General features: G+C 38.6%; 5 protein-coding genes, 1 non-coding gene and 1 pseudogene across 10 annotated transcripts; 3 read left to right on the plus strand and 4 right to left on the minus strand.

The window, feature by feature from the left end:
• Positions 1-13,230: 13,230 nt before the first annotated feature.
• On the minus strand, positions 13,231-13,784 carry LOC125216377 (uncharacterized). Its single transcript, XM_048118069.2, has one exon. It carries the CDS (start codon positions 13,657-13,659, stop codon positions 13,354-13,356), a length of 306 nt encoding a protein of 101 aa, XP_047974026.1. The 5' UTR covers positions 13,660-13,784; the 3' UTR covers positions 13,231-13,353.
• Positions 13,785-18,137: 4,353 nt separating this feature from the next.
• On the minus strand, positions 18,138-29,557 carry LOC125213187 (DNAse I-like superfamily protein). Its single transcript, XM_048113582.2, has 14 exons — positions 29,225-29,557; positions 28,806-28,969; positions 28,439-28,504; positions 28,301-28,353; positions 26,601-26,682; positions 26,045-26,082; positions 25,861-25,942; positions 19,302-19,394; positions 19,161-19,193; positions 18,991-19,085; positions 18,742-18,835; positions 18,583-18,668; positions 18,413-18,497; positions 18,138-18,271 (listed from the first exon to the last, which is right to left on the minus strand). Exons 1-14 carry the CDS (start codon positions 29,487-29,489, stop codon positions 18,209-18,211), a joined length of 1,299 nt encoding a protein of 432 aa, XP_047969539.1. The 5' UTR covers positions 29,490-29,557; the 3' UTR covers positions 18,138-18,208.
• On the plus strand, positions 24,678-25,293 carry LOC148930436 (uncharacterized; annotated as a pseudogene).
• Positions 29,558-30,584: 1,027 nt separating the features above from the next.
• Positions 30,585-34,722, minus strand: LOC125213188 (NADH dehydrogenase [ubiquinone] 1 beta subcomplex subunit 10-B-like). Of its 5 annotated transcripts, none has more exons than XR_007174884.2 (4): positions 34,276-34,721; positions 34,140-34,186; positions 33,240-33,296; positions 30,585-30,953 (listed from the first exon to the last, which is right to left on the minus strand). XR_007174884.2 is itself a non-coding variant. In XM_048113585.2 (3 exons), the coding sequence occupies exons 1-2, from the start codon at positions 34,562-34,564 to the stop codon at positions 34,158-34,160; spliced, it is 318 nt and encodes a 105-aa protein (XP_047969542.1). In that variant the 5' UTR covers positions 34,565-34,722; the 3' UTR covers positions 30,585-31,052; positions 34,140-34,157. The 5 variants fall into 5 exon arrangements, 2 of the variants coding, with proteins under 2 accessions (XP_047969542.1, XP_047969540.1); XR_007174883.2 differs by having other exon boundaries at positions 30,585-31,052; XR_016137382.1 differs by lacking the exon at positions 30,585-30,953 and adding an exon at positions 32,074-32,350.
• Positions 34,723-37,971: 3,249 nt separating this feature from the next.
• On the plus strand, positions 37,972-39,410 carry LOC125214488 (ribulose bisphosphate carboxylase small subunit, chloroplastic-like). Its single transcript, XM_048115537.2, has 3 exons — positions 37,972-38,190; positions 38,456-38,596; positions 38,978-39,410. The coding sequence occupies exons 1-3, from the start codon at positions 38,017-38,019 to the stop codon at positions 39,206-39,208; spliced, it is 546 nt and encodes a 181-aa protein (XP_047971494.1). The 5' UTR covers positions 37,972-38,016; the 3' UTR covers positions 39,209-39,410.
• Positions 39,411-52,762: 13,352 nt separating this feature from the next.
• LOC125195358 (uncharacterized) lies at positions 52,763-55,117 on the minus strand. The gene has a single exon (XM_048093516.2). The coding sequence runs from the start codon at positions 55,115-55,117 to the stop codon at positions 52,763-52,765; it is 2,355 nt and encodes a 784-aa protein (XP_047949473.2).
• Positions 54,618-54,724, plus strand: LOC148930437 (small nucleolar RNA R71). Its single transcript, XR_016137477.1, has one exon. It is a non-coding gene; the product is annotated as a small nucleolar RNA R71 (small nucleolar RNA).
• Positions 55,118-67,705: the final 12,588 nt, after the last annotated feature.

The raw sequence follows: 67,705 nt of genomic DNA on the forward strand, positions 1-67,705 counted from the left end.
TCTTCTGTTCAATAATTTCTGATTCTTCGTAGCAAAATGCACATGGGTCATTTTCAATTTTCGGTAATACTAAATCTGGAAAATCTCTCTCTTGTATTGAATCTTCTTTGCTTAATGCACCAAGCTTAGAACTCCTTTGCCCAACCTCATATATTCAATTCATTGCACATAATTATGCCTTTTTTAAAAATTTAAATACCTTTGTTTTCCTGAAAAGAGAAGAGATATCGATTGTGGAGAATATTTTTCTGTTCATGAGGGGTTAAATAGTGGCTATCGACGCACACCATTATATAATAAAATCTAATAATATAATGGTAGTATCTTTCCACAATTCAAAAATAAGATAATTAAACTTTAACACAAGAAATTATACGGTACTGTTTTCATTGATTTTCAAATCAAAAAATAATATTCTTATTGAATTTTCGACCCAAGCAGAGGCACCGACACAATGCACTCGAGATTTTTGCCTCACTATCGGTATTACGTGTTCCACTTAATTTCCCCCCCCCCCCCTCAATTTCATTTCTTGTATTTAGGTTTGATCTTATAATTATTTTTAGGATTTATTATGCCTGAGTATATTACTTTTTGAATATTTGATTTCAAATCTTGGCAATGAAATTAACTAAGATTCATTATCAGTGGTAAACGACATACAAGAGCGTTGAAAATTAAAATAGAAAATACCCAAATTAAATTGATACTATTTGACATGGAAACATAATATGAACAGAGTCACAGAATGTGCCTAGTTTGATAGTTGCTGAGGTGAAGATAAGTGCAGCAACTCAGGTGTTGATGCTGATAATGGCTGCATTTTCTTTTACAACAATGATCTAGCTTTTTGCAGCAATAGAAACAATTGAATAGGTTTTACTAAACCTTACCAACTTTTTGGGTAAAAAATACTCCGAACTAGGTGCTTGTTCCATTGGATTCGAGTCGAAACGGCTGAGCTTGATGCATCTGGTTCATCCAAAATTCTGATCGCCTACAGGTAATTTGTTATTGTTAATTTTCACTCGCATTTATTGTTTTGATTTATTGACGGTGATGTCTATGTATGATTTTTCGGTTGTCACAAATTACTAATAAAAATTCGCTGCTTACAAACAACTTCAAACTTAATGCTTTTTATGGCAAATTTTTTTTGTTGCGAAACGAACCCAAATAATTTGTACTATTAATAAATACTTAGTAAGTATCAAAAGTTGTTTTATCATTCTTCTCTTCCTTAGAAAATTAATCAAAATAAAGGAAAATGCATATTGGTTCTCATATTTCGAACCTTTTTTTTCGTTTTTTCCTTTTTAATGGAGTTTTATTTTTATTTTAACTTTATAGCAAACTAACCTAAAATTCCAAAATAATACTGTAATATAGAAACAATTAGATTTGTACAGAAAACTTTGCCGTCATCCACTAAATTCCTACACAAAAAGTGAGTAGCAATTTAGAAGTAAAAAAAGAACACAAGCTCAAATGATGTTCTAATTCTTATAGCCCAATTAAAAACTGTTCTAGTTCTTGCAGCCCAAAAACTATGTGACATACTAATTCATATAGTGTATCTTACTTAAAAAGTCATCTATGGATACCACAAACTATACTACTATAGTATTAAGAATGAAAACGTAATCAAATGCAAACTCTAAATACTTATATAAACTCCAAACTATGATCTAGATCGTTAGAAAATATTAACAGATGACAAATAGTAGCAATAAAAAATGTCAACACAGTGTCAATGGTTGATGTTGTATTGATATTGTGTTGACATTTTCTGTTGCTACTATTGTTAGGTTTGGTATACTGAAAAGCATGTTTCGAGCAAGTTTCGCTCGAATAGAATCTTGCTTGTATACGTAAAACTCTATAATCCACTTTTAACCTGATTCAGTATTATTCGAGCAGTCTCGCACGAATAGAATCACTATTATTATTACATTGTGTTTGCTTGTGCATTTATAAGATGTTTTACAAACATTTAAATGCATAAGAAGTAAACAAAGTCTAAGTCTTTTGCTTAGTAGACCGGTTGTGGGCGTCGTCCACTTTAAGGTAACACGGTCAGATCTATGCAATGCTTTGCAAAAGAAAAAGAAGAATTTCACAACCTAGATAGGCTTTGGCTACCTATCGTGAAAGGTTGCAATGTCAGTCCGCATATTTCTAAGCCTTACTGAAATAATTTGACATTGGTGTGGTATAGCACTGAACGGATCTAACAGCAAGACGTGTCTTTATGCTATCTACTGAAAGACTAGGTCTTGATAAAATATTATTTCTTAATCTACATATGTTAGCATTGAGCATACGGTATTGATTATGCACTACTTTGACTTATCAAATGGTGCGGGTTTTTCGCAACCCAATAATCCTGATATATTGGGTAGTGGTGATTAATATCTAGCGGTGCTAGGATTGCTATTATGTTGAAACGTGCACGAGGTGAGTCTCGTTTGATAATGTCCTCAAGAGGAGCTCGAACAAGGTTTTATTATTCGGAAAACTGGCCAGTTGGAGTTTTATTACTCTATGAATAATAAATAAATGATTCTTGCTAAGTCCACTCTTGGAATTAATAAGATATTAATTAATTAAGTCCATAGCAGACATTAATTAATTAATGGACATTTATATCTTAAGCGCGGGAAATAAATAATAAAAGTGGAAACCCGGATTACTTGTAATTTCGGATTTGGATGGGGAGAGTTCAATATTACTTCTGTAGTGGCTGCTCGTAATATTCCAATATAAGCTTGTATTAAATTGTGGGTTCAATTTAATTAGTAAAAAGCTAATTGGGCGAGCCCATATCCAAAACCTTCCATAGATCCCTGTCTGGGCCCAAAAGGAACTTAATATAAATAGGAGAATAAAGGAGACAGAATTATCACAATTTCATTATTTGTAATTTTCGAAAATTTCAGCTTCCCAGCTGTAGGAATTTTCGAATTCTACTCCTTTTCCCAAAAGGATTTCTTCTGTCTTCTTTATTCGAGTCCTAGTATTTTGATAAGATCAGCCCACCCTGATATCGAGATACAGTTCGGGAACCAGAGAGAAGATCCGTGGTCTAGTACTGAAGATCATCACGTGGAGAAGGCGCGAGCAATCGTCGATTCTTTGGAGAATCAAATCGGTAACTCTAAACCGTAGAATTCATGTTTTAGGGTCTACTTTCTATAAGCATGAATTATTTGCGTTCTAGCATGCAATTATCTGTTTAACATGTGAATTGATTAATCGCATAATCAGTCAAATAGATCCGTATCTGATTTATTTGTTTTGTACAAGTCTTCCGCTGTGCAAGGGGCACCAAACCCCAGCAATTGGTATCAGAGCCAATTTTTGGCTCTGATTATGTGGATTAATTTCATGTTATGTGAATTGCTCGAATGCATGTTTTTCTTCGTTAGGTTTGTGTTTTTGTTTTTATCAATCATGGAAAACACGAAATACGAAGAAGACAAGGTTGCGCGTATATCTCTCGTGCGTTTATGTGATGGGTTAAATTCAGTCAATGCGTAATCATTACTTCCATGTTCTAATTTACATGGATTCAAACTTGATTCTGTTTACGTGATTTTGCACACACATAATATGTAATCATTATGCGATTTGGTTTACAATTCATAATGATTGTTCAAGAATAGAATCAAATCGATGATTCATTCTGAATCGCGACCCTATTCGGATCGGATATATCCATCCAGCAACATCCTCTAGCGTCGGAGATCACCGAGCACCAGCGCCGGCGGCTGCAGAGACGAGGTCGCACAAGCGACGACGCAGCAGCAGCGCCAGAGGCGTTGCAACAGCGAACAGCAACACCGGAGCAGCTGCGACACGGCGGCAGCGACGTCGGAGATGTCGCAGCAGCAGCAACGGTGGTTTCGCGAGGCAGCAGCAGCCGCTGAGATGAGAAACGAGGAGGCTGCAGCGACGTCGCAACAGCGACGACGCAGTGATAGCAACGTCGACATCGTCCAGCGGGGACCCCGGCGATGCGAGTGGGAGCCTCCCTACGGCGGCAGCCCGGACTCGTGCTTTGTCACCGTGCATGGTTCGGTGAAGATTGTTTCCAAATTTGATTAGGATTTCCAAATCCTTGGATTCAATTTTGGAAATAATTCAAGATTTATTTAGAATCAAGATTTGAATATATCTTTTGTGGATTTTATATATTATATAAGATTTGATTTTGTATTAAATCATGGATTAGTTATAGATTTTATCCTTATTTTATGGATTTGTAGGGATTTAATTCCTAGATGAATCCTAGCTAAATTTGGATAATGACAATCTAGTTTTTATCTATATTCTATGGATTTGTATGGATTTATTCCTAGACAAATCTTAGTTGGATTTAGATAATGATCATATTATTTTATTCTTATCCTATGAATTTATATGAATTTATTCATAGATAAATTCTAGATGGATTTGGATAGTGATAATATAATATTTTATTCTTATCTTATAGATTTGTATGGATTTGTTCCTAGATAAATCTTGGATAGATTTGAACAATGATAATATAATATTATCTAATTCTATGGATTTATATGGATTTACTCCAAGATAAAATCCTAGATGAATTAGGATTAATATTAATATTAGTTAATTTTATCCTATGGATTTGAATAGATTTAATTCTATTAAGACAAATCTTAGATGGATTAAAATAAGTATTAATCCAAGTTATCCTTATCTTTTGGATTTATATCCTAGATAGATTAGGATAAAGATGATATATAAGAAAATCCTTATTTAATTGGATTTAGATAAATTTATTTATCTAAGAAATCCTAAGTAATGTTTGATATATTCTGGATATCTATTCTAAATAGAATTAAGATTTGTATAAATCTTGGTTGATAGGATTTTATTTTTATCTTATGGATGATGGTGGAATTGTTTCTATCTAGTAATATCCTAGTACGATTTAAATAATGATAATCCTAGATCAACGTTATCTTGAATTGTAGGATTTGATTTTATCGAAATAAAATCTAGAATAATCCTAAATGGATTTAGATAGTTAACTCTATCTTGATAAATCGTATCAGTAATTGGATAATTATGATCCAATATAAAACTTAATTATTTAATTGATTTTCCCTTGACTAGATTAAATAATTGTCGATAATTATCCTGTGTTTAAATGCCATGCATTAAATGGATTTATCTGTTTATTTGGTGTTTATCTATTTTAAGTGGATTATCTGTTTTATCTGCTTATGTGATAATTATGCAAAAACCATATAAAAATATCTAAGTGATGATTACAACAAGTGCGTTGTATATGGTCTCCATCGGTTGGACTGCCAAATTTTGTGAAGCTGATTTTCTAATATTATCGCCACCTACAGAGTAGGGACAATAATCCTACGAAAACAGTAAGTTCATAAGGGCGGACTTCTCACATAATAAATAGAATGAACTAGAAAGTGGTTCCCAATATTATTGCCACCTGCAGAGTGGGGACAATAATCCTAAGGAACTGCGAGTTTCAGGGTTCAATCAGAATTTATGAGATAGCTTGATTTTGTTATCAACACATGAACATTGTTATGGGAGTGTGTTGTAGAAATAAAATTCTGTAATGCTAAATCTGATGGTCGTGCTTAGGCAGCATTAGGCGTGTCAACCTCCAGAGGAGGAAGCTATTGATGCGTCGGTGTTGTGACCAGTAAAATTGTCAAAATTTTAATGTGTATTAACCTCCAGAGGAGGATACAATTTATTAATTTTGCAGTTGTAAGATACATAATTGTTTTGTGGTTATTTGTGATTATGTATTGAGCATGAGTATGTGATAATAAGTTTATTTGCCAAATCTTCATTATATCATTTAATATTTGTCTGCGATCCTTAAAGAAAGAAAACTTGAATGCCTAAATTATGTAGACCGGAAACGAAAATGGATAAGATTCTCATCGCTGAAAGCTTGGAGTTTATACTCAATGATTCATGTCCTCCATTTCCTCGACATAATTCCACGAAGAATGTTCAAGAATGCATTATACATGTACTTGACAAGCTCTTTGAGGAATAAGGTCAAGCTATTTTCCTTTAAGTAGCTCGACAAGTCTTGGTTAATGACGATGAAAGATGGATATCAATAGAATCTGTCAAGATGATTCGATTGGAATATCCTAGAGTGACAGAATGTTTTGAGTGATCAACAGATCCTCAAATAGTTTCTGACACAAGTCATCGCCTAAAGTAATAAAGAATGACTATAAGAAGGTTTAGCTAAAAAGTAGAAAATCTTCAGAATAATAGTCGTTATATTACTGTTAGAGGAAAGTAACATGATAGATGACGAATTCATAAAGGCTGCATTTTTCTTAAGTCCTAGTTCATTTGAACAAAAGACTAGATATGGAAATGGGAGAGCCTGGATTGTCATCGAAGTTTGTTTAAAGCGAGTAAAGATGTTTTGTGAGTTGGATTGACCTATTTTATAGAAGGACAATGACTTACATGACAATGCAACTTCTAAATAAGAGATCTTGATCCAGTTAGGTTTTTGTTGCAGTGGGAGCTATTAATGCTCAACTATTATTTTATGGTTGATGCTTAGGGCATCATAGTATTAAAATAATATAAGTGCGACAAGGTTGAGTATTCAACAACACATCAACTTCTTAATCATTGAATGATAAAGTATTTATGGCTCTTAGCCTTAAGGCCAAGAAAATACTTAGAAATTGTTTGAACTGATCTAGACTATCAAGATTTTAACATTTCGTTAAATAGCTTGACAGTTGAGAAAGTCTGTTTGATGCACTATGAGTTAGAATCGTTTGATTCAGAATACTTATAGAAGTGCAATATAGAAAGACTAGCGAGTCTTAATGGTTTACACCATAAGAAGACGAGCAAAGGGTTATGATCAGTAGTGGGAGTCTAATCTCCATTAACGAATCCAAGCATTCACCTAATGAATGGGATAGTTATGTAAGAAGGAATCAAAGTCTTTCTAAGACAAGTTTGATTAAGTGATGAGTTGTACTCATTAAAATCTTATCATTGATGGGATAAACATTAAAGAAACTACCAACATCAGTACCTTCTACAAAACACGAGTTGTGGACTAGAGTGACTCTAGTCTAGCACATCTCAAGGTGTAATGTTGTTCCAACACGTGTTGGAAAAGTGTCCAAGAAATTGGAGTTGAGTACTGAGGCATGTTTTAAGGTTTGTCCCAAATGATGTATTGTTATAAGTTCTGTAATCTTCAAAGATATAATTCTTGTATGAAGATCAAGATATGAACTACAAAAGCCTAACAACGTGATAACTCTCAAAATAAAGAGAGAGATATCAGATATTCCACATTACCAAGAAGTCATACCATTAGAAACTTTTGCACTAATAAAATCAACTTCAGTACCTAAGATTGTAAGAACCATATCGTAGTGGGAGCGTTCCACTGGAACACAACAAGTTCATGGGTCTAAGAGTGTCGTAAGACTCAGTCTTAGATCAACTTGAACATAATCCCTTTAACTACAATGTAGTATTGGTTCATTTGGATATTCATCTTTGAAAAGGTGATAGATTTCAAACTACAATCTAAGATAGACAACATGTTTTACAAGACTTGCAAAACTACCTATAGGCTGTGTCAGTCAGTGGGAGCTAGTATATTTGCAAGTGTAAATATGGATCTTAAATGGCTAGACAATGACAATGGGTTATGCCCAAAGAGAATTATCTTCTCGCTATCGTTGTGCCAGGATTTATTCGATCATATTGTCTATTAGAACTTACATAAAATTAGAATGTATGTATTATGATTGTCAAGACAGCCTTCTATAAATAGAAGTTTTGAGGAAATCATTTACTAGAACATTTTAATAGGATATGTAATTAAGGGAAAGAAACGCATGATTGGAAGCTTATATAGACCTTCGTGGTCTTAGCCAAGCATCTAAATCAGAGTATATGTGTTTTTATCAAAATTGTCAAATATTTGGAATTTGACTTTTGCCCATGGCAGTGCTGTAAGCACAAAGAAGTTGAAAGTGCATTACATATGGTATTAATGGTACTCTACGATGATGAAATCTACAAAAGTTGCAAACAACTAAGATTGGCATCTGGCGTAGGAAACTGGTTGTCTACCCAGTTTGAGATAAATGATTTAAGAGAAACTAATTACATTCTTAGCATCTAAGTCCTTTTAAGATGCTAGAAAGAATGTTGAGATTCTCTTAGGAATCCTATATCTACACATTGCTTGGAACATTTAAGCATTAGAAATTCCATGAAAAGGTTTATACCTCTCAAGATGGAATTGTCTTGTTTCTAGTCAAGTGTCGTTTGACACTTAGTGAGATCAAGAATTATGAGACTAGTTCGGAGATAGTTGTCTCATATATGCTATAATGTGTACTAAGTTTGATATTAGTTGTTCTTATACATAGCAAGTATATATCATATTAACCATGGCAAAGGATTTTGATTGAGGTAATGAATATACCCTAGTGCTTGAGAAAGACTAGTAACTATATTCTAGTTTACCAGTCATTCATGTAATGTCCTTGGGGTTACACTGTCTTAGTTTTATGACTAATCAGTGATCGAGTAAGTCATCCTCTGAATATGTGTTTACCTTAGGAATATCTTCCTAATAGCTTTAATCGTAAGTTTGAGTATGCCTATGAGTATTATTTTTTTGATTACTCTAGTGAAGGCTAACTCAAGGGACACACGAGTTTATTAAGCTAAGCAATCACATATGGGGATGAAATTAATTAAAGATCAAGTACGCAGCAAAGACATTATGGTGAAAAAGATATTATCAGAGAACAACCAAGCAGATTTTTCTTTCACTTGGTGAAATGAATGGTAGTTCGATATATCTAAAATCAATACCTGCTTTGTGTATAAGTGGGAGAGTTTTTGGCAGTGGGTATACTCGAAAGCATGTTTTGAGTATAAGTGGGAGATTGTTAGGTTTGGTATACTGAAAAGCATGTTTCGAGCAAGTTTCGCTCGAATAGAATCTTGCTTGTATACGTAAAACTCTATAATCCACTTTTAACCTGATTCAGTATTATTCGAGCAGTCTCGCACGAATAGAATCACTATTATTATTACATTGTGTTTGCTTGTGCATTTATAAGATGTTTTACAAACATTTAAATGCATAAGAAGTAAACAAAGTCTAAGTCTTTTGCTTAGTAGACCGGTTGTGGGCGTCGTCCACTTTAAGGTAACACGGTCAGATCTATGCAATGCTTTGCAAAAGAAAAAGAAGAATTTCACAACCTAGATAGGCTTTGGCTACCTATCGTGAAAGGTTGCAATGTCAGTCCGCATATTTCTAAGCCTTACTGAAATAATTTGACATTGGTGTGGTATAGCACTGAACGGATCTAACAGCAAGACGTGTCTTTATGCTATCTACTGAAAGACTAGGTCTTGATAAAATATTATTTCTTAATCTACATATGTTAGCATTGAGCATACGGTATTGATTATGCACTACTTTGACTTATCAAATGGTGCGGGTTTTTCGCAACCCAATAATCCTGATATATTGGGTAGTGGTGATTAATATCTAGCGGTGCTAGGATTGCTATTATGTTGAAACGTGCACGAGGTGAGTCTCGTTTGATAATGTCCTCAAGAGGAGCTCGAACAAGGTTTTATTATTCGGAAAACTGGCCAGTTGGAGTTTTATTACTCTATGAATAATAAATAAATGATTCTTGCTAAGTCCACTCTTGGAATTAATAAGATATTAATTAATTAAGTCCATAGCAGACATTAATTAATTAATGGACATTTATATCTTAAGCGCGGGAAATAAATAATAAAAGTGGAAACCCGGATTACTTGTAATTTCGGATTTGGATGGGGAGAGTTCAATATTACTTCTGTAGTGGCTGCTCGTAATATTCCAATATAAGCTTGTATTAAATTGTGGGTTCAATTTAATTAGTAAAAAGCTAATTGGGCGAGCCCATATCCAAAACCTTCCATAGATCCCTGTCTGGGCCCAAAAGGAACTTAATATAAATAGGAGAATAAAGGAGACAGAATTATCACAATTTCATTATTTGTAATTTTCGAAAATTTCAGCTTCCCAGCTGTAGGAATTTTCGAATTCTACTCCTTTTCCCAAAAGGATTTCTTCTGTCTTCTTTATTCGAGTCCTAGTATTTTGATAAGATCAGCCCACCCTGATATCGAGATACAGTTCGGGAACCAGAGAGAAGATCCGTGGTCTAGTACTGAAGATCATCACGTGGAGAAGGCGCGAGCAATCGTCGATTCTTTGGAGAATCAAATCGGTAACTCTAAACCGTAGAATTCATGTTTTAGGGTCTACTTTCTATAAGCATGAATTATTTGCGTTCTAGCATGCAATTATCTGTTTAACATGTGAATTGATTAATCGCATAATCAGTCAAATAGATCCGTATCTGATTTATTTGTTTTGTACAAGTCTTCCGCTGTGCAAGGGGCACCAAACCCCAGCAACTATTTTGTCATCTATTGATATTTTTTAATGGTCCATATCATAGTTTGAAGTTTGTATAATATATGAGTTTACATTTTATCACTATCTATTAGTTAAGTATGTATATATGTAGAGTTCAATTCTAATTAACCTCCACATGGTACATGATGAAGCTATCACAAATCTACACACACAACACACAACACAAGAAGATAAGAGCATTCAGAACGCTATGGGCCGTGCCGCAACTCGCGAGTCCCGGCCTGTACGCAACGTTAAATGGCGGAGCGTCACGGCCTGGGCCGATCCCGGGGTCCGACCCGGCTCAGCGTTACACAGCGTGGGATGTGCCGCAATATGGCCCGGCCCGGCGTTATTTGGGGTTGGGCCGGACCGGGACTCAACCTCCAATTTTTATTATTATTATTTTTTTTTAAAATTCAAAAATTTATCTATAAATACCACTACATCCATTGTCATTTTAATGTCATGGCCCGTTCAGCGGAGATGCGCCAAGAAGAACAGCACACTCGCCTCCAAGCGGATCTAATTGAAGAAATTTGGAACCACAATTGACTTATGTTTTAATGTTTTTTTTTTGGAATTTGTAAATTTTAATGTTGTAATTTTCTATTTTCCGACTGAACAATGAATTTTCACGGTTTTAACGTATTCTATTTTACGAGTAAAATAGGTTGTAGTTGTGAATAGTGCAAAGTAATAGTTTTGACCCGAGTTGTGACCTGCAGGGTTAATGGAGTTGTGGCTTGGGACTCAAATTTAGGAGAATGGTGACATAGAGGGGACTTGCGGCCCGGATTTGGGATCGGGTTATGGATGCCCTAATAACTACACTTGGATTAGTTGGATATAACTAATCACCCATGACTATCAATAATTACACATTAATTCAACCCCGGTCCATTAACTCCATATATACAATTCCAGGAAAGCGTCGACTCATCGATGATTTGCACGACACGTCGTTCTTCATGAGTAATCGACAACACCTTGCTTCACTGTCTCTGAGCAAAATTAATTGTATTTTCTTTTAGGTCACCATAAATAATTGTTTTTTACTATAAATTTTATCTTTGAGCAAAATTCGTGAAAAGTGATGTTTCATTTAATTTGATTTATAAAGTTTAGACACGAGTTTTATTAGAAATTGGTAAAGAAAGTGAAACCGAGAAAAAGAAAAAAAAAATGAATGAAGTAAGAGAGATAAGAGAAATAATTGATAAAATATGAGATTTAAACTTTCATATTTTTTCTAGATACAATACCAATTTTTAATGGACTGAGGGACTAGGGAGGGAGTATATCTAATATCTATCAAATAATTTCTCGCTTTATATATAATTAAAAGTCTTATTTTAGGGAGGGAGTATATCTAATATTTGGGAGGTAATCAATAGCTAACTAAGTACCAATCCCAAATTGACCAATTTTCAATCATTAGATTAGAAGATCTTGTGGTTAATATAATGCTAAGTGTAATATATTTTAAATTTAAATAATTATTAATTAAATTAAAAGGGTATTAATGTCAAATCCTATATGTAGTAATTATAACTAACTACTTTCTCTCTCCTCAAAATCATCTCAAATCTTTAAATTTACGTAACTCTCTCAATTTAAATTATTTTTCACAAAAAATATATCAAATTAAAGATAATTTAATAAGGATTCCAACGAGATCTCAATTGCATATGTTCCGACGACGTTCGGGTGATGAAATTTGATAAATTATATTTCAATTTTCGTACATGTTGATAAGCAGCTTTTATCAACAAATGCAACAAAAAATCTCAATATATTGTAGGCAAAATCTCAATATTATGCATGTCCAATCTCAATAAAAATGTGTTGATATTTTCTTGTCCCTGTGTTGATATTCTAATATCATATTGTTGATATTTGTAATACACAATGTTGATATAAAAAAACACTCACGAAAATTATCATATGATAACATAATGACGATATTACCCTTTTGTTGATATTTTGTCTACTATTTATTGAGATTTGTGAGCTTTAATCTCATCCACTCATTTTAAAATCCAATGGTGGAGATTTAGTCTTGATTTTGGATTAGGGTGCTATAAGCATTAGAATAGGACCCTCTAATATCTATTGAATCATTTCTCGCTTTATATATTGTTGGCAATTGAAACTAAAAAATATAATATATGACTGTCCCACATCGATGTCAAGAGAAAACTGAAACTAGTATATAAGTCTCATGGGTCCTCCTCCTATAACCAATTGGTTTTAGGATGGAACCCATGGATTTCTATCATATATAATTAAAAGTCTTATTTTCTATTTTATTAATTCCTCAACATTTTTCTTTCTTCTATTTTGTGTAAAGAATCTTTCTCAAGTGACCTCATTTTCCAATAAAGACTACAGCAACCTCTCTAGTCTCTTTACATAAATATACTCCTCTAGTCTAAGTCTCTAATTTGATCAATTTTGTACTCCTATAAATGAAGTACCAATCCACTCACTACTTAAATATTCGTAGTAGACTAACAAAGTTACACATAGTATTACCCTATTTTTAATTCTACTATCTATTTTTTATACTACAAAACAAGATGTTGTGTCGAACGCTATCTGTAATTTAATATTCTCAAGCTTTACTTTTGTCTTTAAATAAAACATTCTAAATGGTTGCTTTGATAGAGAATAGTAATTCGAACAAATGAAAGAAATATGTCGCTAACAAGTTTTCAAAATATAAAAGTCGTAAGTATTCAGATGCCACACATCGATTGCAAAGCTGTACACATAATTATTTTTAAGTAAACATTATGCTTAATTATTAAACTTAGATAATACTTAGAAAAGTCTTAAATCAAATTACTTTCCACCTCCGGCACGGCGTTGAGATCCAATCCAAGTCTCGCCACCACACTCTTTCCGTCACCGTCTGCCGCCGTAGAGCTCTGCGGCTCGCTGCTTTTAGTATTGGTAGAAGCTTCCTTCTCAAAGTACTTGACGGCGACTCTCATCCTTCTGAGTATGGCGAAGAATTCCTCCACCTCTTCCTCCGTCGGCGGCGGAGAAGCCTCAGCCTCCTCCACCGGCGGCTCCGGCTCCGGCTCCGGCTCTCTTGCTCCAGCCACCGCTCGTTTCCTTTTCTTCTCCCTTTCCATGATTCTCTCTCTTTCTCTCTCTTCTCATGGCATATTAATATACTACTACAATTATGCTATGATTACAACTATGCATCCATATAATTTAAACTTTAAAATATACAAGGACTTGACTTTTGAAATCTAGGTCATTTTTTACTCTTAATATATAGTCACCACTCTCACATGTATATACATACTACATGGCACTAAGGGTAGGGAATTAAGCATGCATGATTAAATCAGAACCGTCTAAAGTGGATTATGGTTCGCTCTTTGTATAGTAACCGGTTTTAATGGGCTTAGTTAAAATTGGATTATCGATTTTACTGGTCTGATTTCAGTTCGAATTTTCACAAACCACGATTAATCATCGATTTTGGTCTGAAAAACCAAAATATGGATTATGTCATAGGAAAACCATTGAAAATTTAGGAAACTGATAAAAATTAGTCGATTTTAAACTAAAATAGTGTAGCGCGAATCAGTGCAACATTTTTATAATAAAATATGGTTGAAATAAATTAATGAAACGTAACTTTATATATTATGAAAATTAAAAATGAAATAAAATATTTATGACTAATAAATATTCTTAAATTACCATGTAACATATTTAATGACCATTTTAGTACGTTTGTAAATAAGAGTCTCTATTCATTATAAACGGTAATAGTATCTTTAGTAGGACATAGGGACAAGTGAGACCCTCGTTCCATATTTATCTACTAGTACTTTTTTTTAACAATTTTTTTAAGGCCATGTTTGGTTGCCAAGATTCTGTCTGAGAAAGTAATCTGATTCCTTAGATTTTAAATTCCTGTGTTTGTTTGGGTTTTTAATCAAACTGAGAAAGTAATCAGCATCTCAGAACAAGGAAAGTTAGTACAACTTTCCAAGATTATGAATCCTAACTTTTCTTAGGTATTCTTTTTTCAAGTTTTAGGATTCTTTTAATATAATTTTATTATTATTATTATTATATTAATTAAAGTTTTAAAAATGATTTAAATTATAAATCATACTTAATTTCAGTATAATAAATATTATTATTAAAATTATCGTAATTATAACTATATTATTATAATATTTAAATATAATTTATTATCATTGTAATAATTAATAATTTATAAAAAAAATTAAAAATATAATTATATAATATAAATCATACTATAATAAATAATAATAATAATTTTATAAATTCATAACTAATCAATAAAATCGTACTGAAATTTAAAATTTATATCTTCAAATATTTTGGTTAAAATAATAATAATTATATATATTATTATAAATATTTATGATTACAATATAATACTCCATGTAACTAAAAATACAATTATATTATTATATATTATGATGGATAATTCATATTTTAACTATGATAATAATAAATATAATAATGTAATTATTATCATTTATAATTGATAACTTATTAAAAAATTTATATTGTTATTCTTTTTTATAAATAAAAATAATAATAAGTATATTTTTAGTTAGTGTTTAAATTAAATATAAAATTTAAAATCTTGATATTTTTTAAACACGGGAAAGTAAAGTTATTAGGAATCACATTTCGTAGATTCATTTTTTTGGGAAATATTTTTCTTGTTAACTTTACTTTCTCGCCAAACATGGCCTAAAAGAAATGAGAATGTGAGACTCTTAATTGTGGAGGAGGTGAAAATTTGTGAAATTTTCTTAAAATTACGACGAGGCATCTTTTAACATCGTCACCTCAATTTCGTAAAATTTGTCTGACACAATTTGAAAATGAAAATCATAGGAAATAGACAAATAGTTGAACACTTGAACTGATGCGACCTTTCCCTCAATTAAATTTAAGAGTACCTAGTAATTGAGTATTAAATTTTTACTTATTACGAGTAGGGCTGACAATTTTTGGCACGACACGATAACACGATACGAACTCGTACGAAATTAATGGGTATATGTCAAGGTTTATTGGGTTCGCGTCCTTATCATGTCGACACGATAACGACAGAAAAACTTCGTGTCGTGTTCGTGTTACACGTTAAGAAATAGTATTAATATATTATACTCCCTCTGTCCGCCATTAGGAGTCCTATTCATGGGCGGTACGAGTTTTAAGAAATGTTATGAAAAGTGGGTGTAAAAAAGTTAGTGGAATAAGGATCTCACTTGTATATATTAGTTTTCAATGAAATTCGAGTGGAATGAGTTAGTGGAAGGTGGGACCCTATTACCATTTATGGTAAAAATGAACCGGGACTCTTATTCGCGGATGGACTAAAATGGTAAAACGAGACTCCTATTCGCGGACGGAGGGAGTATATTATTATTTTTTTGTTTATTTTAAAATTTTAAAATTAGAATTTAAAATTTAATATATTATTATTATTATAGTGTCATTATTGGTCATGTCATATGTGTGTTGTTATCGTGTCGTGTTGACCCGAAGTGGTTCGTGTCGTTAATGGGTTCATGTCGTGTTCGTGTCTGAGGATAGAGGGTCGTGTTCGTGTTCGTGTTTGAAGTTTCCTTAACGGGTCGTGTTCGTGTTTGTTATTATCGTGTCGCGTCATTATCGTGTTGACACGATAACGACACAACACGCACGATTTGCCACCCCTAACTAGAAGTTTAGAATATATACGTATAATTTTGTGCACATTGCCGTAAAAAATACTCCTATTTTATTTGAAAATCTCATATTTTATTTTGAAGTATCCCATTTGAAATACGATATTTTCATTAATGATAAAGTATATTGGCATATTTGTTTTATCTAGTAGTATTAAATAATTGTGCAAAAAATGAGAAATTTAAAATAGAAGCCATTTTCCATAAATTGGAAATGAATGCTACCAATACCATGACCTCAGGTGAATGACGTCACCCGCTACAGGTATCATAGCATTCGCCTAACGCGTGTCCCACGACTCTTCCTTCAACCATTAAAAAAAATTTCAGAATAACATTTTAAAAAGTCTTACTTATACTGATAAATAAATCAAAATTCGATTAATTTATGATAAAAATTAAATTTGTAACAACCAAAAATAATTTTTGTTCATTCAAATATTAATCTATCTTATAGATGACGGTTACATTTTTTTTGCAATCGCTATTTCACTTCTCTCTAATTTTGAACGAGTAATATTCCACTTTTATATAGGGAGGATATAATAATAGAAAATGACTCCATAGACCACGAGAGAGGGAAGAGAGATGATACAATTATAGAGGAATATGAGTGTGCTATATTAATAAATCATAATGCAATTTAAGCATTGTTTCTAGGACATTTCTCAAAGACCAAAAGCAAAAGGTGGGTCAATAAACATAGTTTTTATACAAAATGACAAGAGGAGCAATGCTCAATTTTCTTGTTATACTAACTCCAATGTGAAATTATTGGACTAAATATTTCAACGTCACATTATTAGATCCAAGAAAATGAATTTAAAATAATACTAGCATATCGTGACGACTATTCCAACACTAACACCAGTATTCTATCTTCACCTTCACACTACATATTCTTTAACAGGAAAATAAATTAATCATGCTTTTTTAATTTTTGCAGTAGTGGAGAGTAGGGACATTTGCATGGCCTTAATCTTCGGCCTCTGAATGTTGTAAGCGCGTTCTAACTTTTTCTTCACAAAAAGTGGAATGTCACTGTATTTTATTTTGATTTGCCACCAAAATAGTCACATGCTCTTTTTAATTGATAAATTGATATAATCAATTACTTATGTTTATGAGTATTGAGTGTCAACATTCTAGGTGTCCTGCAACCACTATGCAATAAGACCTTGCATTAATGAAAATAATAATAATGAAATATACGTCGCACTTTTATGAGTTTTATAGTATATAATGCAAGTGTAATGATTATAAATAAAGAGGGTGGTCCAAAAAAAAAAAAAAAAAAAAAACTGACTTTAAATCGAAGATGTCCCAAAATGGCCTAAATGGGATATTATTTCATGGACAAAGGAAATAATTATTTATGATAGATACAGGTCTAAAATTAAAGTGATATTCTTCCTAGGTCTCTCTTACCTCAATAATTAGGGACTGGAATCGAATAATATCTAGGAAATTTCCATGAAACTCGGTGAGCAAACACAACATTCAAATTATCATTACATCTTATATAGGAGTATATAATATAGAATGACTACCAATCTCTTTGTTATTTTTCATTAGAAATAGCCATGAGGTGGACAACATATAATTTTTATCAATATTTTTACTGGATGTTCTATGCTATTTTCAACAATTTTACCAGAGCCCCAGCAAGTAAATCAGAGGAAGTTTCTCAGCTTATTTCTATGTCACATTCACACACTTAAAAATGCCATTTTTCTCTATTTATTTTAGCCATATTAAATATTGACTCCCTCTGAACACAGGTACATGGTTTAGGTGGGTGCGATGCTTCATATTTAAGGCGTATAGAATTTTCGAAAGCCACACAAATAGGAAGAAAAAGTAACTGAAAAAGGTAGGGAAAATTAAGCAAAATTAATATAGAACTGAGAATAAAATTTAAATAGTGTAATCACATCTTTTAAACCTAATCACTGTCATTAGCAAAGGCAAGCTCGCATGCAATTGCAAGATGATCACTACCCCATTCCTGCAAGATGATTAAAATGTGTAAATCCTCGTAGATTCTTAGCAAATGAGAGCGGTAATGCTTATCAGCTTCGTACAAAGGGGACGGAGGACTGAACATCTTATGAATATGCAGCACGAGGACAATGGAAAAACGACATACCTTACTTGGAAGACCTCCTGTTTTCTTTAAACTGGGTGTAGGCAAAGATTCAAGAACTTTTACTGGGACAAGGTCTGATGTATGCCTTTTTCACACACATGAAACATAAAAATCAATGAGTAGGAAAACACAAATAGAGAATCGTAAGCATGTAAAATAAAGGGGCATACCATATGTAATCAACTGTTCCACTAAATGCGCTATGGTAGGATGTCGCGAGTGGTTCCCCCGCTTTATCCCTGACTTTTGAGCTTCCCTGAGAAAAAATCAGATAAAACCTTGTCATTATCTAGACTAATGAATTCGACGAAGGAGCAGGGGTATCTTACGGGGATCCCAGCATAAGCACTGCGAAGCATTAAGGGATGTTTCAGGCTATTTTCTCTTGATCCAGTAGCGAGCATTTTTTCTTCATCGGTCCATCTATTGTGCAAAGGCCAGTCAGTACACATCAGCCTATGTCATTTAATTTAGTGCATAAAATGCAGCACGAGGTATTTTAACTAACATGGAAGCCAGAAAAAGGCAAAATGAATCAAATAGCTAGGGGTAGAATATTAAAAATAAAATAAAAAAACCTTGCCACACGGTTATGCATGTGACGTGATTCTGTGTACCCAGATGAACAAAGCTGGCCAGATATTTGTCTTCGATCATGTTGCTGGACATGCAGCTGCTCAATCAAGGATTTAGTAAATAGTAGACTCAGTTGGCTTGGTAATAAAATATTAGAATTGATAGGATTTACCTTAGATAAGGCCACATATTGATATAATGCACTCTGGTTAAGATGGAACAGCCAAAATATAAGTAATGAGTAAAGAATTTCAGGTTTGGTTAACAGTACTTGTTTCAGACTTAATGTAAATGAGAGTATTTTGTAGAGTACCTGTGGTAAACTATTTAGGTCCCCAGTGACGACGACTGGTATACATCCCCATTTTTGTGATAATTCATAAGCTTTCTCAAGAAACATTCGCATCTACAACCACCAACATTACTCAGTAAATCAATAGAAATACTAGAAGACACTCAAACAATGTAACAAGCATTTATCCTATCAATTTCCTCATCTAATATAGTCTCAATCTAATGGAAGTACACATATTTCTCATCATTCACGTATCTATCGTGCACGTTCAAATGAAATACCCTTAAAGAACACCTTTATAAAGCTTCTTATCGATAAAAGAGGACCTGACATAAGAAAAAGTGACTGAGAACGTAAAAGTTATAGTGGTGCACATAGTTCACAGTAATACTTTAGATTCACATTTTTATCAATGTTGGATGTGAACACATTGTAGGTGAACATCATAACTTCCCAATCCATCAGCCAGTAATTAGTAGTCTAAGCCAATGCATGAAAGAGGCAATAGCTAGGAAGCTTTCTTCCTTTTCTTTTAGAGTGGGGGTGGGAGGTTGGGGCCTTGGGGGGATGCAGTGAAGATTTAGCTGAGGTGATACGGTACCAGATCCGCCGGTGACGTCGCGCGTAGAGTTACCCCAGCAAGCATCGATAGCAGCTTCAAAGCCTAAGAGGAACGTCCGACCGCCGGAGAGGCTCGGCGACTTCGTCGCCAAGTAGGATTAGAGCTAGTTACAATTTACGTTTTGTTTTGTCTTTATTTCCTTTTTGAGTATTAGTTTTATTATTTTATTTGGATAAGTGTCGAGCGTAATTATAAGCTCCGTTTCGGGTTTTCTTTGTTGATTCTTTCCCGAGATGAATAGGATTAGGTCGAATCAACCCTATGGTCCTTAGTTTATAAATAGGGCTATGTTCATAAACTTTATTATGAATGAAATAATATTTTGCCCAACTACTCGTTTGATATCTCACAAAATCCTAGATTTTGAGTTGCCCGACGGAAAAGACTTCCGCGCACAACCCAATCTTGCCTCCGCCGATCCTACGATTGGACGCCGGGGAAAACCTTGATCGACGAAGGTCATCGCCGATCGCTTTTAAGGAGCGGATCCTTAACATCTGGTGCTTTCATCAGTGTACTCATGAAACGTTTCAACAACAACAACGGGAAGGCTCCCTGGGGGACTTCTCGCCAGGACAACTACCCACACAACCGATTTGGGGGTCGCCTACCCGTCGGAGGGCGCCGCGAAGGGGGCAGTTACCACCGTCCGTCGATGGACGAAGGGGAGTATGATGGTCGCCCCACAGACGACACCCCACTGAACCATCACTTAAATACCAAACTAGACCGAGTATTGGAGAAACTTGACAGGTTCGATATATGGAGGGATGAAGCAGATCACAAATTCGAGAATTTGGAACCAAGTTGGGAGCATCTGGGGTATGACGATGGTGAGGATGTGGGAGACGAGGGTTTTCGACGTCGAAAATCTGGAGAGAGAGGAAACGATGTCCGGAACCCTAATTATGGTTTCCGCGAGGGTGTGCCACAGGAGCCCGCCCGTCGTGAAGGCAGGGGGCGCACAGGTTCGTGCTGGGACCCGCCGGGTAATCCACAGCCCCGCTACCGCCACAGCGGCTACGATCAGCCTTTTGACAAACCGCAGTCGTGCTGGGACCCCCCCCCCCAACGATTTCAACTACATGGGTCAGGATACGATAAGCCGGAACGTGTGAAGATGCAGGCCCCACGTTTTGACGGAACCGAAGCAACGAATTGGATCGCCAGAGTCAAATACTATTTTGATCACTTATTAATGCCGGAGGCACAACGCCTCCACTACGCAGTTATGCTATTTGACCCACCAGCGTCGGAATGGGTTTTTAACTATTGTGCAAACAACGAGTTCGTCACGTGGCAGGAGTTTTTGGAGGACGTCCGACATCGTTTCGACAGAGAGTTTTAAAAATTATTATGGTTTGATCGCAAAGTTGACGCAAACCGGTACGGTTGAGGAGTACCATGCCACGTTCGAAAAATACCTAAATCGTGTACAGGGTATTCCGGATTCGGAGTTATACACGTTGCGGCGATGGCGCTAGCACTAGAGTTCGCCGACTCCCAGCCACAGCAACCCCCAGCATATTCACGGCGTACATGGCAGAATAGAGACAATCGGAACCAATCCGGAACCACAAATACCCAACCCACAGCCACGACCTCGACAGGGGCTGGGCAACCAAAGGTGCAGGCGCGCCCCCCCTTAATTATGGTCTCTCAGGCGGAGAGGGCGGAACGTGCTCGTTTGGGCCTTTGTTATCATTGCCCAGAGAAATGGGTGACGGGTCATGTCTGTAAGCAACGTCTCTTGTGCTACGCTGACGAGTCAGATGTGCCCGAGGATGGTATTAGGGAGGACTATATGCATGATGAACAGGAGATAACTAAGACATCACACATTCACGCCATGAACGATAACCACAGATCGCGACCTCTTCGCGTTGTCGGGGTAATACAAGACCGAGCGGTGAACATCCTCATCGACACAGGCAGTGATAGAGACTTCCTCCATCCACAAATCGCAGAGAGCTTGCACCTGCCTCTATCCCCAATCCGACCGTTCAGGGTGATTGTGGGGAACGGAGAAGCCCTCCTCTGCACACGTGTCGCGCAATACGAAGCTGGAGGTTCAAGGAACAATTTTTGAAGTGGATCTCCATATTCTGCCAGTTCACGGCCCCGACATCGTGTTAGGTATGGATTGGCTCGAATCCTTAGGAAAGGTGACGGCGGACTTTGCGGGCAAGACTCTCTCCTTCAAGCAAGGGGATAAGACAGTGACCCTAAAGGGTACTCTTCCACCACCGCGTCGTATTAACTTTCACGCGTTGGTATCCTTGAAGCCCTCGCCGGATGTGATCGAAATGTACGAGGTTCTGCTCCTCCAACCAGACCTACCGCAGGCTGCGGGAGCAGCTCCGGAGGAGTTTCCTTCAGCCTTGCCGCCGAATGTGTTAGCGGTGTTGAATAGATTCCGTACCATCTTTGACCAGCCAGCGGGAATGCCGCCCAGACGCCAATTTGATCATCAGGTGCATTTATTACCAGGCACTCGGCCCGTGAACGTGCGCCCCTATCGCTACCCCTACTTTCAAAAAAATGAGATTGAGCGCCAAGTCCGCGATATGCTGGAGCAAGGTATCATTCAACGGAGCAGCAGCCCTTTTTCTTCCCCGGTCCTCCTCATCCGCAAGAAGGATGGAACATTCCGTTTCTGCATCGATTACCGCGCACTGAATAATGTGACCGTTCCGGACCATTTTCCCATCCCCACCGCCGACGAACTCTTCGATGAATTGGGTAAAGCGCGTGTTTTTACGAAATTGGATTTGCGCTCAGGCTATCATCAAATCCGAATGCATGAGTCAGATATTTTTAAGACAGCCTTCCGGACACATGATGGCCATTTCGAGTTTTTAGTCATGCCATTCGGGCTTACAAATGCACCGTCAACTTTCCAGGCTGCAATGAACGCGATCTTCCAAACCATGCTTCGCCGATTTGTGATTGTCTTCTTCGATGACATTCTGGTTTACAGCCCAACACCGGAAGCCCACAGTGAACATCTGGCCGAGGTCCTAGGGGTTTTGCAAGAGCACTCTTTCTTCGTGAAGTTATCCAAGTGTTCTTTTTGTAGTACAACGGTAGATTACCTGGGCCACTTGATTAGTAATGGTGAATTGAAGGCGGACCCAGCAAAGATAGAGGCTATGACTGCCTGGCCAAAGCCGAAGAATGTCAAGCAACTTCGGGCTATTACCGCCGCTTTGTCGCCCGGTACGCAGTGATTGCAGCGCCGTTAACTGAACACCTCAAGGACGCCTTTCTTTGGACGGCAGAGGCCGGGGAGAGCTTCGAGGGGTTAAAAACGGCGATGACAAGCGCGCCAGTACTTCGACTTCCGGACTTTGACAAGCCTTTTTGCATTGAAACAGATGCTTCGGATGTGGGTATTGGGGCAGTTTTGTTGCAGAATGACCATCCGATTGCCTATTTTAGTAAAAAGCTGGGACCTCGACGGCGATCCGCGTCAACTTACCACAAGGAGCTGTACGCTATCGTCGAATCAGTGCAGAAATGGCGCCAGTACCTGCTCGGTCGTGAGTTTGTTATTCGAAGTGATCAGAAGAGTTTAAAGGAGCTTCTTCAACAGGTGATACAGACCCCGGACCAACAGTTATATGTCAGGAAGCTCATGGGGCACAAGTTTTCGATCAAATACAAGAAGGGGGCGACAAATAAGGCGGCCGATGCGTTGTCATGCCGCGATGCCGACGCCGGGCCGAGCGGGGCGAATGCCGCGCTTGCAGGAGAGGAGACCGCCGAGCACTTGTGCTCATTGCTGGCGGCAGTCGCTAGGCCAATACCACAGTTAATGGAGCTGTTGCGTAGTGAAAAGATCTCGTCTCCGGAACTGAGAGAGATCACGAAAGAGATTAAGGAGGGCAGAGCCCCCCCACATATATCCTTGATGGCTGGGCTGATTTTTTACAATCGCCGCATTCATGTGGGGTCGCGGTCGTCGGCCAGGGTCCCAATTTTAACGGAGTATCATAGTTCTCCTTTGGCGGGCCATCCGGGGGTGGAGCGCACTCTGCGACGGGTGGCGGCCGAGTTCTATTGGCCTAACATGAAAAAGGAGGTACGCCGTTTCGTGGAGTCATGCATGGTCTGCCAAACAACCAAATATTCCACTCAAAAACCGGCGGGGCTGCTCCAGCCGTTGCCAGTTCCGTCCCAAGTTTGGGAGGAGGTTTCAATGGATTTTATCACGGGACTTCCGCAATCGAGGGGGTATACTGCTATAATGGTGGTGGTGGATAGACTGTCTAAATACGCACACTTCGCGCCGTTACCTACTAGGTTTGACGCCTTGCGAGTGGCGCACTTGTTTGTTAATACAGTGGTGCGGCATCATGGGTTTCCCAAAAAGTTGGTGTCCGACCGTGATCCAGTGTTCTTAAATAATGTTTGGGAGGACATCATGCGCCTCAGCAGGACAAAACTGAATTTTTCTACGGCATATCATCCCCAATCGGATGGGCAGACTGAAGTACGAAATAGGGGTTTGGAGCAGTATTTGCGAGCATTTACCGCTGACAGGCCATCTCAGTGGATGAATGTTTTACCGTGGGCGGAGTTGGCCCTTAATTGCTTACATCACTCGGGTTTGGGAATGTCGCCGTTCAAGGCCCTGTATGGTCGCGAGCCTCCGAGCTTGGTCTTCGCGCAGCCGTCAGCAGACTCCTCCTTCGGCGGCCGAGTTGATAAGGCAGCGCGGTGAATTGTTGGTCGAACTTCGCCGCAATCTGGAACGCGCTAGGCAGCGGATGAGTGACTCGGCTAATAGGCACCGTCGCGACGTGGAGTTTAAGGTGGGTGATAAGGTGCTGTTGAAGTTACAGCCGTATCGGCAGCACTGTGTGGCAAAGCCACTTTCGGCTAAGTTGGCTCGACGATATTATGGGCCGTTTGAGGTAATCGGGCGTATCGGATGGGTTGCGTAAATTACGATTACCGGAGGGAAGTAGGATCCATAATGTGTTCCATGTTGGGCTCCTTCGGCCAATCGTCGACGGCGGAGAGGGGGCCTCGGGCGGGGACTTGCCGTCTGAGTTCTTCGGAGATCGCCCAGTGGTGTACCCGGTGCGGGTACTGGACAGCCGGATGCTGTGGCATGATGGTCAGCCACGGGAGCATGTGTTGGTGCGTTGGTCGGATGGGTCGGATTCGCCTACTTGGGAACCATTGGAGGTGGTGAAACGCAGGTTTCCGAATGTGCTCCTTGAGGACAAGGATGTGGCTATCGAGGGGGGGTTTGATACGGTACCAGATCCGCCGGTGACGTCGCGCGTAGAGTTACCCCAGCAAGCATCGATAGCAGCTTCAAAGCCTAAGAGGAACGTCCGACCGCCGGAGAGGCTCGGCGACTTCGTCGCCAAGTAGGATTAGAGCTAGTTACAATTTACGTTTTGTTTTGTCTTTATTTCCTTTTTGAGTATTAGTTTTATTATTTTATTTGGATAAGTGTCGAGCGTAATTATAAGCTCCGTTTCGGGTTTTCTTTGTTGATTCTTTCCCGAGATGAATAGGATTAGGTCGAATCAACCCTATGGTCCTTAGTTTATAAATAGGGCTATGTTCATAAACTTTATTATGAATGAAATAATATTTTGCCCAACTACTCGTTTGATATCTCACAAAATCCTAGATTCTGAGTTGCCCGACGGAAAAGACTTCCGCGCACAACCCAATCTTGCCTCCGCCGATCCTACGATTGGAAGCCGGGGAAAACCTTGATCGACGAAGGTCATCGCCGATCGCTTTTAAGGAGCGGATCCTTAACATGAGGCCTCTTCTTTTATGGGAAAAATTATTTCTTGTAAGTAACTTAATACTACCCTCTACCATAGTTTTCCATTTATTCCAAGAATCCAAATACCAATTTTAACTATACAAAACATTGAATCAACTGATATGAAAATTAAATGCAACTTCTATATACCTAATTACCTGACCAAGTTTGATATCTCCTCGATTAGGGTTGTAGAGGACATGTATGTTTCCAACCACTATACTATGAGAGGTGGAGGCACTGAGGATGAAACAGATGCACAAAAGCTTTTAACTAATAAAAACAGAACATTGCTGTGCCACAAAGACTGAAAAATGAATAAATAAATAATGCAATAGATACCTTGAAGTATCATCAGCCTTGTGCAAGTCTTGGTTCATCTGGGTAATCAATCATAAATTATTCACTGATTAGCACAAAAAAGAAGAGTACTGATGCTGACCAACAAGTCCAGCATGCCTCATCATAAACAAGAAATAGAATACGAAGTAGATAGATACTCCTTCAGTCCCAAAAGAATATGCACTCTCTCATTTTTAGTGTGTCCCACAATAATATGCACTTTCTATTTTTGGAAACTCTTTTCTCTCTAATGAGGTGGGACCCATTCTCCACTAACAATACTTTAATTACTTTTTCTTTCTATCTCTCTTTTACTTTACCAATTGTGCATCAAAACCCGTTGAACCCAAACTGCATATTCGTTTGGGACGGAAGGAGTATGTAACTATCGATTCAGATTTCAGTTTAGTATTTTATTATAATAATCATTAAGTTTGGCTAAAAATTAAGATTAGTATGAATTCTGGTTAGGTTTTGAAAAAAAACTAAAACTGTTGTTAAAGCTTTGACTGAAGCATGATTAAGAACACTATAGAGAAACCACAAATTGGCATACCTTCAAAACACAAAATTGAGCAACATTGTGTCGAAGGCCAAACCTCTGGAATTCTATGTTTTCTTCATCCAACAGTGTAAATCTGCCGTGGAACACCAATGATTAGAAAAAAGAGCTATCTACTACATAAATAGTAGAGTAAGGGCCAAAATTGGTCCTGAACATATGCCCATTTTATGATTTTGGTCCTAAACTTTATCTTTTGAAAATTTTGGTCCTGTACATTTCAAATCTGATCACAATTGGTCCTCCGTTAACAATTCCGTTAATATTTAACGGTCAACGGGTTTAATCTCATTTTTTACCAAATTAAGCAATTTTTAATTATTTGATAATCAAAACCAAAACCTTCTTCTTCTTCATGCAAATCTCCAATAAACCCCTCTTTCCTTTTCCCACAATAAGCTCGAGATTCCCCAAACAAATCCTCCAACAGCCCGCTTCTACTCCTCTCCGCCGCGTCACTCGCCGCCGCTGCCAGAGTAAACTGGGGCAGATGAATTATCTCTCAAACAATCAGCATTCCGGGCCGTTACTGTTTTCCCTATCCAATTTCTCATCCCTCCAAATCCTATTGCTCGGCGGCAACAACTTCTCCGGGAGAAATCCCACATGAAATAGGAGAATGTCTACATCTCAACTACCTGGACTTGAGCAAGAACAACCTCGCCGGCCCAATCCCGCCGGAGATATCCTACATCCGAATCCTCAACTACCTAAATGTATCACGGAACCATCTGACAGAAGCCATACCCTTATCCATCGGCTCCATGAAGAGCCTCACCACCGCCGACTTCTCCTTCAACGACCTCTCGGGCAGGCTGCCGGAGACAGAGCAATTCTCGGTGTTCAACGCCACCTCCTATGTGGGCAACCCCAAGCTTTGTGGCTCAACAGTGAACAACCCCTACAATGCCACCGGTGGCGCCGCTGCGAAATCGCACAACGCGTTCAAGCTGGTGTTCGCAGTGGGGCTATTGGTGTGCTCGCTGGTGTTCGTGACGGCGGCCATCGCCAAGGCTAGGTCATTCAAGCGGGGCAGCGGGTCGGATTCGTGGAAGACGACAACGCAACATTAAGAAGAAGGTTTTGGTTTTGGGTTAATTATTTTATTTAGAATAAACAAAATATAATTAGGGAGTAAAAAATTATAATTAACAGGTCAGAAATGAGATTAAACCCGTTGACCGTTAAATATTAACGGAATTGTTAACAGAAGACCAATTGTGATCCAATTTGAAATGTACAGGACCAAAAAATTCAAAAGAAAAGTCTAGGACCAAAATCATAAAATGAGCATATATTCAGGACCAATTTTGGCCTTTACTCTAAATAGTAACACCAGACAATTTTGAAGAAAACCAATCTATTTTACACTGTACATAAAATGGAATAGTGTATGCACTCCTCTCAAGGCAACGATTCAAAAATTCTAAATAGTGAAATCTCAGAATTCTAGCAAAAACCATGCCAAGTAGAATCAGCAAATACACTTACCCAAAAATAAAAACTTTGCCAGTATTTCCTTCCCCAACCCCTCCCAAAAGATCTAACCTGACCATAATATTTCTTCTATGGTTCAAATTATAAGAATAGATACATGACATTAACTTTTCTTTGGCTAGTAGTAGTAGTAGTAGTAATAGAAGTGGTACATTGCATACTATAGATCGGATCATGTCAGAAGGGGGATATCTTACAGATTGGTTTTCCAAAATATAGCACAGCCATCATGTGAATCACCAGAACGAGCCTAGTGTGCCCAACAGAGAAATTTAAGTCAAAAACTTGAACTTTGTGGCAAAATGAACCAAAAAAGCACGTGTACTTCCACAAACCTTGTGCAGGCCTCTGAAGCCATCTTTTCGAAGTATCTTATTCAAATCATCAAAGTGGTCCACTTCCTGCAATCAAAGGGTTTAACTATGAGAGCAGATATTTCGAAAGTACAACTTTAAATCAAGCATAATAGAGTACACTGCAAATTAACAGAATCTCCTGAATCAAAGACAGCACTTTTAAGCATTTCATCCAACAGTATATCATGTGGCGTGGAACCACAAAGCTATTTGTTGGAACAAAAGTTGCAAGTGAAAGAATTAGGCTATGCACTCTGATTTCTTAAGTTGTTTGTATGTAATTACTATATGACAAACAAATGCATCATCTTTAATCATGAATGCTACAGGAAAGAGCAACACTTGCCTGGAGACACAAGATACTAGGTTGATAGCCCCTGATTTCCTTACACAGAATCTTCTTTCGATAATCCCAATTCATATACTCTGGTGACACCCTGCTGTACAAGTGTGGATGTCTTGTTGCATTTTCCACCCCAAGTATGTTGTATGATACAATAACAACCCGATCTGCAGCAAGGATAATCTGTTATGTGGCAAAAGCTACAAGAAACATGATATGCTATGGCCACTTACTCAGATTCGAAAGCTTAGTAACTGTTTTATCCATAATGATGGTTCAATTTCAGTAAGGGTATTGCAAAAGGTAACCTTTTGGCGATTATGGTTCAAAATCCAAATACTAGCATCTTTCCAATTTCAATGCATAGACTAAATAAAGAAAATATCATACAAGTAAATAAAGAGCAATTTAAATTGCATCACCATTGTGCTTGGAGGCATCACGCTCGGAATAAGTCCACTTGCGTTTACAGAGAGTCCTGCGCGACTTCCGGCGGTACGAATTGGTATGCTGGCGCTGACAGGAACTGGAGGCGCGGGTGAAATTAGAATTTAGGGTTTGAATATCGGTCTCTGAAGACTTAATTTTTTGCCTTTTTCGGGTATGTTCAACGCTGTGGCGGCGCCGTCGTGTGGTACGAGGAGATTGCTCGGCCGCCTGTGCGATGGTGTCGCCGCTGCGTACCATGATTCCGGCGTTGCCTTCGGCGTATCAAATCCAGAAATTAATACTACAATTGTATGTAATTATTATTTTTGCCTTTTTAATTCTAATACTTTAATTTTTGCCGTATTTGGGTATGTTCATAGTACATAGTATTGTTTAATCATCATTTTATGCCTTTTTAGTTCTATAAATAGATTAACCTCTAATCATTCTTAATATAGATGATATTTCAATTCTCTTTTTCAAAGATCTCCATATTTGCTCAAAATTAGGTCATATCAATGTGTAAAATTATTAGTACTCGTACACTTGTAGTGTGTTTGTTGATTACTGAAATAGTCTAAATTTTATCCTAAAATTTGAGAGGGAATAAATTAATTTACTAAGTTGAATCCGAGTGGAATTTTTACGTTGTACTTAATCACAACAATAAATTAGTCATTCTTTTTTTAATTGTGCATTTTCATTTTAATTGTGTCTCTTTCATAGTTGGTCTATTCCTTTCATCTCTTTTCCCTATCCATAATTTTTTTTGCTTCTAATCTTCGTCCTGAAATCCTTCAGATATTTCATTTTCTTCCTCCTAAAAATCTTAACTTTGGTATTTTTTTTGAAGATACATTTATTTTATCTCATTCTCTCTTCCAAATCGTGAAAACTTTAGGCTCATATTGAGATATTTTGTTTAATATCTTGTCTTATTTGTGACCTTCTCTTGAAATCCATGTCACCAAATTAACGGAATTAGAATTTTTTAAAAACAATAATATTAAAATATTTATTTTACATGAGTATAATATCTTTGCTAAAGTAAACACAAAACAACATTTACTCGTGTGAACCCTAATCCCAAAAATCAGAAAAAATAAATATATTTTTCATATTTTGTAAAATCGTGCAAATGTCAACGAAGTTTTCGTTATTTTTTTAATGAGTAAATTTTTGTTCTCTGTTAACCTATTAAAATGATTCTTTGTTGAATACTAGGTTATCGTTTCTTTGGTTGAGTAAAAACGTGATACAGGTGGCTGACATAGGATGGGTGTGTAAAATAAAATCTATCAGAAAAGATGTCTGCATGATACGGTCACATAATCTGGTTGCCGAGAAAGGGGAAACAACAATCAGTTATGGGGATTTATATCAAAGAAGTAACATCAAAATTGGGGATGAGACCAGAACAGTTGTAGAAAGTTTTAACCCCAGTCACAATATAAAGAGGCAAGCCTCTCCCATCCCTACAAGTCTACAACATACATTCTCTTCCAAAAACGAGGATCTTACTTGTTTGAGTTCATGCCAGAAATCGGAAGAGCTTCCTTCGGTCCAACAACGAGGGCTGAGAAGTGAATCGAGCTGCCCTCTCATGCATTTGGCCAAACTAAGAGGTGGTTTGAGTTTAAACAGTGCATGAGGTGGAAGCAACTCCTTCAGTTTCCTTTACCCACAGATTGGAGTGAAGGGAGCTCCCAGAAACTGCAGTTTCTACAAGCACACAAGCAAATAAGAAGAAATGCTCGAGCACACACACCCCTGCAAACTTGAACTGCATCCATCTAGGGAACTCCAGTCACCAGAAAAATGCTGAAAAAGTAATGATATAGCAGCGCACCAGATGAAGGTCAGAACACAAACATGGAGCTATATACTAATTACAGATATAAATAGTTGTCTCTATCTTGGGAGCATGCACTCGACTATCTGTTAATGAATCATTGTCCAGGACTTTGTACAAAATTGGTTTCTGTGCCCAGCACAAACCCCAGTTTAGAGTCACAAATGTTTTATATCTACAGTCCACAAAGTTTACTATAAGCACAAATCTTAGGTCAGTTATCAGTAAAAAAGTTCACGAGTTAGATATCTTAGTCCTTAGATAGTATCTAGAGTACAAGTATATCATACCATGATGAGGCATTCATGCAGCTTACCTGATACTAGCAGAGTGTGGTTGTGACACAATCATACTTATGAACATACACATACAGCACATACAGGCTAACTTCCAGTACTTGGTTGATGAATCTATATAGATTGTACATAACAAGCGTTTTGACGAGTTCAAACTGTCAGTTAAATACAACCGAGTACATTACAAATGAACCACTTGAGACAATAACATTAATTTTCACCACAAAAACTTGGAAGTTCAGTAAACGAGGGATTATGTGTCCATACAACGATTTACATGCAACTTCAATGAAAGCATGTCCTATGTAGTACATCTAAGTCCCCCTACTTCTCATAGAAATATATATATAAACATGCATGTGAACCTTGAATTTTAGTTACGCAAAGACGCTGGTAATTGAAATGGCACATGGGGAGACATATTTCAACCATCGATATATTTTCAATACGTTATTTTTGGAATGTAGGGATTTGGGGATGAATTTATAATCATTACAGTAATTCTGTTGATGATTGCAAGGATTCATATGAAACCTATCACTTTCAGTTTTGAACTAATTCAAGTAAATGGGTGGATTGATTTCAAATCCCTCAATCCAAATCAACCTTAGGGTTTAAACACGAGAAATCAAGCTATTGAATAATTTTGTATAGATTCCCGTAAATGCTATCTTATCCTATAAGGAGCGTTACATGTTCCCAAGTCGTAATACTACATCAGTTAATGTTATGTTGGAAACATAATAATGATGTTTAAATGGTCAGTACTCAGTAGATAGCTTCACTGGTGACATACAGTCAGTCAAGTATCTCCACAGCATTATGACAATTGGCAATTCTACACAAAGTAGATGAGTAGATTACTCAATATCAGCTGGAGCAGGTATATATTCACTTATTCGAGCAATTTTTTTTGTGTCGAGCAGTTCTGAAGCATTGTGGTACGGTGCAAGCAAAATGTGTACAGGTTCCTGGCAGGCACACAGGTAGAGTTTTTCAATGTTAAAGTTAAAAATAGTAACTTTAAACTGCATTAAAAAGGTTTGGTTTAGGTTCCACTTCCACGTGCTTCAAACCCAGAAACCAGCAGTTTTCTTGTGTTTTTAAATATTTTTTAAATTGCAAAAGTAAATTATGTCTATAATTTTGTAAGGCTGTAACTTTGCAAACGTAATTGAATTAAATTTAGATATATTACTATCAAATCTGAAATGGTATTAAAGTAATGGAAGTACTACATTTTAAATCATTGGAGCCGTATATATATGATTAAATAAAGTTTAGAAAATATAAAGAGAGAGAAACCTCCACTTACACCAGTTATAAAAAGGTTCTGATTTTGGTTTCACCTCCTAAGGCTTCCCAAGCCATAAGTGGGGGTTTGGAACCAATTTAATCTAGCCACATAGTATTAGAAAAAGTGAAGATAATAAAAGATACCTGACCATTACCAGTAGAATTTAGTTCATTAATTATGCACACATCGTTCATCATCATATCACATTTTTTCATAGTTTCTATTCTACAGAACTAGCTAAATGTGGTTCTCCAAAGAGTAGAAAGATAATTGGTGTCTAAATTACAGTAAAATTATAAACTAATTAAGCAAGTATCAAATGTAAATGAAGTGCAATCATCATATATTAAAAATAAAAAGTAACTGAATCAAAAGGAGATAAGAACTTAATGACATTATTTGCTATTGATTGTTGGTAAAAACTCTCATCACTTCCACAATACAGAAAGTTGCATCAGAAAAGAAGTTAGCCACATGGCCTTAATGTTTGGATTAAACAAAACACATACATTTGATTGTTAACAGTCTAGCTGGACAAAATGTTAATAACTCAACGAGCACACCTGATTGTCATGCAGACAGATCTCACATACATCAGCTTGCTGGATAAACATGATTACCTGCAGGGAAGAAAATCAGAAGAAGGCCAAATATACATTTCATATTGATAAACCAGCTTTCATATAATAATCAGGCTTTCTTTCATCTACATGTCAATAAAGAAACTCTTTCTTGGTCAACTCTCATGCTTCCCCAGTGAGTGGATAAATTTTGTGTTCAGTCTTTTATTTTTCTACAACATGAGCATCTTACAAAATCCATTTAAAATCATTTAGAACAAAGCATCATCATATAATCAAATAAAGCTTCTCTGCCAAATTTACTAGGGTTTTATATTTGATTTACTCACACTCCACTCTTTTCAAAAATCAAAACCAAGCACAGCTTAGCTTTCAACCACAATTGTGCAAAGAGGTGTTTGTGCTGTAGCACATTACATATTCTCAAACATCAGCTGGAAAAAAAAAACCAGCAACACAATTTATAGGAAAAAACCATTTAAGGTTGACTTCTTTTGTTAAATCTCAATCTTCCAAAATTAACCTATCATATACAGTTCAGAACCTCCAATAGAGCTTGAAACAACAATTTCAATGTAAAAACAAAACATTATTTAACTTGAAGTGAATCTCAAGCTTGAGTTAAGGGCTCCTCTCGACCTGTTTTTTGCATTTTCATGAGAACTGAACTATGTAATCATCACGAGCAATTATCAAGTAGTAATTCTGTAAAGTAGCTAAACTTAAAAAATAGCATATGAACTTTCAATGGCATAAGAAGAAAGAATCCTAATCTCAATCCAGAAAACTTAATCCAGCTGAAATCATAGAACTGAAATTTCATCTCAATCGCGCAAATTGAAGGGAAAAACAACAACAACAGCATAAAATAGCAAAAACTACCTCAAATTATTCAACAATTCACTCCGCAGCCGCCTCCACCTTGGGACCTAAAACAAGCAAAAAATCAAAAATCAAATCATAAAACACAATCCTAAACGAATAATCTCAATGATTAATTAAGAAAAAATCGACGGACCGTGGAAGGCGTGGGGGCGGTGGTCCTTCCCCCAGCCGATGCCGCGGGTGGATTCGAGATACTGGTGCACGAGGTGGCGGCATTTCTGGAGATGGTTGATGCCTTCGACTCGGTAGCACCATTTGACCTTCTCTCTCAAGATCTTAGCCTTCTCGATGTCGATCCACTTCTCCCTGACTAGATACTCCCTCATCTCGAGCATCGCCACCGGGTCCCGGTAGGGGTTCTCCGGGTCGAAGTCGTCCGGCGGCCCGTCGTGCACCAGCGTCGCCCCTTTCTTCCGCCCCATCGTCTGAGCTAAGGTTGATCGGGATCGATTTCTGTGGAGGAGTGAAAACTGAATCAGGCGTTGAGAGTTTGATTGAATACGCGGCGGAGCGCCGCGGGCTTCTGGGCTTTCCGACGTAAACGGGTATTAATGGGCGGCCCGATTTCTAAATAAATTCACTTTTTAAATGGCCCAATATAGGATCCGTTTATATTAATTGAGAGCCCGAGTAAAATCTATTGACATAGCCAAGTAGAAGTGACACGTATTTCTTTTTGAGTTGTCCACTAAGAGCATGTTCGTTGACCCTTAATTGGCAGATAATAGGGCCAATTAAGGGCTTTTCATGGCATTCGGTGTTCATTAGCCAAAACTTCACGGTCCACATATAGCCCGAAGGTCTGTACTGTTACTTTGAAGTTTTTGATAAAATAATTCACGGTTCCTGCTCAATATTAGAAATTTGGCCCGCTATAGTGTGCAAGAATTGGCTGCGATTTTACCATTTTATCCTCCAAAAATTTGAATCCCGCCACTCCCCAAATCTGTTTCATTAAAAAAAAAAAAAAAAAAAAAAAAAAAAAAAAGAACTCCTATAGAAAGGAGGAAATTACAACTGATATCAGGAGGGTTCGAACTCAGCATCTCATACAATAATATCTAAACTCCCTCTTTTATTTCATCTTCTTTCTCACTCTAGGGCAGAGAAGATCAGCGAAGATCGGCGAAGTTCCCCATTCCCGAAGTTAAAACAAATCTCAGTTCGTATGTTTTCCTCACTATTTTACGAACCCTAGTGTGCAATAGATGTCATCCTTGTTTTTCGTTTTCGTGTTTTATACAGTCAGATATGGTGGGATTGTAATAGCCGGCGGCACCATCCGATAGCAGAAGCAAGTGAACGAACGGAAGAAGGACGAAGTAGCAATGGAGGAATGATAACACGAGCGGAAGTGAACGACAACTGAGTATTTAAAGGAAATTCTAGCCGCGAATAAGTGAAATTCGTTTCGGAGGGCAATTCAAAAATGTCGTCCTCATTTGCCACAAGAAAATTAGAGGGTAGCGGTGGGAAATTAACCAAAACAACGTGGACATTTTGGTAAAATTGCATGTTTATTCAGTGAAAAGGGGTCCCATTTTGGTATCACCAAACAGCGGCAAATACATGTGGGTTGGTGGGACCACCAACATTTATTTCTGGCCGAATTTAATTCATACAAAACCAATTGGCTACAACCGAACGAGCCCTAAAAGTGATACGTCTCCTAATATAGCAACAACATCATATTTACTTTTTTATTTCTCTTATTTTATTCTCTCAATTTAACTTATAAAATGACACTATATAAAATCTTACATAAAAAATAAAAAACAATGTTTCGTAGTTAATGAGATAGAGAAAGTAGTTCAAATTGCACTCACAAGTTGGGCATTTTCTATTTTTAGAAGAATTTTTGTATCAGAAATAATGATATCTCCAATTATCGGTCCTCTCGGATGTAAAGCATTATTTTAAAGGTAGGGCATTTCCTATTTTTAGATGTATGCATTTCAATTATGGTCGTATTCTAGACGGCCACAAATCATACCACTGAAAAAATACTAAAATAAGGATAGATTGTGAAGAATGTAAAAGAAATAGGATTGACAGTTGGTCAGATATAATGTTGAACAATAGATAATAGAAACTTTATTAGTTGAAAAAAAAAGTGTAATACTACTACATTAAATACTTTTTGAAACGAGTGAATATTCAATGGAAATTTCACTTTTAAACTCATCATTTGTAATCATTCTCTCTCTAGTTCTCTATTACTACGTTTTAAGGATTTTAATCCAAGCCTATCAAATCTCACATTCTTTACAATTATTACGCAATTATTATGTGCAATGCGTTCAACATAAAAGATATTACTATGATGCCAGCTTGAAAATTGGAGTAATAAATAATGTATTTCCAACAAAATTCGTGGTTCGTAAATAGTATAGATTTCTATTGGCTACATTTTATTGCACTAATTATCTTCCAATGAAAATATGTGGTTCATGAAATAAATAGATCACGCTTATGGACTTATTTGGGCACCAGTGGCTACGCCAATAATGATTTATTTTGATTTGTGGGGTATGCTAAAAGTGTCCGAAGTTGCAAACGTCTAATTTTTTATTATATTTTTTGGATACTATTTAGGAGGCATTTAATTTATTTTAAAAAACAATCACTGTTTTATGTAGCGTCGCATTTTAAATCAGTCACACTTAATTATTAGCCGACAAAAATGTATTCATTTTCATGGATACTATTTTCAAGTCCAGCTAAAAAGTTTGCAATCAACCTTATTAGTTCTGTATTAATAACAAAAAAAAAAAAAATCAATTGGAACCAGTGACGGATCCGGGGGCAGGAGGGAGCGACATCCCCTCCCCGGCGACCCACTACCATTGATCCGGATGTGAATTTTTCATGGTTGTCCCCTCCGATAGCTGTCGACATTGTCCCCTCTGTTAACTTTCTCTCTGTTTTAGGATCCCAGATCCACTAAGGACTGAACAACAAATTGTTTTCTATAACTTTTTATGATAGACTTATTTCTCAAATAGAAGTACTAGGCTGGACTTGAAATTCGACCATAAATTTCTCATACACTAGTAAGAAATAAAAAGCCTAGTGGGATGTTTGAGTTTTACATCATTTTGAATCTTATACTAACTATAATTTCCTTACAATTAAATCGAGGACATCTTCAATTCTTCACATCCAAACACACAAAAGTCTAAATGACCAAACCAAATTCTAAGCATTTTCCATAAACATTGAAAGTGGTGCTAAAAATAACAAACTTTAAAATTGGTATCAATTTTCCATAGTGGATCATTCTTCAAACTCGAGAGATACGATGCACATATTATTCGACATCTTTTTAAAAAACTAGGATGTCAAAACAGTATCGATTCATGTATAATCCAGAAAAATTTCACGACTAGCATATAATACCATTTTATGAACATAATATAATCCTTTTAAAAAGAAAAATTCAAAACAAGAGGCATGGAGCATCTTATCCTAAGAAACAGCCAAACTTCCTCAAAATTCCATCCCATCAATTTTCATAAACGTAATTTTCCTGAATTTCAAATAAAGAAAATATCTCATAAAACAGAGTGATCTTGATAAATGAAGGGCTGTGCTGCATTTGCAGTCTCAACCTCAAACGCCCATACCAGATAAGATAACCGCCACGTGGCGCTATGGTCACGGTGCCAAGCGATAAGGCACTAATCCATCCATATGTGGCTGCTAAATCGAAATGGCACATCCAACGGCCCAGATCCGCCAAGATCATCCCGCAGCCCTCCGATGAAAATCCGCTCTCACCAATGAGAAGGAAGCGGGTGCATGGTCGTTATAAAGGGTGGGGGCAGCCAAGGATAGTACCAACAAGTTGAGAAATAACTGAGACAGGAGAAGAATGGCTTCCTCAATGCTCTCCACCGCCGCTGTCGCCGCCCGCTCCGCCCCTGCTCAAGCGAGCATGGTGGCTCCTTTCACCGGTCTCAAGTCCGTCTCCACCTTCCCCACCACCCGCAAGACCGCCGACATCACCACCATCGCCAACAACGGCGGCAGAGTCTCATGCATGAAGGTCACATTCTGTCTGTCATTAATTCTCATTAGTTTACTTTTCGATCCGTTCGCAAATACTTATTACACTTTTAGTAGTACTACTTTTGTTAATGGGCTTTACGTTCCACTGGCTAATTTCATTCACATTTTATTACTAAAAGATTAGTACGTAAAAATAGGACCCACAATCCACTTACTTTTTTTTACATTTCTTAAAATCTAAGCCGAGTCAACCTGTGACAATTAATTATTATACATATAAATGTGTGTGTGTGTGTGTATAGGTGTGGCCCACCGAGGGATTGAAGAAGTTCGAGACATTGTCGTACTTGCCCCCACTAACAAGGGAGCAACTCTTGAAGCAAGTCGACTTCCTTATCCGCACTGGCCTCATTCCTTGCCTCGAATTCGAGTTGGACCCAAAGGTACTTTTAATTCCTTTTAAGTTTAAATCATTTTTTTTATATTAGTAAAAATATATAGTTCTATCACTAAGGTGTCGTTCGATTGCTGTGACTTTTTATCATACGATTATGCATCTATAATTAAATGTTAGATTATCTTAGTTGGAGAGAGTTGGCTAGGACTCATCATGACATCATCTAATGATCCATCTAGGATTATGTTATAATTTAGATTATTTTAGTTGGAGAGGGTTGTCTATGATGCATTATCATATGATTATACATCTAGTATTAAGTTGTAATATTTAATCTCATAAATAAAAATAATATATATTCAATCATGACATATATATAATATTTCAAATCGAACATATCCTAATTGTATGAATTATTACAATGTAGAATGCGTTCCCGCACCGTGAGAACAACAGGTCCCCAGGATACTATGACGGAAGGTACTGGACAATGTGGAAGCTGCCCATGTTCGGGTGCACTGACCCAGTCCAGGTTCTCAAGGAGCTCGACGAGGCCGCCACCCTCCACCCCGAGGCCTTCATCAGAATCATCGGATTCGACAACAACCGTCAGGTGCAGATCGTCAGTTTCATCGCCCACAGGCCCCCAGGCTACTAAGCATTGCTTTCTGCTCTCTCCATCAATTTCATGGATGCTATGCTTTTTTTCAATTTCATTTTGTACCAAAACTTATTTTGTGAATTTCCTCCCTCTTCTCATATCGGATCCCGATAGAATGTATGAGCATAAATATCATATCCTGAACTATCATTGATCCATTTTTTTGTTATAATAAAATATATTGCATATCTATTTTTAATTTGTTCGTTCGCGCACATGCTTCATGACGTTTTTTTTTTTTTTTGATGATTAGTATATGGAGTGTATGAATTCGGATATGGTTTAATTTGCTCATTATTCTCGTACACATTTGATTAATTTACTAGTGCATATCTGGTTTGATGGGTGTCGAAACAAATATTCGATTGATTTTTGAATGAAAATCGATTCAACCTTAGGTTACTTATACTGTTAGATTGGACGCTGAATTTTGTTACCATTAGCGGCATTAGCAGGTATTAGACATTAATTAATTTTGTTTTCTTAAGACAATATTGAGTAACTAGCAATTTCAAAGTTTAGGTTGCCATAAAATTTGGGCAGATTTGAAAACTTTGATAACTCTGTGTACAACATTAAAAAAGTAAAAAATAAAACAGTGCAAACTTCAACCTGTAATGGTAAATGACAGTGCTACCAATTACCATTTAAATCTCAACAGTTCAACATTTTCAAGTAAAAACTAGGCCTGTCAAAATGGATATCGGGTATTGGCCGATTTCCGAACCCGAAAAATGGGGTAATTGGATATCTGAAGTCTGAATTTTCAGGTTTCGGGTCGGAATCGGGTAGTGAGATTTTTGGATTATCGGGCATGGGGTAACGGTAACCCGATACCCGATCGAGTATACCCAAATTATATATTTATCTTGATTTTTTTTAAAATTTTTAGCAATTATATATAATTTCTTTATCATCTTTTTATGATCAAAGTGCTAAAAATTATTCAACAACACTATATTTATTCAACAAAGTGATAAATATTATAGATTTTAATGATCAAAGTGCTGAAAATTAAATTGTTCAAAATTTTTATTACTATAAGATGTGAATCTGTGATTTTCTTTTAGTCAATGGTGGCAATGCTCATTATATCAAAGTGGCAATGGTGCATTGCTCGGTTAAAAATAGTAGTACTATATAAATTCTGGTCAATTTTGATTTTTGAGTAAACAGATTGCTCTATTTAAATTTATTTTAATATGTTATAACTTATGAATTTTATACTCCCTCCGTCCCACAAAAGATGTTACACTTGTGGGATGACACGAGATTTTAGGAAGTTTTGTTTTGTGTGTTAAATGGAAAGAGAAAATATAATTTTTATATTCATGCGAGAGAGAACTTTTTTCAAAAAAGGAAATGTGGCATTTTTTGTAGGACGGGGGGAGTATTAAGTTATTTTCTTTTAAATTCGAACTACTTCAAGAATTTTGTATTTCTAAAAAGTTTGTATTATTTTTTTCTTGAATACTACTTCGAGTTGTATTAAATTCGAACTACAAGTTTGTATTTCTAAAAGTTTGTAGTTAATATTCTAAAAAAAATAAAATCAAAATCGTGACTGGACACTCGATTTTTCGGTACTGGATATCCGAAATCAAATTCAGATCGAGTATCGTGTATTAGTTTTTAGGAAATTCGGGATTGGGTACTCGAAATTTTTGGATCAGGTATCCGCGGATACCCAATTTGACAGGCCTAGGTATGGTATACCTTTCCGAAATCACCATACCATATACCTTACCGAAAATTCGGTATACCGAACTTCTATATACCTTATTTTTGGTATGACGAATTTTCATACCGATACCGTACCTTATTTTCGGTATACTGTACCGAAATTCGGTATACACATCGTTGTTGCCCCAACCCCAAGGTTAAATCATCATATTTATTCAGTTACTTTATGCCTTCTAATGTCCACAAGGCTTAATCGAACAACAACTATTGATGTGTCGTTGCTTTTAATAGTTGTCAATGAAGAATTCTCTCAACCTCGTACATCAGAAGATTTAGCTACTTTGGAATTCATGGGTCGCCAAACAAATCATAATACTTCAACATTAAGTTGACACTGACATGTCGCAATGAACGGTATGAAGATATTCGAAGGGTCACAAGGTCAGTTGAAGTATTGCCATTTTACTTACTACGTACTATATTTAGTAATTCCAGAATTTGAATTTTCTCCACAAGGTATATTGCAAAGGGTGCGCCAATAGTTCTATTATCTAATGACATGATAGACAACACTGGTGTTGTATCTGAATACATTGTGACTGATATCCCTATCCTCAAAACTTCACTATCATCATTTTGGCAATACTAAAGGGAAAATTCAAAAGAAGTGTACCATTCCATAAGCCAGAGGCTTCCCATACTGAAGTGCTTTTAAAAAATAGTCGTCAAGATTCTCATCGTATGCATCTCCTTTCCGTTTCTTGCTTTCATAATCAGAAACCATAGTGGCTTTCTTTTTCTTATGCCACCTCACTTTCTCTTCCCACTGCCCTTGCTGCAATCATATTTCTAATTAATTACTACTATAATAAATAATGATGGAGATAAAGCCTGAAGAATTCTCAGACAACCCTACTATTGCACCTGATCCAAAGGGTCGGCCAGTTTTGAAAACATATTGGCAAGCTCTTCACCACAAACAAAGAGTCTAAATCTCGCTGTCAAGCCTGCATGTCTGAAGGTCGTACGAAGAGTAAGTACTCCAAAATATGATAATGTTTTACCATGTACAACCAATAACATTCGCAAACATTTATCTTTAACACCATTTAAATAGCAAAATAAATATGTGGGTCATGCTTAAGCATCTATGTGGTTTGGCCAATGGTGATACTTTGAGGGGGTAATCAAGCACAAAAGTCGATTTCAATAAGCTTGGTTCTACTACCAACTCAAATACTTGCAAAACAAAGAAGATTTTGTGCTCAATTTAATATAGGGAACCTCTTACAATAGTTAATAATGATTAACCTCATTGAGCACATGACCAACAGATGGACATGCTTCTATTGAACTTTTGCTTCTATTATCAACACCAGCGTTGAGCGTTTGCAGAGCAACTTCATACTGGGGTTTTGATGTCCCTTGCACAGCGGAAGACTTGTACAAAACAAATAAATCAGATACGGATCTATTTGATCGATTATGCGATTAATCAATTCACATGTTAAACATATAATTACATGCTAGAACGCAAATAATTCATGCTCAAAGAAAGTAAATCCTAAAACATGAATTCTACGGTTTATAGTTACCGATTTGATTATCCAAAGAATCATCGATTGCTTGCGCCTTCTCCACGATGATCTTCAATACTAGACCACAGATCTTCTGACTGGTTCCCGACTGTATCTCGATATCAGGGTGGGCTGATTTTATCAAAATACTAGGACTCAAATAAAGAAGACAGAAAATTCCTCACGGAGGAGGAGCTGAAAATCTCACGGAGGAGAAAATCAAAGCAAAAATCGTCTCCTACTAAAGAGAAGAAAGAGACGCTATTTTCTATGGGAAAAATTAATTTTTGTCTCATTTATTCTCCTATATATATTAAGTTCATATTGGGCTCAGTCAGGGATCTATGGAAGGTTTTGGATATGAGCTCCTCCAATTAGCTTTTTACTAATTAAATTGAACCCCAATTTAATATAAGCTTTTAATTGGAATATTACGAGTAGCCACTACAGAAGTAATATTGCACTCCTCGTCCAAATCCGAAATTTTCTTTATTTATATTATTTATTTTCCGCGCTTAAGATATAATTGTCCATTAATTAATTGAAGTTTGCTATGGACTTAATTAGTTAACATCTTATTAATTCCAAGAGTGGACTCAGCAAGAACCACTTATTTATTATTCATATAATAATAAAACTCCAACTCGCCAGTTTTTCGAATAATAAAACCTTATTCGAGCTCCTCTTGAGGACATTATCAAACGAGACTCACCTCGCGCGCGATTCAACATAATAGCAATCCTAGCACCGCTAGATATTAATCACAACTACCCAATATATCAGGATTATTGGGTTGCGAAAAACCCACACCATTTGATAAGTCAAAGTAGTGCATAATCAATACCGTGTGCTCAATGCTAACCTATGTAGATTAAGAAATAGTTATTTATCAAGACCTAGTCTTTCAGTAGATAGCATAAAGACATGTCTTGCTGTTAGATCCATTCAGTGCTATACCACACCAACGTCATCTTATTTCAGAAAGGCTTAGAAATAATCAGACTGACATTGCAACCTTTCACGATATGTAGTCTAAGCCTATCTGGGTTGTGAAATTCTTCTTTTTCTTTTGCAAAGCATTGCATAGAACCAATTGTGTTACCTTAAAGTGAACGTCGCCCACAACCAGTCTACTAAGAAAAAGACTTTGACTTTGTTTGGTTCTTATACATTTAAATGTTTATAAAACATCTTATAAATGCACAAGCAAACACAATGCAATAATATACTGATTCTATTCGTGTGAAACTGCTCGAATAATACTGAATCGGGTTAAAAGTGGATTATAGAGTTTTACGTATACAAGCAAGATTCTATTCGAGCGAAACTTGCTCGAAACATGTTGTTCAGTATACCAAACCTAACATGGAAGTGGGGTGGTCAACACCAAACTTGGCGAAATCGATGTCTGTTGCTTCTTTCACAAGATTGTGCATCGTCTCCCTTCTCCAAAGCCTTTCCTAGGATATCTCAAAAACTTGTGTCCAAATTCAAGAATGATCTTATTACGAAGAGAAATACGGACACGATAAAAAGATACTCCCTCATTCCCCAAAATATAAACATGACACTTAGTTTCAATAAAAGTGGTTGGTGTACCTATAAGCGGAGAAAGTGGTTGTCCATATGGTGAATGGGTAAATAAATCGATATACTGAAGGTAATATGTTGTGGGGTAATGACTAATTTTTTGCATGTATCAAATTGAAAAAATGAACTATTTTCCTTAGGTACGGAAGGAGTATAACCAACATTGTATGCTTGTTTACTTGATAGTTAATGATAAGTGTCATTAACTGCAAACGCAAAACGAGTCACAATATCCTTCGCCATATTCATCATGCTTTCATAGTCTGAATATGCTTCATACATTTAATCATAATCCAAAAACTAAAAAAATTTATACATCCCCTTAATGGAGTATGAATCTCAACAATGAAATTAAATTCTATCACAACTAAATCATATGTCCCATGAACTCTCGTCCATATAGTTGTTTCCCCCACAAAATATTAAAGCAATTTTCATACCTTAATGGTGGTAACTTCAGGATTACGACGAGTTGAAAGGGCTTCATTTAGGAAAATCCTTCCTATTTCATACTCCCTCCATCCCATAAAAGTATGTGCAACATACATTTCCGCTGCATTATTTCTTCTTCCAGCAACAGATACACGATCCCTTTCATTGGCCGCCTCCTTGCCATTTCCCAAATCCCTGTAAATCTCTTGGAGCTGATTTGCAGCATGAATACGTTGCAAAGTATAAGCATATGCATCTAAGCCCTTACTCCGTAGCTCTTCCACCACAACTACTCATGCAAACCAACATATTCACGAAAAGATCTTCACATTCAGCAGAGAAATTCAGTTCACATTCAAATGTCACTTCATGGGAAAGCTCCACTTCACTATGTTCTTTCAAAGTACGAAAGAATCAAAATTTGCCATAGCCAACCAAGAAAGAGGCATGATCCAAAATCAAAGCAATGTTCAGTTAACCTAAGAGCATCCATAACCCCATTCCAAATCCGGGCCGCAAGTCCCCTCCACGTCATCATTCCCCTAGATTTGAGTCCCATGCCACAACTCCATTAACCCCGCAGGCCAAAACTCGTGCCACAACTATTATTTTGCACTATGCACATTTACAACCTATTTTACTCGTAAAATAGAATACGTTGAACAATTAAAACCGGAAAATTTATTTTTAATTCAAAATTAATAAACAAAAAATTAGAACAACAAAAAATTTTTTTTTTACTATTATTCATCTTCCTCTCTCCCCTCTTCTTCTTCTTCAAAATGCAAAGAAAATCAGAAATTGAGACTCAGTCGCCCCTTCTTCTTCCTCTTCAACCCTCTTCTTCCTCTCCCCATCCTCTTCTTCCTATTCCAAATGCAAAAAAAAATCAGAAATTGAGAGGCTCCATCGCCCTCTTCCTCCTCTTCTTTCTCTCCCCCTCCCTCTTCTTCCTCCAGAAATTGGGGCCCGGGACGGAAATAGCTCACCTCCAACGCCGGCCGGGCCGTATTGCGGCACGTCCCACGCCGTGTAACGCCGAGCCAGGCCGGACCCCGGGAGCGGCCCAGGGACGCAATTGCGTCACCAGGACCGGTCCAGGCCGTGACGCTTCCCCGTTTAACGCTGCGTTCGGGCCGGGACTCGCGAGTTGCGGCCCGGGCCAGTGCGTTATGGATGCTCTAATCATAGTCACTAGTAGGCCTGTCAAAATTGGTTAGTTAACCTAATCAATACCCGATATCCAAAACCAGAAAAAGTCGGGTAACATGGATACCCGATACCCAATTTTTTGGGTTTCGGATTGGGATCGGGCAGTGAGATTTTTGGATTGTCGGATATCGGGTTACCCGATATCCGATGGGGTATACCTGAATTACCCGATTTTTTTTACTTTTTTTTTTAATTTAATAAATTATGTATATGTTAATACTTTGCCTATTATAAAACCAAGTCCACTGATATTAATACTTGGAGACTTTATTGTGTATGTCTGTGTTAATACTTGGCAACATAATAAAAATCTCAAATCTGGGATATATTTCGAATTTTCGATGGACTTCTTATAATTATTAGTGTTAATATTTATCTATAGAACTTATTAATTTTATTTAATGTGAGGTGATACATGATATGTTTGGCAATGGTTTAATTTCAAATTCACAAGAAAGATAATTATCTTTATGGATTAATATTGTTCAGTTACTTTTGTTTGAGGAAGAAATGTTCATTTTGTGTTTAGTGTCATTTTTTATACTTTAGTGACATTTGTTTCTATACATGTTCTTTAGTGTCATTTTTTTCTCTTAAATTCGAACTACTTCAAGTTTGTAGTTAATTTTTTTTTAATCCAAAATCGGGATTGGAAACCCGAGTCGGGTATTTGGATACTCAAAATCAGTTTCGGATCGCGTATCAGGTATCAGTTTTTGGGAAATTTAGAATCAGATACCCGAAATTTTTGGATCGGATATCCGCGGGTATCCAATTTGACAGGCTTATAAAAAACAAATACTAGGACATTTTATTATATGATCATTGATGCAATCATAAGAAAACACTTGATCCTTAAATATTTAATTGCATGAATACTTATTATCCAATCAACAAAGTGTCGTGCTATGTTTCAGATGATGGTGCAACAATGTTTACCTTTGAAGCACCTTTCTGAGACATCTGAATTTGCTTGTAAGTAGGTTCCTATCCGTAAGAAGTTCAGCATTGAACAGAAGATGGATTATCTAAAACAAAGTGCATCCCGCATTTGTGAGGGAAAGGCGTGCAGTGAAGGTTCTAGTCACATGTGAACAAACTCATACCATATCCATGCTCGTGAAACACAAAGAAAGATCGAGAAGAGGTCATGAAGGCCAAAGCTTTTGATAACTTTTTCATGTACTCTATTTGTTTATTTTAGTACCAGAGAGAATATGATGAGTTCAGAGTTCAAATCTGTAGATATTGATGGACCAACTGCATTAGAGCTAAAGGCAGCTCATCTTATGAGGATTGTACAGCAGCCGTCAGATTGGGTTTGATTAAATACCTTTAATCTGAGCTGTAGGATTAAGTTTCTATTTTCTGGCCGTTGCTTTTAAGCTTTTGTAAAAAGTCTGTTTCAGAGTCAACGAAGTAGTTTGACAGCTCAAATTGTAATCCCCAAAATTCTCGAGAAATCAATAAGAGGTTTTTCCCGTTTTCTCAAATCGATCTTCAATCTCTCATGTGTTCTAACAATTGGCGCCGTCTGTGGGAATTCTGGAGATCGTGCTTTCGGTGTTTTGATCTTGAAGGGAACGAATCTACGACGACGATGGCTGCGAGACTCGAAGCTGAAAAATTCACGGGCAAGAACGATTTTGCCCTATGGAAGATGAAGATTCGCGCTATGCTCACTCAGCAAGGTCTATCCTCGGCTCTGACGAAAGAAGAAAAGGAGGATAAGGAAGAAGGGGCCGTTGATGAGAAGGCTATCAAGAAGCGCGAGGAAATTGAGGCAAAGGCTTTCAGCACCATCATCCTCTGCCTCGGTGATAAAGTCTTGCGTGAAATCGCGAGAGAAACAACAGCCTCAGGTATTCTAGCGAAATTAGAAGATTTATACCTTACAAAATCGCTAGCAAATAGGTTGCTTATGAAGCAACGTTTATACTCGTACAAATTCTTGGAGGGAAAAGGGGTTTTGGAGCAATTGGAGGATTTCAACAAGACCGTCGATGATCTTGAAAACATCGATGTGTCAATCGGTGATGAAGATAAAGCGATACTATTGTTGAATGCGCTTCCAGCTAGCTATGACCAACTTCGTGATGCTATCTTGTATGGTCGTGAAAAGACTATCACTCTCCAAGAGGTGCAGTCGGCCTTGAGATCGAAGGAATTGCAGAAAGGGGAGGTGAAAGTTGGAGTTCCGATCTCTAAAAGTTTGAATGTGAAAAAGTTCAAAGGAAAGAAACCATTCAAGAAATTCAATGATGCTTCCAAGGGTGTACAGAGTGATCAAAAAGAAACTCGCTCTTGCCATTGGTGCAAGAAGCCGGGGCATTTAAAGAAAGATTGCTATGCGTGGAAGAGAAAACAAGAGGAGAATGGGGGAAAGGCTGTGAATTCCACTCAGGGAGTTGAAGAAGTTGAGACTCCAGTAGCCTTGAATGTTATGGAGATTGAGGAAACAAGTTCTTGGATCATGGACTCCGGATGCAGTTTTCACATGAGCCCTAATCTGGATTGGTTTGATGATTTGAAGGAGGTCACTGGTTCTGTGATCTTGGGAAACAATCAGACTTGTGAGGTGAAGGGCATAGGATCCATCAAGTTGAGGGTTGATAATGGCCGAAGTGTGGTTTTGAACTCTGCCAGGTACATTCCTGAAGTTAAAAGAAACTTGGTATCTCTGGGATCTCTTGAAAGTAAAGGCTGCAGGATTGTTTCTGAGAATGGTCAGATGATAATTAGCAAGGAGGGAAAGGTGCTGATGAAAGTGACTCATGCTAAATTTGCAATAAATATGTCACCCACAAGTGTATGGGGTATGTAGCACGTGGCAAGTTGAAATTATCGATCCTCGAAGACTAAATGCCGGCTTGAGTACTACGATGCAACTTTGAACACTATCTAGACTAATAGAAGGGGTTTTTGGGTTTTTTTCTTAACTAAGATCACAGAACAAGTAAACAAATAGCAAATTAGGAAAATAAAGCAAATAAGGGTAGTTTTCACTCAAATTGGGAAGGTAAGGATATGGATCCGTTGGTATGGATCACGGGTGTTCACCTAGGGATCATGCTCATCTAAATGGTCTTATGTGTGGCTAGGAAGGTCGGGTTAATTGGCTAGACCCCCTCTCGGGTGCACCTAACGCGTTGATCGGCCTCTAATATCGGAGTCTCCTCCCTACACTTCGAAACCGACTCCTAAAACCTACGGACCCAAGCCCTCTCTCTAGCTATGCCTCTCTCGAGCACATACAACGCACGGAGTTGTTGGTTATTTATCAATCTAATCAAGCATCTCTCAATGGCAATAATTAGAACAAAACATATCCAATTGGTAGCTAATCAATTAGACAATGTAACAAACACAATAACCAACAAAACCACCACAAAAGATATAGATAAGCATAATTCGAGGTTTAACCCATGGATTCCATACAAACTTCACCAATATCCCTAATAAGAACTTAGCTACTCATAATAGAAACTAGGACAAAGGAAAATACAAAAACATCCAAGGAAAACATAGTAAGAAAAAAGATAATAGAACTCCCTAAGGTAGACTTGATGTTGGGGAGGATCTTTCTTCTTCAATCACTTGAAGATGGAAGCCTCCTTGCCTTCAATCTTCTTGAATCTCTCGATTTTTCTCTCAATTTGCAGTGGGGGAAGTTAGGGTTCGAAAATGAGTGAGAACCCCTTTTATATTTGAAGCTGTCAAAAACACCCGACCGGGTGATTTGCAGGTGGCAAAACACCCGACCGGGTTTTCTCTCTGGAACCCGCTAGTTGCACGAAACACCCGACCGGGTTTTCCGAGAATGGAAAACACCCGGTCGGGTTTCTTCTCTGGAATCAGCCATTTGCTCCATTTTGCTCCGTTTTGGCCTGTTTTTACTTCAAAACTCTGACAAACTCATTACTTCATCTAATTGATGACTATATGAGTGAAAACCTATTATAAACACCTTAAACCATCAAAAGCACTCTCTAATCACCCATAAAACAAGCTTAAACTATGAGTTTGTCAACTCCCCCAAACTTAAACACTTGTTTGTCCCTAAACAAGAAGAAGAAAATAAGAAGACAAACTCATGTAAGGATGTTGGAGTGTCATCATTGCCTCAGTAGAAATAAAGTAATCAACAAGTATTAATGGCCTCGTAGACAAGTATAACATTATAAAGTATTGCTTCAAGCTACTATCATGTACTCAACCTTGCCAATTCGCCCTCACAAGGAGAAAATGCAATGTGCATTTTAGAAATTTCACTCACTCTCAAGGTGTATAGGCTCATGACATAACTCTCAAATCATCAAATCATGCATAGTTTACCATATGCTTGCTCGAAATCTACACTCTCCTCTACTACGGTGTGATTAAAGATCTAAGGTCCGAAAGGTCTTTTCTATAGGTTGTAATGTAGGCTCTTTGGATAGGTGAGGTAATTTTTGGCTAAAGTGACTTTAATCCCCAAGATATGACATATTCAACTTCACCAACTTTCTTCCCCAATCTTAGCTAGTACTAGGCTTTGCCTAGACTCTTCCCATCTACCAATATTCCACTTATGTTCAATACCTCTTTTTCAACATTCAAGGCACCCCTTTTTCACCAAATGTCAATTGCTCACCATTTTTCGCTTTCATTTTTTTTTCTTTTCTTTTCCCCCTTTTTTTTTTCTTTTTCTCCATGCTTTGCATGGTATCATCACTATTTTTTTTTTCTTTTTCTTTTTCTTTTCTAACTCAACAAACTTGTTTTTCATTTGCCAACACCACTTTCACATTTCTCTTTGATTTTTCAAAAGTACCACATGACAATTCCAACCCCTCGGTTTGTCAAAGAAAAGGTTTATAGGCTCAAAGTGGGCTAACAAGGATTATTAACATAGCGGGTGAAATAGGATTTGGCTAATAAAAATGGCCTAACATCCTCCCTTATCTCTATAACCACTATGTAGACTCAAGGTGATCGCGAGCAAGTTCTAGAAACATATGACATGCTTGAGATAAAACACACATTTAGTGATAGTATAGGCTTAATTCTCACAAGGTCATTTTGGCAAAAGACAAGGCACCATGCGATTCACTTTAGGCAATTTGAAATGAAAATTACATGTTACTTAGCCATATCAACAAGATTTTCAAAAATTTTTGCACAAAATAATCATTGGAAACTCCTCCAACAAATCCTCACACTCGTTCAAACATCACTTTCTCTCACCCTACTGTCATTCTACCCAAGGAAGATTATTAAACACACTAAGAAAACAAGAAAAACATTCCTAAAAAGAAACATAAACACAAAAACAACACAAATGGAACAAGGAAAATATTCCACAAAATCCACAAACAAAAGAAAATCATAAGTTAGGTTACATGCCCAAATATCATCATCAAATATAGTTAAAAGAATAGGGGTACATGCCGGGTATCATCAAATCAAATCAACGAGAGAGAGAAAAGTAAAAGGAAATCCACTAGACACCCCCCAAACTTATTCTAAGCAATGCTAGGATAAGTTTGAAAGAGAGTGGATCTTCCATGGACCTTCACTATCGAAGCATTGAAGGGGACCTAGCCGTTGAAGCAAGTCCCGACATGGTTGTTGTGCAACCTTGTAATCTAACTTGGCCAAGGCATTCCATTTGTAAATCTCTTCATCATTTCGAAGGTTGACCCCGCATTTTTGTACCTACAAATAGAGAGCATTAGATGGCAATGTAACCAAAACCTAGAGAAACTATTAACCACACAAAGTAAAAGTACTCCCCCAAACTTAGCTCAAGGCTAACATTCAACAAGTTATCATCATGGAGTACTTTTCACTAATCTCTATCATCAAACTAATAATTTAAAACACAAGAGTAGGCATCACCTCCTAATAATTTCTTATATATCAACAATCAAGCATATAACAAAAGAAATTAATCACAAAATCACAATTGAAGCTCAAGAGATGCACAAAGTTATCCTATACTTGTCCTAACATGTAAAGCTCAAAGTTTTCACTTCATCATATCACAAAAATCATCACCAATCCTCATGCTTGTAGCCAAATTCTCCCCCAAGACCAATCAATTCAAACCAAAATTACTCACAACTACACCATCCTTTGATAGTATTATCATTCAACAACCCAACTCTTCATCAACATTAAAACAAATGAGCAACAATGTCCAACAAGGCAACATATCAACATATTCAACTTCACATTATGCAAACAAGTTCTAAATTCTCACCCATTCTAGCAATTCTACAACAAATCCACTCTTAATCCTCAAAAACCCACAATTATGCACCAAATTCATCATAATCTTCCATAAATCACTCAATAAACAACAATAATACTTGGGTAGAGAAGAATAAAGGGAGAAATTCATACCTTTAGGGCTTAATTTAAGTAGAACTCAAAAATTAGCTTCTTGCCTTGTTCTCACAAAATTCCACCAATTAAATGGTTTAAAATATGTAAAAGATGAAGTAGAGGATGAAGTAGAAGAGTTATTAGAGTGTAGAAGTGAGATTGGAAGGGAGAAATTTATAGGAAATCACCGAAATTCGGAAATTGGGGAGCTAGGGTTCGGAATCGGCGTCGAGTGTTTCTGTCGGGTGATTCTGCGACGCCAGAAATATATACGCGACAAAACACCCGACCGGGTGATTCGGAAATTCGAAAACACCCGGTCGGGTTTCCTTCCTGGAATTCGACGGTGTTTTAATAACACCCGACCGGGTTTTCCGAGAGATGGAAAACACCCGGTCGGGTTTCCTCTCTGGACTCCCGCTTGCTTCGGCAAAACACCCGACCGGGTTTTCTTGAAAAAGAAAAACACCCGGTCGGGTTTTTCCACTGGATTTCAACCTATTTTTCCATTTCTTCCATTTTTCACTCTTTTGTTCCCATTTTCCTGTTCCACACACTAAAACAAAGAAAAATCCTACAAGTGAGAGAAAAACACATTGACACAAAATAAAATTGTACCTACTAGGGGTTGCCTCCCCCATAGCGCAATTGTTTAACGTCGTTTGCCCGACGGTCTTCAAGCTCTCACTTAATGGTCCAAGCTCACTTGGATCACCTCATCGGGGCCCGTCCTAGCTTTTGCAGCCAAATAGAGCTTGTTTAGCCACTTTTTCCACCAAATAGGCTTGTCATTTTCTCCAAGGTCAACTCCATGAGATTCACCATTTGCCCATTTTGGCACCTCCTTCTTTTGCTCCCCCAAACTTGTTTCATTCTCAAGCTCAAAAAACCAATTAGGGACCAAGATCTCCTCCAATGGCTTCTCAACTTCAACATCCTTAGACACTTGTATCACCTTGCACTCTTCAATTTCCAAAGGCACCTCTTCTACTCTCTTGGATTCTTCCATTTCATGGTGTTTCATCTTGTCTAACATAGAGAGGATAGCCGTCTTGTTTCCATGCCTAAGGGTGAGTTCTCCCTTGGTGACATCAATTAAAGCTTTTCCGGTTGCAAGGAATGGTCTTCCAAGAATGAGAGGAACATTAGGATCCTCCTTCATGTCCAAGACTACAAAGTCCACGGGGAAGATAAAATCATTCACCCTTACTAAGACATTTTCAAGAATTCCATTGGGGAACTTGACGGACTTATCCGCCATTTGAAGGGTGATGGTAGTCGGCTTCAAAACACCAAACTTTAACTTCCGGAAGAAGCTTAAGGGCATAAGATTTATGCTTGCCCCCAAATCACACAAGGCCTTGGTTTGCCTATCATTCCCGATCACACAAGAGATGTTGAAGCTTCCTGGATCTTTCATCTTTGCCGGCATTTTTTGTTGGATGATTGCACTACAATTCTCGGTCAAGCTCACGGTTTCATAATCAACCAACTTCTTCTTCTTTGACATAATCTCCTTCAAGAATTTGAGATAGCCGGGCATTTGTTGGAGTGCCTCAATGAGAGGTATATTGAGGTGTACCCTCTTGAAGATCTCAAGGAACTTTGCAAACTTCTCATCTAATTTCTTCTTGTGCACCACTTGAGGAAAAGGAATTTTGACTTCCATGGGCTTGGGAGGAATAATTGTCTCGGGTTGACCCTCGGATGGCATATTAGGTGACTCCACCTCTATTTCCTCTTCTTCTTTCTCTTCTTCGGGTACTTCCTTAGCTTCCACTTCGGGCATAGGAGGACTCTCATAACTTGTCCCACTCCTCAAGTAGATTGCCTTGCAATCTTTCGGATTTGGAATTGTAGTGCTTGGGAATTGCCCCGGTTGATGAAGTTGACCCACGGTTTGAGCAATTTGACTCATTTGGTGCTCCAAGGCCCCCATTCTTGTAGCAACTTCTACCACCGCCGTCTCAACTTTATCAATTCTCTTGGTAGAGTGTTCCATAATCCCATCGGTCTTCTCCATCAAAGCTTTTAGAAGCTCATTGGTAACATCAGTTGAAGACTTTGAAGTGCTAGGTGCATTGTTAACCCCACTTGGTTGAATAGCATTATTCGGATTCCCATACGAAAGATTTGGATGTGTATTGAAGGATGGACGATAATTACCACCCCCATTGTTGGGGCGATAATTGTAGAAGTTCCTTTGATTTCCTCCTTGATGCACATAATTAACATCCTCTACGGTAGGTTGAGGCTCTACATTGGGTGTCATCCCCAAACTTATGCTATCCACCTTTTGATTGAGAATCATCATTTGTTGGTTGAGGAGATTGAATGCATCCGAATCAACAACCGAAGCTACCGGCATAGAGCCATCTCGACCCGAGCTCCAACTCTTGCTAGTGTATGCAAGCCTTTGAAGCATCTTCTTGCACTCATCAACCCCTTTGTCCAAGAATGATCCCCCCGAACCAAAGTCTAGTTGACTTTTGATAAATTCCGAGCATCCATTATAGAAAAGGCTCACTTGATGGCCCGGAGACAACCCATGGTTAGGACACTTCTTCAACAAAGCATTGAATCTCTCCCATGCTTCGAACATAGACTCTTGGCTCTTCATTTTAAAGTGGGAGATCTCCGCTTGTAGGTTGAGAGTAGAGCTAAGAGGGAAGAACCTCTCCAAGAACTTTTTGGCTAAGTCGTCCCAACTTATAACCGAGCCCGGCTCAAGGTTATCAAACCAATCTCTAGCATATCCCGTAAATGAGAAAGGGAATAGCCTAAGCTTGATTGTATCTTCGGGAACCCCATTAAGCTTGGTAGTGTTGGCAATCTCCAAGAATTTGGCTAAGTGCATATTAGGATCCTCCGTGGGCCTTCCCGAGAAAACACGTTGCTCCACAAATTGGATCAATGCCGTCTTCAACTCAAAATTGTTGTCATTCACTCTTGGATCAATGGGTGGCATTGGGATATTAACGTTCCCAAATGCATTTCTAACCGGTGCATCTCTTCTCCTTTCCTCCTCTCTTTCCCTTCTCATCTCCTCCATTTGTTGTTGTAGTTGGAGGATGATTTGGTCTTGATTAAGGGGAGGTGGAGGTGGAGGTGGTACTTCCTCGTTGTTCCCATTTGGATTTTCCATTGGCTCAACTAGATGTTGAGCTCGTGCTCTCCTCCTTCGTCCTCCTCTTCTTCTATTGGCGGCTTCTATCTCTAAATTAATCGGCTCAAGGGGTAAATGCCTTGAGCGCGTGAGCATAAAAACCTACACAACACAAGAGAGGAAACAAAGGAAAATTAGAGCTAAACTAGAAAACTAAACTAAATAAAGCAAGTAAATGTCTAAACTAGTATTCTCTATTTTATCACAATATCAAACACAAAAGCAAATTAGTCCCCGACAACGGCGCCAAAAACTTGACTCATGCTAAATTTGCAATAAATATGTCACCCACAAGTGTATGGGGTATGTAGCACGTGGCAAGTTGAAATTATCGATCCTCGAAGACTAAATGCCGGCTTGAGTACTACGATGCAACTTTGAACACTATCTAGACTAATAGAAGGGGTTTTTGGGTTTTTTTCTTAACTAAGATCACAGAACAAGTAAACAAATAGCAAATTAGGAAAATAAAGCAAATAAGGGTAGTTTTCACTCAAATTGGGAAGGTAGGGATATGGATCCGTTGGTATGGATCACGGGTGTTCACCTAGGGATCATGCTCATCTAAATGGTCTTATGTGTGGCTAGGAAGGTCGGGTTAATTGGCTAGACCCCCTCTCGGGTGCACCTAACGCGTTGATCGGCCTCTAATGTCGGAGTCTCCTCCCTACACTTCGAAACCGACTCCTAAAACCTACGGACCCAAGCCCTCTCTCTAGCTATGCCTCTCTCGAGCACATACAACGCACGGAGTTGTTGGTTATTTATCAATCTAATCAAGCATCTCTCAATGGCAATAATTAGAACAAAACATATCCAATTGGTAGCTAATCAATTAGACAATGAAACAAACACAATAACCAACAAAACCACCACAAAAGATATAGATAAGCATAATTCGAGGTTTAACCCATGGATTCCATACAAACTTCACCAATATCCCTAATAAGAACTTAGCTACTCATAATAGAAACTAGGACAAAGGAAAATACAAAAACATCAAAGGAAAACATAGTAAGAAAAGATAATAGAACTCCCTAAGGTAGACTTGATGTTGGGGAGGATCTTTCTTCTTCAATCACTTGAAGATGGAAGCCTCCTTGCCTTCAATCTTCTTGAATCTCTCGATTTTTCTCTCAATTTGCAGTGGGGGAAGTTAGGGTTCGAAAATGAGTGAGAACCCCTTTTATATTTGAAGCTGTCAAAAACACCCGACCGGGTGATTTGCAGGTGGCAAAACAACCCGACCGGGTTTTCTCTCTAGAACCCGCTAGTTGCACGAAACACCCGACCGGGTTTTCCGAGAATGGAAAACACCCGGTCGGGTTTCTTCTCTGGAATCAGCCATTTGCTCCATTTTGCTCCGTTTTGACCTGTTTTTACTTCAAAACTCCGACAAACTCATTACTTCATCTAATTGATGACTATATGAGTGAAAACCTATTATAAACACCTTAAACCATCAAAAGCACTCTCTAATCACCCATAAAACAAGCCTAAACAATGAGTTTGTCAGAAAGCCAGTAGAAAGGGCAGTCTATATTACATGGTTGCCACTGTTTTAAAAGGAAATCTGGGTGAAACTCATGTTGCAATCTCAGATAGCTTGGAGGTTTGGCATGCTAGGCTTGGCCATCCAGCTATGGGTACAGTAAAGGAGCTGATCAAGAAAGGCTTAGTGAGTTGCAAGGTCACAGAAGCTGATGGAGATTGTGAAGAATGTGTGCTGGGCAAGGCTAAGAAGCTGCCCTATCCTAAAGCTGTGCACACCTCAACTAGGCCACTGGACTATGCCCATAGTGATCTATGGGGCCTGCTCAAGAAAAATCCATTGGAGGATGAAGATACTACATGAGCATCATAGATGATTTTTCAAGAAAAATCTGGATCTTCATACTTAAAGAGAAGTCAGAGGCATTTCAGAAATTCAAGGAATGGTGTGTTGAAGTGGAGGCAGAAAAAGAATTGAAGCTAGGTTGTCTCAGAACTGATAATGGCTTAGAATATTTGTCCAAGGAGTTTGACAGCTTCTGTAAGGCCAAGGGAATCAAAAGACACAAAACAGTTCCCATGAATCCACAACAAAATGGAGTGGCAGAAAGGGCCAACCGCACCATCCTTGAAAGAGTGAGATGTATGTTGCTTGCAGCTGGTCTAGAGAAGAGGTTTTGGGCTGAGGCAGCCTCCATAGCTGTGAAGTAGATAAACATGTGTCCCTCTTCCAGCATTGGAGGAGATATACCTGATAGTAGGTGGTACGGGAGGCATGGCAGCTATGGTAATCTCAGGACATTCGGTTGTAAGGCTTTTGCACACATTAGGCAAGGAAAATTAGAGGCTCGAGCTCTGGAATGCATCATGATTGGATATCAATCTGGAGTCAAAGGTTACAGACTCTGGTGCATAGAGCCTGGGAATGGCAAGATCATAGTAAGCAGGGATGTCATCTTCTCGGAAAATGAATTGCCATTCAAGAAAGATTGTTCTACTTCTGAAGATGGAAAGGTTACTGTTCCTGATGTTGAGGTGGAGACAGAGACAGAGCAGCAACAAAGTGAAGAAGTGGTATCTGAATCTGGGCCAATAAATCCACCACATCCAGTAGCTCCAACAACACCAAGGAGTTATAAGCTTGCTAGAGACAGAGTGAGGAGAGTGAATGTAAAACCTCCAGCAAGGTATTCAAATGCTGAGTACCTATTCTTCTGTTTGATGACAGCTGAGGAAGTTGAATATTCAGAGCCTTGCAGTTATGAGGAAGCTATAGAAAGCAAGGAATATGAGAGATGGATGAAGGCTATAATTGAGGAGATTGACTCTCTATTAAAGAATGGAACTTGGGTGTTGGTGGAGAGACCAGATGGAAGAAGAGTAGTCAACTGCAAATGGATCTTTAAGAAGAATATTGGGGCAACTGATGATGAAAAGGTTAGATATAAAGCTAGGCTTGTGGCGAGGGGTTTTACACAAGAGCATGGTATTGACTATGATGAAGTGTTTTCTCCAGTAGTTAAACATACTTCCATTCGAATTCTGTTGGCTATAGTTGCAAGGAAGACTGGGAACTTGAGCAGTTGGATGTAAAGACAACCTTCTTGCATGGTGATTTGAAGGAAAAAATTTACATGTCACAGCCAAAGGGTTTTGTGAAAGCTGGAGATGAAGGTAAGGTGTGTTTGCTAAAGAGAAGCATATATGGCTTGAAACAAGCCAGTAGGCAATGGCATATGAAATTCAACACTCACATGATTAAGTGTGGTTTTATGATGTCAAAATATGATGAATGTGTTTACATAAAGAGGTTAGGTGGAGCTGTTGTGGCTTATCTGCTCTTATATGTAGATGACATGCTACTAGCAGGAGCATGCCTAGAAGAAATTCAAGAAGTGAAGAAGGATCTCAGAGAAGCTTTTGATATGAAGGATCTGGGGTCTGCAAAGAAAATCTTAGGCATGACTATAGTCAGAGAAAGGAGGAGTGATAAGACTCGTTTCATGCATCGGTTTAGGGTTAAAATTCTGTGCATTTGGGGCGCTAATGTGTGTTATTGAGTTCAGGTGCGTAGTAAATCTGTCGGACCCAGGAGTTGTTGTTACCTGACCTGGCAGATGCAAAAGAGATGAAATTGAAGCAAAAGTCAGAAGTCGTCGTTCAGACCTGGGAGAATCAAAAGTTGGCGACAGGAGCAGAATGGAGCGAGAGCAAATTATTTTAAAGAGTCTTACTCAAGGGCAAGGGCGTAAAATCACCGGAGGGATACCCTAGGGATCAGAGCCTCACATATATAAAGAGCTCAACCTTGAAGAAGAAAAAAAGGAGGGAGATCCGTGAACAGCCACTTCTGCAGTTTCTTAGCTCTAGCTTTCGTTCCATGCTTTAGTTCCACACTTCAAGTTTCTCATTTCGACTGCTGCGCACTTGGACATGGAGGATTCTGGCCACTGTGGTTCTCATCGTCATCGTTGTTATTTTGCTGTGTAACACCGCCTCGTGGAGGCGAAGAAACAATTTTATTTGCTTTCGTTTAGTACTTTGTTGGTTTTAAGTTTCGCAACTCTAGTTTCTTGCTTTGATCTACTGGATTCAGACCTATTTCTAGTTATTATGGAAGTTTATGTTTGCTTTTGGTTGAATATCTCTGCGTTTATGTTCATCTCTTGTTTTTAGCTTTCGTTCTTATTTGTTGTTGGATGTTTGGAGCTGAGATCTGTGTTTGTTGTTGGAGGTTGGGAATTTGCATATGAAGATGTTTGGATTTGTTGAATCTTGGTGTTTCGGAGTTGGAGTTTCACATATTTGGTGCTTGATGTTTACGTTATGCATGATTATGGGTATTTACTTTCTGTTTCTGCATCCTTTAGGTCCAGTAGCGTAGATCTGTTAGTTTAGGCTTTAATTTCTCGTTCTAAGTCTCATTTTAAGTTTAGATCTAAAGTTTGCTCTGTTTTCATGGTGTTTAAAACTCTGTTTTCTCTGCTATTCTCGTTTGATTCCTGAAGAAGATAAAGTTGTTAGTAGTTAGAACCAGATCTGCTTTATGTCAGTACTTTTCTGCATGTACTTTACTTTTTCTGCATATCTGCTAGACCTGTCAGTACGATCTACTTTGTCTCTTTTACTTTTCTGCATGCTTTCCAGACCCTGGTAGTTTGAGGAAACTTGTCTTGCTTTTTCACTTTATGCTTGTTTGCCCAAATTAGGAAAGTCTGTCTAGTTAAGTTTACCCCAGCTGTCTTAGAACTTAGAAATATCTCGCTTTCTCTGAGTCATGTATGTTCCGTACGCTTTCGTTTCTTAGGCCCAGTAGGTAGAGTAAAGTTCTCCTGATCTATTAGACCCAATAGGTAGAGTAAAGTTTCGCTTATCTCTCAGACCCAGTAGTTTTAAGTTCTCGACCCACAAAAATTGCGTGGCAGCAGCCAACCCTTTCCCAAAACATCCTCAATTACAGTTCCGTGACACCTGCTTCCTCGTGGGATCGATCATTTACTTCTCTGTGCTAGTTGTAGTATAGTGGGTTGAGGTTTTTGAAGGGACAGAGTGCACCCAACGACCCCTTTCTGATAAGTTCCACGATCTTCTAGCCTTCGAAGTCTAGTCGAATCCTCTGGACCTGTTAGATCGAGTGACACATATCCTGCACTGCACTTCTAGGACCTGTCAAAATGGCGCCGTTGCCGGGGAACTGCATGGTGTTATTAGTGTGCTAGCGAATGTTTTGGTGTAAATAATTTATTTAACATGTTTTCTTTTGTTTCTTTTTTCAGTTTATGAACAGGAGCTACCGGTTCGGACACTGGAACAACTCACCTGGTTGGAGAAGCGCCCAGACTAGTTGGCGGGTCAAGGAAACTATATTCCCAGTTACCACCAGACCGGGGCTTACAACAGGGGATCCAGTTCACCTGAGTTCGGAGAGCGACGAGGAGTCAACTTCGTCAGTTAAGAAGGAACCAAAGTCAACCTCAGAAACAGAGGAGGAAAGCGTTGAGAGCATGGCCAACGCAGGCGACGACGACCCAGAGATCGGCTGGCTCACTGCCCATTTAGATGGCGAGCCTGCCCAGGCCATCGTCTCTACCCAGCGCCAGAGGGCGATCGACATCAAAACTAATGTGTTGGGCATTCTCCCCACTTTCTCAGGTCGGAGGAATGAGTGCCCCTATGAGTTCCTCAATGAATTCTGTAAGCTTTGCAGCATTCAGAAGAGACCCAACGATGCAACAGAGGTGGATTATCGATTACGCGCGATCCCGTTCGCGCTAAAGGGGGAAGCTAACACGTGGTTGTTAAGGCTGCCACCCGACTCAATCAATACGTGGAAAGACTTCAAGTTGGAGTTCTTGGATTACTTCTTCCCTTCTAACAAAACAAATGCTCTCAAGAAGGAGATCCAAGAATGTAAGCAAGAATATGATGAATCGTTGAGTCAGTATTGGTCCAGGTTCAAGGGGTTGCTCGACGCTTGCCCAAACCACCGGATGATGGAAGCCGAAACCTACTATCTATTCTATGAAGGGGCGAAACCTGAGTCCAAAGATCTGATGAACACCGCTAGTGGAGGAAATTTCACCAAGAGGAAGGTGAGCGAGGCCCGAGAGATACTGGGAAGATTAATTGATGCAAAAAAGGCATACGATTCACCTCGTACCATTCTAAGGAGAGGGAATGCGGATGCAGTCACAGTGCAAAATGAAGAAAGGGTGGATGCCCGAGTGGATGCAAGGATGGATGTCAGAATGGAGCAGCTCGAGAAAACTATCCTAACTGCTCTAGGGAAGAACGATTCACCGGGTCCAACAGAAAGAGAAAAACAAGCACTGGGTCCAGAGGATGGTTACAATTATTGCGGATCTCAAGGAGGGATGGATTGTCCAGCCCATATAAATGCAGTAGGAAATTGGAACCAAAATAATCAAGGCAACAATTGGAACCAGTGGAAAATCAAAGACGCTCCATGGAGGGACAATCCATGCTTTAGGTGGTCCGAGGGGAATCAAAATCCTCAACTCCAGATTACTAATTCGGAAGGAAACCAAGGAAACCAAGGGAACCAACCCAACTGGTCCGGAAGGAGTCAAGAGGGGCAAGGCAACTGGAATCAAGGAGCACAAGGTAATTGGAGTCAAGGAGGTCAAGGAAATCAATCCAGCTGGAACAATAGGAACCAAAATAACCAAGGAAGCTCATATGTACCCCCACACCAGAGGAACAACAACTATCAGGGGCCAGGGAATCATTACAACAATAACCAAGGAGGTTAAGGGAATTTTCGCCCGCATCAAGGGGGTGGACCGAATCATGGTCAAGGGCCAAGTGGTAGTCAACCCAACACTCGGGTCCAGAGGAATCTGGATGATATGGTCCATGACCTAGTGAATTCTCAACAGCACATGCAGAACAACTTGCTGGCAAATAATGACGTGGTCCACAAGCTCCAGGATGCTCAGCAGGAACACAAGGCCGCGATGGATCTGATGTCAAAGCAATTATCTCAGATCGCAACGTCCCTGAGCGACATGCGAGGGAATGAGGGAAGGATTCCAGCCTCAGTAAAGCCACCAGAAAGGGCAAACATCAGCCAGGTTACCCTGAGATCTGGGAAAGCATATGAAGGACCCAAGCTGAAGGAAAATGATGAAAGATCAGTGCCAAGGAGCGAGGACGTTATCCACCCGGTCCAGCAAAAAGAAGAAGTTGAAGCAGAGAATGATCTCCGAGCTGGTGATTTGGGAGGATCGTTACCTCGGATGGCAGAACCATTTTTCTTAGACCTAGAGCCTGAGGTAGAAATTGAAAAAAAAGAAGAAGGAGAGGCGGAAGAACCCTCTAAGGAAGATCCTACCAACACTATAAAAAGGGTGAAACCTTTTCCCTACAGAGGAGATGCCAAGAAGAAAAAGGACAACCCCGTGGATTTCATGGAGATCTTTGGAAAGCTGGAGATCAACCTCCCGTTCCTGGAGGCTTTGAAGCTTCCCCCGTTCAGCAAATTCATTAAGGAATTCGTTGCAGGCAAGGCAAAATCTGACGGGAAGATCGTGATCGGGGAGAATGTATCTGCAGTAATTCAGAAAAGGATAATGCCTTCAAAGCAAACTGACCCAGGTATGTTTACCTTACCTATCACTATAGGAGGTGTCAGAATCGAGCATGCAATGTGTGATTTAGGTGCATCTATTAATGTGTTACCGCTTTCCATATACAAAAAACTGGTAGGAGCGAGAATGACTGATACGAAAGTGGTAATCCAACTAGCTGATAGATCATGCATTAGCCCTGAAGGAGTGTTAGAAAATGTGATAGTAAAAGTTCATAATTTTTTATACCCTGCTGATTTTCATGTGATAAAGATGAGTGAAAATGAAACAGCTGAGTCTAGTGGCGTTCTTTTAGGGAGACCATTTATGAGGACCGCTAAGACTATAATCGATGTTTTTGATGGCACCATCTGTTTAGATTACAATGGGGAGAAATTCACTTTCAACATTGATGAAGCTATGAGGAAACCATTAGACGTGGAAAACCTCCATTTTGTCGATGTCATTAACCCCCTGGTCCAGGAGTTTCTTGAGACCGAACTATTGCAGGAACAGGTGGACACCTCGGAAATGACTGAATCCATGAGGAGAGAAGTTGCAGGATGGTGTGAGGCAATTATGGGACAAGGGCTATCTGACGGAGAAATCACAAAGGCAATAATGGATTTCTGTGGCGAGGCAAGATCCCCTGGGTCAAAGGAATCAGTTCAACTGGCCAGTATGGAAAAGTTGCCAGAGTTGGACAAGCTGGTCAAGAAAGGTATGGAGAAAAATCCATTACCCCCTGAAGTACCCCCTCCAAAGAAGGAATTGAAGAATCTTCCTCCGGGTCTGAAGTATGCTTACCTACGAGAAGGCGAATCTCTGCCTGTCATAATCAACAGCCTTCTGACCCAGGAGCAGGAAGTTAGACTATTAGAAGTGCTGGGGAGGAACCAGAAAGCAATAGGATGGACTCTGTCTGACCTAGTGGGGATCAGCCCCGACCTATGTATGCATCACATCCGTTTGGAAGAAGGAGCCAAAGCATACCGAGATCCACAAAGAAAACTCAACCCCAATATGAGGGAAGAAGTCCTAAAGGAAATATTGAAGCTGCTAGCCCTGGGGATCATTTACTCTATTCCCGATAGTGAATGGGTGAGTCTTGTCCACATGGTGCCGAAGAAATTAGGAATACAAGTAGTCAAGAATGACCGCAACGAGCTGGTGCCCACAAGGTTAGTCACGGGATGGAGAATGTGCATAGACTACAGGAAACTCAATGCAGCCACACGCAAGGATCATTTCCCACTACCCTTCATCGACCAAATGCTGGAGAGGTTGGCGGGAAAACAATACTTCTGCTTTCTAGATGGTTACAATGGGTATTTTCAAATCTATGTCAACCCAGAGGATCAGGAGAAGACCACATTTACCTGCCCCTTTGGAACGTATGCCTACCGGAGAATGCCTTTTGGTCTATGCAACGCACCTGGGACATTTCAGAGATGCATGATGAGCATTTTCTCAGACTTGCTGGAAGATTGCATAGAAATTTTTATGGATGACTTCACCGTCTATGGAGATTCTTTCGAAGCTTGCCTGGGGCACCTAGATGTTGTTTTGGAGAGATGCAGGAAGAAGAACCTGGTGCTAAACTACGAGAAGTGCCACTTCATGGTCAAGGAGGGGATAGTGCTGGGACATGTTGTATCAGAGAGGGGCATCGAGGTAGATCAAGCAAAGGTGGAAGTCATCTCTAAGCTTCCATACCCAACGAATCAGAAGGAAATTCGTGGATTCTTGGGACATGCAGGGTTCTACCGAAGGTTCATAAAAGACTTCGCGAAAATTGCCCAGCCCCTAACACGACTTCTGCAGAATGATGTTGAGTTTAAATTTGATGATAAATGTGAAGAAGCCTTCCAGCTACTCAAGGATCGTTTGGTCACAGCCCCGATAATCCGCTCGCCCAACTGGGATTACCCCTTCGAGGTAATGTGCGATGCGAGTGATTTTGCCATAGGAGCAGTTTTAGGCCAGAGAATCGAAGGAAAAAGTTATGTCATATTTTACGCCTCGAAGACTCTCAACCAGGCCCAGAAGAACTATGACACCACCGAGAAGGAGATGCTGGCTGTGGTGTACTCATTTGAAAAGTTCCGACCATATCTAATGGGGTCAAGGGCCATAGTGTTCACTGACCATACAGCCATTAAGTATCTTCTAGCCAAGAAGGAATCAAAGCCAAGGCTAATCTGATGGGTGCTACTATTGCAAGAGTTCGACTGGGAAGTCAGAGATAAGAGAGGGACCGAGAATAGAGTGGCTGACCATTTAAGCAGAATTACCCAGGGAGAAGATGAGGAAGCCGTCCCTGATGCTTTTCCAGAGGAGCACTTGTACTACTTAGGGGAATCCACTAGACCAATCAGATGGGTAGCAGTATTAGCATTGACTGGGCCCGAGGAGTCAGAGAAACGGAAAGGTAAGCTGAATGACGAGCCTTGGTTTGCTGACCTGGCGAATTATTTGGTCACTGGAGAACTACCTACTGCACAAGAAGTCACTAGGGCCCAGAGGATGAAGATTAAAAGCGATTCCAAGTACTACTTTTGGGATGCCCCATACCTCTGGAAAATGGGTCCAGATCAAGTAATAAGAAGGTGTATTCCAGAGTGGGAACAAAGAGACGTGCTAAACCATTGCCATGCACTAGCGTGTGGAGGACATTTCGGCCCAAGAAAAACGGCGAGAAAAGTTCTGGATAGCGGTTTCTACTGGCCTTCGCTGAATAGAGATGCTTATGAGTTCTGCCAGAACTGCAGTAGGTGCCAACTGACAGGAGGGATTTCTATGAGAGATGAGATGCCACAGACTCCAATAATAGTTTGCGAGATCTTTGATGTTTAGGGCATGGACTTCATGGGCCCATTCCCATCTTCGTATGGAAATACGTACATATTGGTTGCTGTAGATTATGTGTCCAAGTGGATCAAGGCCAAAGCTACAAGTTCAAGCGACGCGAAGGAAGTCTCAAGATTCCTAAAGGCCAATATATTCAACCGGTATGGCGTGCCCCGAGCGATCATCTCAGACCAAGGGACTCACTTCTGTAATAGGACGATTGAAGCACTGATGAGAAAGTATGGAGTCCACCATCGGTTATCTACTCCGTATCATCCCCAGTCCAATGGGCAGGCTGAAATCTCGAATCGAGAAATAAAGGGCATCCTAGAGAAGACAGTGAATACCTCGAGAAAGGACTGGAGCAAACGTCTAGACGATGCTCTCTGGGCCTACAGAACCGCTTACAAGACACCAATAGGAATGTCACCCTACAGATTGGTATTTGGAAAAATGTGCCACCTACCCGTGGAGATAGAGCACAAAGCATACTGGGCAGTCAAGGAAATGAACATGAAGGCTCATGCCTGTGAGGAAGAGAGGAAGATGCAACTGCAGGAACTGGAGGAATTGAGGATGGAGTCATATGACTCAGCCATGTGGTATAAGGAGAGGACCAAACTCTGGCACGATAAAAACCTCCGGGTCAAGGAGCTGCAGGTTGGGCAGAAAGTACTCCTTTTTCAATCAAAGTTCAAGCTCATGCCTGGGAAGCTGAAGTCAAAATGGATAGGGCCTTACACAATCGTTGGCATTCGACCGCATGGAGCAGTGGAAATTCAGGGAGTCAATGCTAACTCTGTTCCGTTCCTTGTTAATGGTCATAGAGTGAAAGTGTTTAGGGATAGTTCGGAGTTGTGTGAAGTGGAAGAAATTCCACTCCACACACCTTCCACTATTGCCTAGTAAGCCATGTTTAAATATTCTTCGGGAATTACTGGGTCAGGTAGATAAGGTAAAATTTTCGATCAGCTGACTGGACCAGTTAATTCTCAAGAATATTTAAACATTTAGGTGTAAATAACATGAATAAGTTTTTTTATGAAAATACAAAAAAATTAATTATATACTTCTAAAACCCAAAAAGATTTTTGAAAGTTCTGATCGTCTGTGGAAATGCACAAGTGTGAAAGGCTCATCTCTTTGACCCAGACGTTCAGCAAATTTCGTTTTTTTTACTAAGTGTTTCGGATTACCAGGTCAGAGGGAAGTGAGGAAAATCAGGGGGAAGTTTGAATTTTGAATTTTAAAAAAGCTGGCGAGGCGTACGGTTGCTCGCGTCAGAGACGCGACCGTTCGCCTGCAGCCAATCATAATATTCCTTTTATTTTATTTTATTTTATTTTTTTTCCTTTTCCTTTTCTTTTCCTTTTAATTATTTTATTTTCCTTTTATTTTCTTTTTTCCAAAAATAACTTCCCTAAAAAAACTAAATAACTTCCCTCACCTAAAATTATTTTCTCATAACTCCTAATTCCCAAACTTTTCTTTCTCTCTGCAGATCCGAGAAACATCAAACCCACCGCCGTTAGCCACCACCACAAAGACACCGCCGTTAGCCACCACCACAAAGACACCGCCGTAAACCACCACAGTAGATAAAGATGCAGGGAAATCCATCGGTGCGCACAGCCCGCGGGAAAAACCCACCAAAGAAAAAGACCACAAAGAAGGTGACGGAGGCGACGAGTTCGGCTCCCATGGCAGAGAAAACACCTACGCCGCCACCAGAAGAAAATCCCACCGCACCGGAACTTCCACCGCAGCCCGTACCGACTGTTGTGCAACCGCAGCAAAACACGGGACAAGAAAACCCCGCCGAGGCGAAATCCGAAGAAGTAGAGCTGGATCCCGAGGAAGTCATAGAAGAATTCATGAGGAAGTTCGGGAAGGGGCCGAAGGCGAGCAAATTCTTCGCAAAAATGTCGGAGGCATGCCGGAAACAAGAAGAGGTAATTCCTGCCCTAACCCCACTTACAATTCCACCAAGACCCCATACATTAATCGAAACACCCACTGCACAAACCTTACCCAC

The sequence above is a fragment of the Salvia hispanica genome, chromosome 3 (assembly GCF_029641045.1).
Source record: "Salvia hispanica isolate PSC_SH4W2 chromosome 3, Shi_PSC_v1, whole genome shotgun sequence".
NCBI classification, from domain to species: Eukaryota; Viridiplantae; Streptophyta; class Magnoliopsida; order Lamiales; family Lamiaceae; genus Salvia; species Salvia hispanica.

Bases quoted from the DNA above. Each gene is read 5' to 3' on its own strand.
- LOC125216377 (XM_048118069.2), bottom strand. From the start codon at position 13,659: ATGGAAAGGGAGAAGAAAAGGAAACGAGCGGTGGCTGGAGCAAGAGAG.
- LOC125213187 (XM_048113582.2), bottom strand. From the start codon at position 29,489: ATGGTACGCAGCGGCGACACCATCGCACAGGCGGCCGAGCAATCTCCT. The intron at 18,498-18,582 runs GTATGCCCCTTT...TGTGTGAAAAAG, and splicing joins GGAACAGTTGATTACATATG to GCATACATCAGACCTTGTCC. The intron at 18,272-18,412 runs GTATGTCGTTTT...ATCATCTTGCAG, and splicing joins CAGGAGGTCTTCCAAGTAAG to GAATGGGGTAGTGATCATCT.
- LOC125214488 (XM_048115537.2), top strand. From the start codon at position 38,017: ATGGCTTCCTCAATGCTCTCCACCGCCGCTGTCGCCGCCCGCTCCGCC. The intron at 38,191-38,455 runs GTCACATTCTGT...GTGTGTGTATAG, and splicing joins GCAGAGTCTCATGCATGAAG to GTGTGGCCCACCGAGGGATT. The intron at 38,597-38,977 runs GTACTTTTAATT...ATTACAATGTAG, and splicing joins AATTCGAGTTGGACCCAAAG to AATGCGTTCCCGCACCGTGA.
- LOC125213188 (XM_048113585.2), bottom strand. From the start codon at position 34,564: ATGGGGCGGAAGAAAGGGGCGACGCTGGTGCACGACGGGCCGCCGGAC. The intron at 34,187-34,275 runs GTCCGTCGATTT...TGCTTGTTTTAG, and splicing joins CCGCCCCCACGCCTTCCACG to GTCCCAAGGTGGAGGCGGCT.
- LOC125195358 (XM_048093516.2), bottom strand. From the start codon at position 55,117: ATGAGAAGGGAAAGAGAGGAGGAAAGGAGAAGAGATGCACCGGTTAGA.